Source organism: Lolium rigidum, chromosome 5 (genome assembly GCF_022539505.1).
Source record: "Lolium rigidum isolate FL_2022 chromosome 5, APGP_CSIRO_Lrig_0.1, whole genome shotgun sequence".
In the NCBI taxonomy this organism is placed as follows: domain Eukaryota; kingdom Viridiplantae; phylum Streptophyta; class Magnoliopsida; order Poales; family Poaceae; genus Lolium; species Lolium rigidum.
This window is the reverse complement of record NC_061512.1, coordinates 57,168,081-57,240,169: the sequence shown is the minus strand read 5'-3', so window position 1 is coordinate 57,240,169 and position 72,089 is coordinate 57,168,081. Positions and strand designations below refer to the sequence as shown.

Sequence of the window (72,089 nt, the reverse complement as noted above, 5' to 3'; positions counted from 1 at the left end):
TTTTTGGGAAGAGCTATAAGGAGGAGTGTAGCTCGTCTGCGAAAGAACTCAAAATAACTAAAATTTGACTTAACCACCGCGCGTATACGGAGGGGACCGGCAGCGCTCGTCGCCCCCTCCGTATACGCGCGGTGTTTTTTTGGGATCGAGAGGGGCGGTGAGGGTTATGTGTCGTCGGCACCGCCACCGCCCTTTCGCCACCGGTTCGCCACCGCCACCGGTCTCTCGGTCACGCGGTCACTGCAAGGTCGATCGTCCGCATATAACACGCGTCCCCCCTCTCACCTCCCTCGTCGCCCTCTCTCTTTATATGTAGAAGAGATGTGATAATGCATATACACAATTAATTTGTTTTTACTACATGTTTTCAGGACTGACATATGGCGGACGATAGAGCTGACCCGATTATGGACAACTATGATCCGGACGCTGAAGACCATATGTTCGGCATCATAAATGGCGATATTATATATGTGCCGACCGAACAAGAAGAAGATGATATCTCTTCTTATCTGAACCTTGACGGTGAAGATGAAGGGCGCCGTCAGCAAGATGATGCCGAACAAACGTCGATAAACGACGATCTTCAAATGGAAGTAGCAACCACCTCCGGCGCCGAGGTATATATATACATTGAGCCTCTGGTGATACAAACTAACTGATTTGAATAAATATGTGTGTACTAACGCGCGCGACTCTCTTTCTTATTTTAGCCCTCGGCCGGATCGTCGAAACAATCGAGTACGTTGTCAAAGCGTGGCGCAACCAAGACGATGAAACAAGGAGAAACATGCACCATCGAGGTTGTCGACAGTGCGACCGGCATGCCGCTGGAGCCCCGCAAGAACGCCACCAAGTTTGTCAACCAATGCGGAGCCATTGTTAGAGACAACGTCTCGATCACCGTCCAGGAGTGGAATGAGCCAAAGAAGGCACGAATTGGTTTCACTTTTGTCGATAAGAGAACAAAAAAAGATTGCTTCAAGAAGCTTATGGAACATTTCGTTCTACCTCCAGAATACAACAAATTCGATGAGGAGGGTAACAAGATTGAGGAAAACAAGGAGAGGGGGAGGCTAGTAAAACAGTTTGCTCTTCATAAGATGTCCGACGCATTCCGGAAATTCAAGCAAAATCTAGCCCATGACTTTGTCAAGGAGAACAAGACTCCGGATTTCAAAGGACAATACGAGAAACTGAAACATGATTGGCCAGAATTTGTGAAGCAAAAGAAATCGGAGCAGTTCATTCAAATATCGAAAAAAATAAGGAAAATGCGGCTAAGAAGGAGTACAATCATATTATGGGGCCAGGAGGGTATCGCCTTTGGGAGCCTAGGTGGCAGAAGATGGAGAACGAGCTGAGGGCGCGAGGAATCCGTCCAGGTACAGAGGGATGGGACCCAAGGGCCAAAAGCTGGTGGTACGGGCATGGGGGAACGTTGAACCCGAAGACAGGGGAGTGTGTTTACCGGGGCAAAATAATTAAACCCACCCAAGCCCTTATTGACGCAATGAGGGATGCTCAAGAGGGGAAGATCAAGTTCAACAGAGAGAATGACGCGCTGACAAAAGCCCTCGGGAATCCTGAACACGGAGGACGTGTACGAGGCATGGGGCACATTCCGTGGAAAATAGGGTTCTCCCAGAACGATGATCCGTACGGTTACAGAATCCTGATGGCGTGTAACTCACACGTTCGTTGGGAACCCCAAGAGGAAGGTATGATGCGCACAGCAGCAAGTTTTCCCTCAGAAAGAAACCAAGGTTTATCGAACCAGGAGGAGCCAAGAAGCACGTTGAAGGTTGATGGCGGCGGGATGTAGTGCGGCGCAACACCGGAGATTCCGGCGCCAACGTGGAACCTGCACAACACAACCAAAGTACTTTGCCCCAACGAAACGAGTGAGGTTGTCAATCTCACCGACTTGCTTGTAACAAAGGGTTAACCGTATTGTGTGGAAGATGATTGTTTGCGAGAGAAAACAGTAAAAACAAGTATTGCGAGCAGATTTGTATTTCGAGTATAAAAGAATGGACCGGGGTCCACAGTTCACTAGAGGTGTCTCTCCCATAAGATAAAAGCATGTTGGGTGAACAAATTACGGTCGGGCAATTGACAAATAGAGAGGGCATAACAATGCACATACATGTCATGATAAGTACGGTGAGATTTAATTGGGCATTACGACAAAGTACATAGACCGCCATCCAGCTGCATCTATGCCTAAAAAGTCCACCTTCGAGGTTATCATCCGAACCCCTTCCGGTATTAAGTTGTAAAACAACGAGACAATTGCATTAAGTATGGTGCGTAATATAATCAACAACTACATCCTTAGACATAGCATCAATGTTTTATCCCTAGTGGCAACAGCAATCCACAACCTTAGAACTTTCACGTCACTCGTCCCGAGATATCAATGGAGGCATGAACCCACTATCGAGCATAAATACTCCCTCTTGGAGTTAGGAGCAAAAACTTGGCCGAGCCTCTACTAATAACGGAGAGCATGCAAGATCATAAACAACACATAGGTAATAACTTGATAATTAACATAACATAGTATTCTCTATCCATCGGATCCCGACAAACACAACATATAGTATTACAGATAGATGATCTTGATCATGTTAGGCAGCTCACAAGATCCAACAATGAAGCACAATGAGGAGAAGACAACCATCTAGCTACTGCTATGGACCCATAGTCCAGGGGTGAACTATTCACTCATCACTCCGGAGGCGACCATGGCGGTGAAGAGTCCTCCGGGAGATGATTCCCCTCTCCGGCGGGGTGCCGGAGGAGATCTCCGAGAATCCCCGAGATGGGATTGGCGGCGGCGGCGTCTCGGAAGGTTTTCCGTATCGTGGCTCTCGATGCTGGGGGTTTCGCGACGGAGGCTTTAAGTAGGCGGAAGGGCAACGCGGGGGCCACACGAGGGCCCCACACCATAGGTCGGCGCGGCCGGGGCCCGGGCCGCGCCGCCCTATGGTGGCGGCGCCTCGTGGCCCCACTTCGACTCCTCTTCGGTCTTCGGAAGCTTCGTGGCAAAATAGGACCCTGGGCGTTGATTTCGTCCAATTCCGAGAATATTTCGTTACTAGGATTTCTGAAACCAAAAACAGCAGAAAACAGCAAGTGGCTCTTCGGCATCTTGTTAATAGGTTAGTTCCAGAAAATGCACGAATATGACATAAAGTGTGCATAAAACATGTAGATATCATCAATAATGTGGCATGGAACATAAGAAATTATCGATACGTCGGAGACGTATCGGCATCCCCAAGCTTAGTTCTGCTCGTCCCGAGCAGGTAAAACGATAACAAAGATAATTTCTGAAGTGACATGCCAACATAACCTTGATCATACTATTTGTAAACATATGTAATGAATGCAGCGATCAAAACAATGGTAATGACATGAGTAAACAAGTGAATCATAAAGCAAAGACTTTTCATGAATAGTACTTCAAGACAAGCATCAATAAGTCTTGCATAAGAGTTAACTCATAAAGCAATAAATCAAAGTAAAGGTATTGAAGCAACACAAAGGAAGATTAAGTTTCAGCGGTTGCTTTCAACTTGTAACATGTATATCTCATGGATAATTGTCAACATAGAGTAATATAACAAGTGTAATATGCAAGTATGTAGGAATCAATGCACAGTTCACACAAGTGTTTGCTTCTTGAGGTGGAGAGAGATAGGTGAACTGACTCAACATAAAAGTAAAAAGAATGGTCCTTCAAAGAGGAAAGCATCGATTGCTATATTTGTGCTAGAGCTTTTATTTTGAAAACATGAAACAATTTTGTCAACGGTAGTAATAAAGCATATGAGTTATGTAAATTATATCTTACAAGTTGCAAGCCTCATGCATAGTATACTAATAGTGCCCGCACCTTGTCCTAATTAGCTTGGACTACCGGATCATCGCGATACACATGTTTTAACCAAGTGTCACAATGGGGTACCTCCATGCCGCCTGTACAAAGGTCTAAGGAGAAAGCTCGCATTTTGGATTTCTCGCTTTTGATTATTCTCAACTTAGACATCCATACCGGGACAACATGGACAACAGATAATGGACTCCTCTTAAATGCATAAGCATGTGGCAACAATTATTATTCTCATATGAGACTGAGGATATATGTCCAAAACTGAAACTGCCACCATGAATCATGGCTTTAGTTAGCAGCCCAATGTTCTTCTCTAACAATATGTATGCTCCAACCATAAAGGTGGTAGATCTCTCTTACTTCAGACAAGACGGACATGCATAGCAACTCACATGATATTCAACAAAGAATAGTTGATGGCGTCCCCAAAGCATGGTTATCGCACAACAAGCAACTTAATAAGAGATAAAGTGCATAAGTACATATTCAATACCACAATAGTTTTTAAGCTATTTGTCCCATGAGCTATATATTGCAAAGGTGAATGATGGAATTTTAAAGGTAGCACTCAAGCAATTTACTTTGGAATGGCGGATAAATACCATGTAGTAGGTAGGTATGGTGGACACAAATGGCATAGTGGTTGGCTCAAGGATTTTGGATGCATGGGAAGTATTCCCTCTCGATACAAGGTTTAGGCTAGCAAGGTTATTTGAAACAAACACAAGGATGAACGGTGCAGAAAAACTCACATAAAAGACATATTGTAAACATTATAAGACTCTACACCGTCTTCCTTGTTGTTCAAAACTCAATACTAGATATTATCTAGACTCTAGAGAAACCAAATATGCAAACCAAATTAGCAAGCTCTAAGTGTTTCTTCATTAATGGGTGCAAAGTATATGTTGCAAGAGCTTAAACATGAGCACAACAATTGCCAAGTATCAAATTATCCAAGACATTTTAGAATTACTACATGTAGCATTTTCAATTCCAACCATATAACAATTTAACGAAGAAGAAACTTCGCCATGAATACCATGAGTAAAGCCTAAGGACATACTTGTCCATATGCTACAGCGGAGCGTGTCTCTCTCCCATACAGTGAATGCTAGGATCCATTTTATTCAAACAAAACAAAAACAAAAACAAACCGACGCTCCAAGCAAAATGCATAATATGTGACGGAATAAAAATATAGTTTCAGGGGAGGAACCTGATAATGTTGTCGATGAAGAAGGGGATGCATTGGGCATCCCCAAGCTTAGACGCTTGAGTCTTCTTAGAATATGCTGGGGTGAACCACCGGGGCATCCCCAAGCTTAGAGCTTTCACTCTCCTTGATCATATTGCATCATAGCTTTCACTCTCCTTGATCATATTGCATCATACTCCTCTCTTGATCCTTGAAAACAACCTCCACACCAAACTCGAAACAACTCATTAGAGGGTTAGTGCACAATAAAAATTAACATGTTCAGAGGTGACACAATCATTCTTAACACTTCTGGACATTGCATAAAGCTACTGGACATTAATGGATCAAAGAAATTCATCCAACATAGCAAAAGAGGCAATGCGAAATAAAAGGCAGAATCCGTCAAAACAGAACAGTCCGTAAAGATGGATTTAATTGAGGCACCAGACTTGCTCAAATGAAAATGCCCAAATTGAATGAAAGTTGCGTACATATCTGAGGATCACTCACGTAAATTGGCTTAATTTTCTGAGTTACCTACGAGAGAATTAGACCCAGATTCGTGACAGAAAAGAAATATGTTTCTACGCAGTAATCCAAATCTAGTATTTACTTTACTATCAAAGACTTTACTTGGCACAACAAAACATAAAACTAAGATAAGGAGAGGTTTCTACAGTAGTAAACAACTTCCAAGACTCAAATATAAAACAAAAATACTGTAGTAAAAACATGGGTTGTCTCCCATAAGCGCTTTTCTTTAACGCCTTTCAGCTAGGCGCAGAAAGTGTATATCAAGTAACATCAAGAGATGAAGCATCAACATCATAATTTGTTCTAATAATAGAATCATAAGGTAACTTCATTCTCTTTCTAGGGAAGTGTTCATACCTTTCTTGAGAGGAAATTGATATTTAATATTACCTTCCTTCATATCAATAGTAGCACCAACGGTTCGAAGAAAAGGTCTTCCCAATATAATGGGGCAAGATGCATTGCATTCAATATCCAGGACAACAAAATCAACGGGGACAAGGTTATTGTTAACCATAATATGAACATTATCATCTTTCCCCAAAGGTTTCTTTTTAGCATTATCAACGAGATTAACATCCAGATAACAGTTTTTCAATGGTGGCAAGTCAAGCATATCATAGACATTTTTAGGCATAAAAGAAATACTTGCACCAAGATCACATAAAGCATTACAATCAAAATATTTGACCCTCATTTTAATGATGGGCTCCCAACCATCCTCTAGCTTTCTAGGAATAGAAGTTTCAAGTTTTAGTTTCTCTTCTCTAGATTTTATGAGAGCATTTGTAATATGTTTTGTGAAAGCCAAGTTTACAGCGCTAGCATTAGGACTTTTAGCAAGTTTTTGTAAGAACTTTATAACTTAAGAGATGTGGAAATCATCAAAATCTAAATCATTACAATCTAAAGCAATGGGATTATCATCCCCAAGGTTGGAAAAAATTTCAGCGGTTTTATCACGAGGCGGTTTCAGCAGTTTTAGCAGTTTCAGGTAATTTTGCGCGCTTTGCACTAGGAGTAGAAACATTGCCAACACCAATTATTTTATCATTAATAGTAGGAGGTGCAGCAACATTTGAATCATTAGCATTGCTAGTGGTGGTAATAGTCCAAACTTTAGCTACATTTTTCTCTTTAGCTAGTTTTTCATTTTCTTCTCTATCCCACCTAGCACGCAGTTCAGCCATTAATCTTATATTCTCATTAATTCTAACTTGGATGGCATTTGCTGTAGTAACAATTTTATTTTCAATATACCTATTAGGCATAACTTTCGATTTCAAAAGATCAACATCAGAGGCAAGACTATCAACCTTAGAAGCGAGAATATCAATTTTATTGAGCTTTTCCTCAACAGATTTGTTAAAGGCAGTTTGTGTACAAATAAATTCTTTAAGCATAGCTTCAAGTCCAGGGGGTGTATTCCTATTATTCTTGTAAGAATTCCCATAAGAATTAGCATAACCGTTACCATTATTATAAGGATATGGCCTATAGTTATTACTAGAATTGTTCCGATGAGCATTGTTGTTGAAATTATTATTTTTAATGAAGTTTACATCAACATGTTCTTCTTGGGCAACCAATGAAGCTAACGGAACATTATTAGGATCAACATTAGTCCTATCATTCACAAGCATAGACATAATAGCATCAATCTTATCATTCAAGGAAGAGGATTCTTCAACAGAATTTACCTTCTTACCTTGTGGAGCTCTTTACGTGTGCCATTCAGAGTAATTAATCATCATATCATCAAGAAGCTTTGTAGCCGCCCCCAAAGTGATGGACATAAAGGTACCTCCAGCAGCTGAATCCAATAAGTTCCGCGAAGAAAAGTTCAGTCCTGCATAAAAGGTTTGGATGATCATCCAAGTAGTCAGTCCATGGGTAGGGCAATTTTTAACCAAAGATTTCATTCTTTCCCAAGCTTGAGCAACATGTTCATTATCCAATTGTTTAAAATTCATTATGCTACTCCTCAAAGATATAATTTTAGCAGGGGGATAATATCTACCAATAAAAGCATCATTGCATTTAGTCCAGGAATCAATACTATTCTTAGGAAGAGATAGCAACCAATCTTTAGCTCTTCCTCTTAATGAGAAAGGAAACAATTTTAATTTAATAATATCACCATCTACATCCTTATACTTTTGCATTTCACATAGTTCAACAAAATTATTGAGATGGGCAGCAGACATCATCGGAACTAACACCGAGAAAATTGCTCTCGCATACCAAGATTCGATAAAGCAGGTTTAATTTCAAAGAATTCCGCTGTAGTAGCAGGTGGAGCAATAGGTGTGCATAAGAAATCATTATTATTTGTGGTTGTGAAGTCACACAACTTAGTATTTTCAGGGGTGGCCATTTTAGCAATAGTAAATAAAACAAACTAGATAAAGTAAATGCAAGTAACTAATTTTTTTGTGTTTTTGATATAGAGTGCAAGACAGTAAATAAAGTAAAGCTAGCAACTAATTTTTTTGTGTTTCGATATAATGCAGCAAACAAAGTAGTAAATAAAATAAAGCAAGACAAAAACAAAGTAAAGAGATTGGGAAGTGGAGACTCCCCTTGCAGCGTGTCTTGATCTCCCCGGCAACGGCGCTAGAAAAAGAGCTTGATGGCGTGTAACTCACACGTTCGTTGGGAACCCCAAGAGGAAGGTATGATGCGCACAACAGCAAGTTTTCCCTCAGAAAGAAACCAAGGTTTATCGAACCGGGAGGAGCCAAGAAGCACGTTGAAGGTTGATGGCGGCGGGATGTAGTGCGGCGCAACACCGGAGATTTCGGCGCCAACGTGGAACCTGCACAAAACAACCAAAGTACTTTGCCCCAACGAAACGGTGAGGTTGTCAATCTCACCGGCTTACTTGTAACAAAGGGTTAACCGTATTGTGTGGAAGATGATTGTTTGCGAGAGAAAACGGTAAAAACAAGTATTGCAGCAGATTTGTATTTCGGTATAAAAGAATGGACCGGGGTCCACGAGTTCACTAGAGGTGTCTCTCCCATAAGATAAAAGCATGTTGGGTGAACAAATTACGGTCGGGCAATTGACAAATAGAGAGGGCATAACAATGCACATACATGTCATGATAAGTACGGTGAGATTTAATTGGGCATTACGACAAAGTACATAGACCGCCATCCAGTTGCATCTATGCCTAAAAAGTCCACCTTCGGGTTATCATCCGAACCCCTTCCGGTATTAAGTTGTAAAACAACGGACAATTGCATTAAGTATGGTGCGTAATGTAATCAACAACTACATCCTTAGACATAGCATCAATGTTTTATCCCTAGTGGCAACGGCAATCCACAACCTTAGAACTTTACATCACTCGTCCCGAGATATCAATGGAGGCATGAACCCACTATCGAGCATAAATACTCACTCTTGGAGTTAAGAGCAAAAACTTGGCCAAAGCCTCTACTAATAACGGAGAGCATGCAAGATCATAAACAACACATAGGTAATAACTTGATAATTAACATAACATAGTATTCTCTATCCATCGGATCCCGACAAACACAACATATAGTATTACAGATAGATGATCTTGATCATGTTAGGCAGCTCACAAGATCCAACAATGAAGCACAATGAGGAGAAGAAAACCATCTAGCTACTGCTATGGACCCATAGTCCGGGGGTGAACTACTCACTCATCACTCCGGAGGCGACCATGGCGGTGAAGAGTCCTCCGGGAGATGATTCCCCTCTCCGGCGAGGGTGCCGGAGGAGATCTCCAGAATCCCCCGAGATGGGATTGGCGGCGGCGGCGTCTCTGGAAGGTTTTCCGTATCGTGGCTCTCGGTACTGGGGCTTTCGCGACGGAGGCTTTAAGTAGGCGGAAGGGCAACGCGGGGGGCCACACAAGGGCCCCACACGATAGGTCGGTGCGGCCAGGGCCTGGGCCGCGCCGCCCTATGGTGGCGGCGCCTCGTGGCCCCACTTCGACTCCTCTTCGGTCTTCCGGAAGCTTCGTGGCAAAATAGGACCCTGGGCGTTGATTTCGTCCAATTCCGAGAATATTTCGTTACTAGGATTTACTGAAACCAAAAACAGCGAGAAAACAGACAACGGCTCTTCGGCATCTTGTTAATAGGTTAGTTCCAGAAAATGCACGAATATTACATAAAGTGTGCATAAAACATGTAGATATCATCAATAATGTGGCATGGAACATAAGAAATTATCGATACGTCGGAGACGTATCAAAGCCGTAAGAGAAAGATGGATCGGGAAGCAGATGTTGTGGCGCGGTTGGCATCGGAAATGGATGTGATGAAGAAAACCGTGAGTGTACTAGTAGCCGAAAGAGATGCAGCTCGGGCGCAGCATGAAGATCATCCGGCGGATCTCGGAAGCCAGCAGCGGAGAAGCAGCGTGGCTTCCACGGAGGCCCCACCGGCTGGTGCACATGCACCGACGATCGAAATTACTGCACCGGAGCCTCTGGCGGTCGAAATTACTGCACCAGAGCCTCCTCGCTACCCCGTGGATGATATAAAGGAGATGAAAGAATGTCATCTGTATTATCCTATCGGGAACATGTCCATGAAGATAGCCATCGGCAGTGCTTTACCATGTTTACCTTGAGCACTCCACCACAACAAGCCCATTCAAGATGGCTATGCTCGTGTCACGGTGGAGGACATAGTCCAAGGGTTTGAGGACCTGGAGATTGACATTGCTACACCTGAAGGGGAGAGAAGACTCGGAGATGTCAAGCGCCATTTCATTCTATGGCAAAAGAAGTTTATCAAGTTTCCAGGCGACGCGCCAAGGACAACAAGTCCACCCCCCTACGGTGGTGGTGGTGGCGGTGGCGGTGGTGGTGGTGGTGGTGCTTCACCTACACCTCCTTCACGTCAGCCGACGCCGCCCCACAATTCACCTCCGGCGGGTAAGCAGCCGCCGCCCCCTAGTCCGCCCCGGGCGGGTAAGCGAACGCCGCCCCCAATCCACCTCCGGCGAAGAAGCAGAAGCAGTCCTGGAGTATTAACCCGGTCCCTTATGTACCTAAGATAACAAAGGTACCGGAGCCATCACTGAAGCCTCTCCCCACGAGGCCTTGGGAACGTACTGCCGAGGAAGTCGACGCGGCCGCGACTTCTGATTATGAGAAATGGAAGGCGGACTGCAAGAAGAAAAGAGAGCCCGAGCCCAAGCCAGTATTTTCTGATGAGCAAAAGAAGTGGGCTAAGTCATTTTTGAACGAACCGTCCCAAGCCGCGAAGAATCTGCCTGACGACTATGCACGTGAACTTCGTAAGCAGGCACTCATGTTGAAGGAGAAGAGAGAGCGGGAGGAGGCCGAGAAAACGGAATTAGAAAGTAAAAAAAGCGGGAAACGAGTTGCCCAGCTCGGGGAACAAAGTAAACAATCGATTGCCCCGCTTATAGTGAAAGCCGCCGGTCCGGATGCCCCCGATATCATAGAAGCTGCGGCAGCACAGGAATTGACTGTAACGAGTGCCTTTAGTCGCGCTTATTTGGTCGCGGTTGCGCAACCGCGACTAATGGCAGTTGCGAACCGCGACCAAAGGCCCTTTTTCCACCAGTGTAAAACTTAAATGGTTCACAGATCAAGATCTGGTCAGATCTGGCTTTGTCGAATTAAACCAGGAGCTTGGAAACGAATTTTGGAGTGAAACAAGTTGGGTAAGAACCACCTATTCAATACCTTTCAGATGCAACTGACCTCATATTTTTATGATTTATGTACGATTTGTGGTGAATTAAACTTGTTCTGTGTATTCTGCAAACATGGCTGTTAGCTTTTACATCACCAAAAATCCATTTTTGAACCTAATTGAGTGATTCCAATTCGGTAGGACTACTGGATGTTTTCTTAATCATCTCAAACAAGTTTCAAGCATTTATCTGTTTTGTAAGTCCAGAGGTAAAGCAAATGATATAGACATGCAGTAATCTTTTCAATCCATTTGTGAGAGTTTCAGAAACAATTTGAACCCAAATCCAATTGTGTGTGCATCTCTGTTTAAATATCTTTCAAATGCCAGTGGTCTCATATTTTTAGGATTTTTCTACGATTTATGGCTTACAGATCTTGTTTTCTGTACAGTCAGATTCAAAGAAATTCCTAAAATTGTAGGTTTAATATTTTAGGGTGATTCCAATTGGGTTAGTCTTGTATTAGTATTGGCCATCTAGAAAAAATATTATTAGTCTCTGTTCATACATTTTTGTTGCTTTTAGTAATGTATATGTGTGACATGCATTGTTGAAGCAAAACTTTTCGGTTTATTTAAAACCCTTGACCAACTCTTTTTAGTAAAGATGGGCAACCTTTGTTTTATGCTTGCAAAGCAAAACCTCTGCAACTTAACATTAGCTCTTTTGTTTAGCTTGAGTTTCCAAATGGTGTGGTATCTTGCTTGCTTCCTACTTGTGGGTATAGTGTTGAGTGAGCAAATTAAATTAGGAAAACTGATTTCTACTTTGCCAAAAATGTTTGAAATTAGGTTGTGAATGTTTGTGATGCCAAACTATTGCACTTGTCCTCTTTATGATGTTATCTACCAGGGGATACTTAGCTTGTGCCATGGTGATACCGAGAGAGGCAATTGCTAAGTTGTGATACTCTCATACCTTTACTAGGTAAATAAAATGGGATTTTCTAAATTAAAAATTCATAAATTTGTTTTGTAGTATCTATAAGTCCGTTGTACGTTAGCTCGTTATTGAATGGTTAATTTATGATTGTTGTATGTTTGTTTTGTTGGTGCAATGTGATTGATTGTGTTCCTTTTATATTTTTCGGTGATAGATGCGAACAATTCCGGAGAAGAAGAACAAGTGGTATCGGACGAGGATTTTATTTATGTTGTTGGGATTCTTATATTGATGGAGCTGAAGAAGTCCGGGGACAAATAAGCCAAGGCAAGCCATCTTTTGATCTCTGACTTGGTGTCTTGTTGGATGTCATTTATTGATGTCCAAAGCACCTTAATTCTATGTGTGTTATTCTCTCTATTTATGTCATCTACGTGTGATTTCAAGTGGGGTACTCCCTAGTGGTGATACTCCACTATTGTCGTTGTGATTATGGGATGCAGGGTATCATGGCCGTGCTATTCCACTTGGTCATATTGTATGCTCAACTTGAGCATCTTCCCTCTCAAGATAGTAACTTACACCACATTCACCACTTTTGTAGTATAGAGGTATCAATGTCATGATCTTGGTGTATTCTCAACTTGAGAGGAGTATGCCGTGTACCCTATGGGAGAGTATGTTGGATAGTGATACTCCACTATCTAAGTTGTATAGTTACCACCACAAATCTGAGAGAATATTCCTCCTTGTGTTGTCATAATACATGTTTACCACAAGCAAGTATGATTCACTCCACTACCCCCTTTATACCCCTCTATGGCGTGATGACTCTCATCTCGGCCGTAGTGCAATAGTAGTTCAGCTCATGAAACTTTAGGTTGGGAACCCCTCAAGGTTTCCTTGTTGTAAAAGTTTTGAGAAAACCTTGTGTGAGTCGACCTTACCCGAGTGTATGGCTTATGAGAGGAAAGGATCTTGGAAAAGATGGTTGGAAAGAGGAATGTGTATGTGTAAAGTGGGTTTTTCAGAAAAACGACACACGTTTCTTTGTATTCGCCCGGAACAACTAAACCGCGCAACCACGCTACCCCAACATGGGCACGGGGCTTAGCCCTAGTTTGTTGAAGCTGGCATGAGACACTTTCACAACTCTCTAGGAGGGTCACGATGACCTCTGACACCGGGTTGTGCTCTGGAGGAGGCAATACACTGTCTTAACTGATAGCCAGACGATTACTGAGGGTCTTCTGTCATGGCACCGGAGATACGCTCAAAAGGAGGTATGCTGCCGGGGTGCCGGGAAGGGGTAAGCCCGCAGGGAAGGACTCATGTCAGTGGAGATAAGCGAAAGGTTATGTTCGGGTATCCGTCGTGGCATATGTTGTTATGCGGGGATGATGCCCACACGATAGGTATCCGGATAGTTGTGGGGAAAGTGTGCCAACTCTGCAGAGTCAAATCTATTCGAATAGCCGCGTCCGCGGTCATGGACGGTTGGGATGACCGTTATCGAGCTGTGTCGAGTTTTGGTTTTGAAAATGATTTCCAAAGGAAATGCGTGTGTTGCAAGTACCGGAAGGGTACGGGAAAGATGTTGTGCCGACCATGTGGAGATGGTTGAGGAAAATGAAGCAAAATCGGGTGACCCTTCCTAGTGTTTTCATGTAGAGGAACTCTTCTTCAATAAAGATATAGAGATTTCATAGAGCTTTCCTAGTTTCTCCATCAACTGAGATGGCGTGAAGCTAACTCGTCTTCAATAAAGATATAGAAATGTCATAGTTTATCTTTTGAAGACTCTTCTTCAATAAAGATATAGAGATGTCATGGGACAACCATAGTGTCCCCATCACTTGAGATGCCCGGATGCTATATCCACACAAGAAACTGATTCTCTTTCACATGCTATATCCACAAGAGAAACTATTATTCCTCTCTTGTCTCTTTTAGTTAGCTCTGTTAGTATCTTTCTTGATGGTTTGCGAGTATAATTCCAAATGTACTCACGGCTTTGTCCCTGGCTATTTACTTGGCCAGACTTGAAGGAACACGACGGATGAAGAAGGAGTTGACGACGTCTATGCGAGCTAGGAACGTCTTCCCAGTCAGTTTCCTGTAGGGTTTATGGCAGATGACTTGGGTACTGCGTTGCTGAAGTGATGATGCTACTCTGATGTTTAGTTAAGCCCTTCGAGGCTATTATGTAAGTATTGGTCATGTGACCATGTTGTAATTTTCTTATTCCGCTTTGTAATGGATGGTGTAATTTGATATCAGTTCGGTTATGTGTTCACGGCGCACTGATCATGGGATCGTGAACTGTATACATAACAGGGAATTTCGGACAGCTAGTCCGGGGTCCGCACAGAGCTGGTATCAGAGCTATCCTGACTGTAGGAGACCTTAGTTAGCATGGACGTTAGTTACGAAAAACAAGTACTTGGGAAAACTATTTATGAAACAAATTGTTTCTTTAATCGGAAGTATAGCTTCTACTCCTCTTATTTATTCAAAGCATCTAAATTATTATCACTCCGCTTTATAAAAAGGTTTGAAAATTCTTGCTCTATTGTCTCATCCACTTCAAACCTACATATTGGACGATGTCCCCGACTTAGACCGGAGACTCAAAGTCGAAGAGAGGTCAATCTTCTTTTTTGAAGTCTCACGTATCTCCAACAGCAGCTATTGAAGGTTGGATGCCGACTTAGTCGTGCTCATGTAGGGATGATAACATCATGTCTTTGGTTTTCACCAAAGTATGTCAAAGATCTGACCTTGTTCCTCCATGGACTTGCACTTTTGCAGTCGCCAGGGATCGAGTCCTCAGTTCTTGACTAGTAATTTTTAGGTTCGTCACAAGAAGTTGTCGTCTATGGAGATCTTCAGCAATTAATCCTCCGAAGACCTCGCGTCCCTGGGATTTTGAGACCAGAAGTTCTACGCAGTTTTCGCCTCCACTTCAACATCGGCGACTCAACACCCGGCCACCTCACCATCAACTGCTCCAAGAATCCTTGTTGAAGACGATGTCAACAAGATGAATACGCCAACATATGTGACCAGCCCCCAAACCTATAGGATGGATAGGAAAAACTCAATCGCTTCGATTGAACTACCCCCGCGCATTAGGAATTTCTGTGTACTTAGAGTATCATGGTTGGTTTGATAATTGCTTGTAGTTCCCTGAGTGTACTGCCTTGAGTGCTTTTATCTGTTTGTTGTGTGTATGTTTGTCTTGCTTTTTATGTCTAAAAACATTCTTAGTGTGATAACCCAGCGTAGGAAGCCTCTCTAAGATGTTTTCACCCTCACCTACCTCGCCGATGTTTTGCTAACTGCTAGTTAGTTGGATAGGTTAACGGAAGAATCTAACTCTAAACTTGTTAACAGTTGTTTTTCAACCCTCTCAAAAACTAATCCAGACCCCTATCTGCGCTAACTATCAAGATCAGCCGAGGCATCTCTACTTCGCCAACAAAGGAGAAGCCCCTACCTTCAAGAGCGACTGCAACTCCGCGAGAAGATGAAGCCACACTAACTTGGTCTGACCTTGGAGTAATCGCGCTAACCTCGAGAATATCTTTTTGGAATTACCCTCTAACACACCCTCTAACGAGCCGAGAGGACAACAGCGTCAAAGCCGAGCTACATCACATGGTTCATCTCGTCCTCATCAAGTGAAGACTCCTGAAGATACCTCAAGAACTCAAGACTAGGTGTAACTTACCCGCTCACTTCTTAACTGGTCAACACCGACCCGCCAGCTGAAGATTGTCTTCAACGACATATGTTGCTGCTTCATATGGATACCAACCAGTCATTTCTTCAACCTACTAACTCGCCGTGCGTCCCCTATGGTTTAGTTAACACCGTGAGTGCCTCTTGAAGTGGTGGTCTACACGTCACCCCCGAAGATTCTTCAACTGAACAAGGAAGATCGACGACTTCTTCAGAAGCCCAGACAAAACCACAAGGAAGAAGCTCTGAGTTTTTCCGAAACCCTCGATGAAAAATCTTAAGGGTGGAAGACTCCGTCTTCCACTAAAAGTTGGAGCTAACCCTAACCACTACTAGAAAAAGGGCTATAGCTGCACAGAAGGGTGCCGGCGCACCATCATTGACGCGCGCCGGTGGCAAATACCGCCGGCGAGCCATGTTAGGCCGCGCCGGCGAAGAACCTATACTGCCGGCGCACAAGAAAATTTAGTGCACCGGGAATAAAATTCGAAGAGTTCTGGCCGGAAACAGAAAATATGGGCACCTTACCCCCGGCGCACCTCTATGGTGGTGCGCCGGTGGTAGACAATTTACCACCAGCGCACCACCATAGAGGTGCGCCGGGGGTAAGTTGCCTAGATTTTTCTCTCCCCCCGAGGAATCGCCTTTTCAGTTTTCGAAAAAATAATAGAAAATGATAGAAAATTCAAAAAATAAAATCCTTTGAAATGCCCATGTAATATGTGATCTAGTTTTAGTGAAAATTTGAAAATTTGAATTTCGATGTATTATGCAAAATGGCATCATCTTTCGGTAAAACGGGATTTCTGGTTGCATACGACCTACGGCCGTTTGGAGAAAAAATGGATTCGTCAAATGGAAAACAGAAACAGGACTTTTTTCAGATTTAAGATTTGGGTGAAAAAAAGAAAAAAATTACCCCCGGCGCACCACCCTACTTGGTGCGCCGGCGAGTAACCTAGGCTATATATGCCAAACCAGCCCGGTGCACCTTCTCTCTCTTCCATTTCCCCCATCTTCTCTTTCACTTCTCCTCCTCCTCCTCTCTTCCTCCCTCCAGGCCACCTTCTCTTCTCCTCCATTTTTCCCCTCTTCTACCTTCTTACCCCTCTAATCCCTCCCTCCGGCGAGCACCTCCTTAAGCTACTCACCGGAGCACCTCCTCAAGCTACTCCCAGCAGCACCTCCTCAAGCTATCTCACCGGAGCACCTCCTCAAGCTACTCACCGGCGAGCACCTCCTCAAGCATCTCACCGGCGAGCCCCTCCTCAAGCATCACCTCCTCTCATCCCTGGTCCAGCCACCTCCTCTCACCCCGACGATCACCGACGACCACACCGGCAACCACTTCCTCTTTGCAAGCAGATGACCACGGTGGCGGCGGTACATCTCCAAGGCATGACCTAGAACTTGACCTACTACCTAGAACACGACCGACCTAGATCTAGATCTGCTTTTTTTTGAATCCTGGAAAACATACCACCGGCGCACTAGGCTGGTGCGCCGGTGATAAATCGAGTTACCGCCGGCGAACAAGATGGTGCGCCGGCAATAAGCCTTTACCACCGGCCCGTTCGCACCGGCGGGCGCTGGTGCGCCGGCAGTAGTGCTTTTTGGTGCGCCGGCAATAAGCCTTTTCCTAGTAGTGGACGCTACCTCGAAGCCGCCATCGAGGAGGTCCTACTAACGTTGTCGGACCAGGACCGCGCCGAGCCGCGCTACCACCCCGACAACCTGACGGCGTGGAACTCGTTCTTCCTTCGCCGGTGGGAGCAGGAGCTCGCCGCCTACAACGGCCCTCCGCCTCCGCGCAACAACGCTGCTGGACGCAAGCGCTGGTGGAGCATGCCGGGCCGGACACTCGAGGCCATCCTCGAGCACATCGAGGGCGGCAACTTCCCCATTCTGACGATTCCCCCACTGTCGAGGGCATCGGCCAGCCGCCGCAGGGGAAGCTGGCAGCCACGGCGCATGGCTGCCAGTTCCTCATCGTCCGGTTCGGCGGCGAGGTCGATCTCCAGGTCGGCGCCATCCTTGGCGCCGGTGAAAAAGGAGCCATCTTCCCAGCCGAGCAACCTCGCGCGCGGCGGTGGGATCGTCATCCGCGAGCCATCGGCGGCACAAGGACGACGCCGCCCCAAGCGCGAACCCGACACCTCCGGCGAGCGGAAGCGCAAGCCGGCGAAGGTGAAGGTGGAGGAGGCCGAAAGCGCCGAGGACGCCGCCATCCTCGAGGCCGTCAAGGCGAGGTCCCTCCAGGACCTAGTCCCCGCCGAGAACTCCATGACACTCGACCAGGCCTGCGCCTGGTCGAGCGAGTAGTGGGAGAAGGAGGAGGCGGAGCGGCAGGCGAGGCTCCTCGAGGACGTCGCTCGCTACCGCCGGCCTGCGACTCCTCCATCCGGCGTCGCCATCCCCATCATCGACCTCGAAGCCTCCGACGACGCCTCCGACGACGACTGGTACAAGCCATCGCCGTCCCCGCCTCGCACCAGTGGCCGGTGGGGAGACGCCGGTCAGGGCAGCAGCCAGGCCGCGCCGCCGCAGTTTGACGACGACGGCTCCGACGATGATGGCGGCGACGGCGGCGACTACACGGTGTTCTACCGCCATTTCGGCATGTAGAGCGCCGTGTTTTAAAATTTAGAGTTGTATTCCCCTAGCCGAATTCGAAATATAGTCGAATTCGGCCTCTATGTATGAACTTCGCCCTCTATATAGTAAATATCATTAAAGTTAGTCTAAATTTAGTCGTTTTTTGCCATATTTCGTCAAGTTTACGTTTTTTCAAAATTAAAACAACGGCTACGACTGGGATCGCGGCTGGGAAACTGGCCCTCCCCACGCCATTTTTTCGTCCAATCCGGACGAAAAAAAACCCCGGATTTCGGCGTGGGGAGGCCAAACGAGTGGAGATGCTCTTAGTGGTGGCCGTCCGACGAGCGGGCCACGGAGGGGGACAAGGAGAGGGTGAGGAAGGCTGGGAATTGGAGAGGGAGAAGAGGGTGGAGGATCTTAACAGTGCCGCCGCCGGTTTATCCAGGTCGCGGTCTCCCTTGCGGGAGGAGCTACCGAGCGAAGCTCTTCTCTCCTTTTTTTTCTTTTTGTCGAAACGTTACCTTCTCCCGCGAGGCTGGGCGGACACGCGCGAGGGTATTTTTGGGCCCATAAAAAACAAGGTAAACCGGTCCATGTGTTACTTTGGCCCATATATGACACCAGGCAATCATCTATTGCAATTTAATAGTAAAGATATAGGTTTATGGTGTAGGGGGGTTAGAGCCGGGTTAGGGTTATGGGTTTATATAGGGTTTAGGGTTTATAGAAATGCACATTTTTCATTTCACATTTGAGATATTTGCAATATGTATACTAGATATATAGGTAAAATAATAGCAACCATGACCATTGTTAGAAGAAACTTTAACGGTTTTTCTTTCACCATTCGATCATATATTGGAGATTTTTTCCTTGTTTCTTCAGTTTCCGACGTGCATACATGCACCTGGTTACTGCAAGAACCACCAAGGCGAACTTTTGAATCGTGACCCTGTTTTTCACACATATACACAATTTTGGATTGCCATCAAGTTTGCAAACTAGTTTTTTGGGGGTTTACCACTGATCAATATGTTTTTTCTTTTGATTATTGTTCAAAGGAGCAAAATTAAATTAAATTGGTGTTTTCAATCAAGTGGCCGCCGTGAAGTGTGCACACTACCACCAATCCTATTTTCACGAGTCTACAATGGGACATGGTAGTTATGATGCAATTTCCAACGATCCCTGAATTATCTTTGTGTGCAACCATAAACTGAATTATTTTTGGGCTCAATCAGATTTTTTCTCAAAGGAGCAAAATTAAATTAAATGGGTGTTTTCCATCAAGTGGCCGCCGAGAAGTGTGCACACTACCACCAATCCAATTTTCAAGATCTGCATATGAAACATGGTAGATACGATGACAATTTCCAACAATCAATTAGTTACCTTTGTGTGCAACCATAAAATGAATTATTTTTGCGCTAAATCAGTTTTATTTAAAATTTAATTAGGAGGAAGGTTGCATGAATTACAATTCAAAAAAGGTAAATACGTGGACATGCCCCAAAGATGTGTGGAAGCCTAAAACAATTGATGGACAAATATGTGCGTGCGCTGCATCCAAGTAGAACACATAGCAAACACCGATAGTCAGACCTAAATTTGAAATCAAGCCAAAGGTGGTTCTAAAAAATCGTAAAATGGCAAAGAAAAGCATGAAGTCATAAATTTGTGATGTACTATACATGGGATATTACAAGGCAGACAAGTATACCTATTGTGTAAAATTGACCAACATAATACATATATATTACATAAAATATATGATTAGAAAGTTGAAATTGTCTAGTTTGTAATGATATAGTTTTTGTGCCGTCAAATTCAAATTATGTCATAATTAAATTGGTGATCTAGGGATGCATGCTGGCATTATAATCCCTAACGGAGGTAGTAAGCACTCTTGCTATGAAAAGTACCAAACGATGCATACTAAAATGATTTTTTTAGAGAAATACTAGTTCGGATTATTTAATTTTATATTAGTAGGCCAAAATCGAACCCTGTAGTTGGATTTTCTGAAATTGATTCGTAGTACTGGACAGACCCTAGTTTAACTTATTTAATAATAGATTCGCAGGTCGATTTTTTTACGTTTTTATTATTACTAGCAGAATACCCGTGCTTCGCTACGCAAAAAATAATACTACATAGCTCTAAGATAGTTAAGTTCCAGAAATATAACACGCGTTGGTTTTTTCAGATATTTTACATCCATAGCATGTATCATCCTCGGCAAGAAAAGGTGTTATTTTTGTTCTTTCATTTTGTTTCCCGTTTCCCTTTGACTTGGTTGATGTTATATGTCCGTTTTGCTCCACTGCCATTCAGTTTTTCTATGACATGCACACCTTCTGCAGTTTGAAGGAATTGCTTCCAACAATCTATGCCGCACCCAAGAGTCTATGATGGCAATTGTGGTGAAGATGTAGCCACATGTACATGCAATTTGGCAGAACGTAATAGGAATTGGTGTATGAGGTGTTGTTTTTGTGATTATAGGAAAATTGCCCGTGCATTGCTACAGGTTATACATTGCATGGATAATAAATATAACACGTATAGAGAAATTTCGATTATTTGAATTTTTATTTGTAATGTAGCTACATGACACTTTCGGCCAGCAGTCTATCAAGTCGTCGGGACCAACCTCGCCTCCGCTAGTACCATTGTATTATAGGTCGCTTAACTCTCCCTATAGTTTTCGTGGCCACCTTCCTTGCAAGACCCGGTTACCGCCCCCTAGACAAGCTCCACCCCATTCCGACTCGTCGGCCCCTAGCTCCGCCTTTTTCTTTTTTGCTCGTCGACACCTTTTTTTCTACAACAATTTAATTATGTGTACTTAAGGGTTTTTGTAATTTTTGCCATCACTTCTCCTTGCTGGAGTTTAACATCCTCAAAGTTTGATTCCACATCTACAAATGTAGGGATTTAGACAGAGTAAAAAGGCTTCGCATATAATATAATCATTAGGTACAATATGAAAGCAAGAATTAATCCAACATAGGTATATTGTGTTATTATGCCACTCACATTAGAAAAACATTCAGTTAAGTAACCTCCAGTAGCGTTTACCGCTTCACTGCTAGGATATTACGTCGCCCCTGTCAGCTACCGCAAAATTTAACTTCAGAGCTATTTCTCGTGCAGGTCTAATCAGTGTTCTTGTTTTTCCTCACCAGCAGGAACGCCAGCCACATGCCAAACAGAACAGTATCATCGCTCCTACTTTGAGTAACAGAATTTTCTTTTCCCACATTCAAGCACCGGTGTATTGTTTCCTGTGCAAACGCATGCCTCCGCTGGCGAACACAAGAACGTGACGGCCGCACCGACTCTGCGGCGACCGGTAGGAGAAAAAAACATAGATTTTGCCAAGTTCCTTTATAGTGCAGTTAGAGAAGTGTTGGGATGCTCCTAGAACCCCTCCTTTTGCTGACATATATAGGAACATCCAGAGTTGCGTGGGTCAATCCAAACGGGTCCTTTGAATTTGTTGTGCCGCCCTTTGTTGGACCCTGTGTAACATGCGCAATAAGTTCACTATTGAAGGTGCCTTCCCGAACAAACCAGCTGATGCGCTTTATGAACTATCAATGTACTTGCAGGTGTGGAGACCAGTGGCTAGGAGACAAGATCGGGAGATGTCATGGCGTGTATGTCACACGTTCGTTGGGCAACCCCAAGAGGAAGGTATGATGCGCACAGTAGCAAGTTTTTCCTCAGAAAGAAACCAAGGTTTATCGAACCAGGAGGAGCCAAGAAGCACGTTGAAGGTTGATGGCGGCGGGATGTAGTGCGGCGCAACACCAGGGATTCCGGAGCCAACGTGGAACCTGCACAACACAACCAAAGTACTTTGCCCCAACGAAACAGTGAGGTTGTCAATCTCACCGGCTTGCTGTAACAAAGGATCAAACGTATTGTGTGGAAGATGATTGTTTGCAGAGAAAACAGTAAAAACAAGTATTGCAGCAGATTTGTATTTCAGTATTAAAGAATGGACCGGGGTCCACAGTTCACTAGAGGTGTCTCTCCCATAAGATAAAAGCATGTTGGGTGAACAAATTACAGTCGGGCAATTGACAAATAGAGAGGGAATAACAATGCACATACATATCATGATAAATACAGTGAGATTTAATTGGGCATTACGACAAAGTACATAGACCGCCATCCAACTGCATCTATGCCTAAAAAGCCCACCTTCAGGTTATCGTCCGAACCCCTTCCAGTATTAAGTTGCAAAGCAACAGACAATTGCATTAAGTATGGTGCGTAATGTAATCAATAACTACATCCTCGGACATAGCATCAATGTTTTATCCCTAGTGGCAACAGACACAACACAACCTTAGAACTTTCACATCCTTGTCCCAGGTGTCAATGCGGGCATGAACCCACTATCGAGCATAAATACTCCCTCTTGGAGTTACTAGCATCAACTTGGCCAGAGCCTCTACTAATAACGGAGAGCATGCAAGATCATAAACAACACATATGCAATAACTTGATAATTAACATAACATGGTATTCTCTATCCATCGGATCCCGACAAACACAACATAGAGTATTACAGATAGATGATATTGATCATGTTAGGCAGCTCACAAGATCCAACAATGAAGCACAATGAGGAGAAGACAACCATCTAGCTACTGCTATGGACCCATAGTCCAGGGGTGAACTACTCACTCATCACTCCGGAGGCGACCATGGCGGCGTAGAGTCCTCCGGGAGATGAATCCCCTCTCCGGCGGGGTGCGGGAGGAGATCTCCGAGAATCCCCCGAGATGGGATTGGCGGCGGCGGCGTCTCGGTAAGGTTTTCCGTATCGTGGTTTTCGCATCGGGGGTTTCGCGACGGAGGCTTTAAGTAGGCGGAAGGGCGAGTCGGAGGGCCGACGAGGGGCCCACACCATAGGGCGGCGCGGCCCCCCTTGGCCGCGCCGCGCTTGTGGTTTGGCCACCTCGTGGCCCCACTTCGTATGCTCTTCGGTCTTCCGGAAGGTTCGTGGCAAAATAGGCCCCCGGGTCTTGATTTCGTCCAATTCCGAGAATATTTCGTTACTAGGATTTACTGAAACCAAAAACAGCGAGAAAACGACAAGCGGCACTTCGGCATCTTGTTAATAGGTTAGTTCCGGAAAATGCACGAATATGACATAAAGTGTGCATAAAACATGTAGGTATCATCAATAATATGGCATGGAACATAAGAAATTATCGATACGTCGGAGACGTATCAAGCATCCCCAAGCTTAGTTCTGCTCGTCCCGAGCAGGTAAAACGATAACAAAGATAATTTCTGAAGTGACATGCCATCATAACCTTGATCATACTATTCGTAAACATATGTAGTGGATGCAGTGATCAAAACAATGGTAATGACATGAGTAAACAAGTGAATCATAAAGCAAAGACTTTTCATGAATAGTACTTCAAGACAAGCATCAATAAGTCTTGCATAAGAGTTAACTCATAAAGCAATAAATCAAAGTAAAGGTATTGAAGCAACACAAAGGAAGATTAAGTTTCAGCGGTTGCTTTCAACTTGTAACATGTATATCTCATAGATAATTGTCAACATAGAGTAATATAACAAGTACAATATGCAAGTATGTAGGAATCAATGCATAGTTCACACAAGTGTTTGCTTCTTGAGGTGGAGAGAGATAGGTGAAGCTGACTCAACATAAAAGTAAAGAGAATGGTCCTTCAAAGAGGAAAGCATCGATTGCTATATTTGTGCTAGAGCTTTTATTTTGAAAACATGAAACAATTTTGTCAACGGTAGTAATAAAGCATATGAGTTATGTAAATTATATCTTACAAGTTGCAAGCCTCATGCATAGTATACTAATAGTGCCCGCACCTTGTCCTAATTAGCTTGGACTACCGGATCTTTGCAATGCACATGTTTTAACCAAGTGTCACAATGGGGTACCTCCATGCCGCCTGTACAAAGGTCTAAGGAGAAAGCTCGCATTTTGGATTTCTCGCTTTTGATTATTCTCAACTTAGACATCCATACCGGGACAACATGGACAACGAGATAATGGACTCCTCTTTAATGCATAAGCATGTGGCAACAATTATTATTCTCATATGAGATTGAGGATATATGTCCAAAACTGAAACTTCCACCATGATTCATGGCTTTAGTTAGCGGCCCAATGTTCTTCTCTAACAATATGCATGCTCCAACCATAAAGGTGGTAGATCTCTCTTACTTCGGACAAGACGGACATGCATAGCAACTCACATGATATTCAACAAAGAATAGTTGATGGCGTCCCCGAAGCATGGTTATCGCACAACAAGCAACTTAATAAGAGATAAAGTGCATAAGTACATATTCAATACCACAATAGTTTTTAAGCTATTTGTCCCATGAGCTATATATTGCAAAGGTGAATGATGGAATTTTAAAGGTAGCACTCAAGCAATTTACTTTGGAATGGCGGATAAATACCATGTAGTAGGTAGGTATGGTGGACACAAATGGCATAGTGGTTGGCTCAAGTATTTTGGATGCATGAGAAGTATTCCCTCTCGATACAAGGTTTAGGCTAGCAAGGTTATTTGAAACAAACACAAGGATGAACGATTGCAGCAAAACTCACATAAAAGATATATTGAAAACATTATAAGACTCTACACCGTCTTCCTTGTTGTTCAAAACTCAATACTAGATATTATCTAGACTCTAGAGAAACCAAATATGCAAACCAAATTAGCAAGCTCTAAGTGTTTCTTCATTAATGGGTGCAAAGTATATGATGCAAGAGCTTAAACATGAGCACAACAATTGCCAAGTATCAAATTATCCAAGACATTTTAGAGTTACTACATGTAGTATTTTCCAATTCCAACCATATAACAATTTAACGAAGAAGAAACTTCGCCATGAATACTATGAGTAGAGCCTAAGGACATACTTGTCCATATGCTACAGCGGAGCGTGTATCTCTCCCACAAGGTGAATGCTAGGATCCATTTTATTCAAACAAAAAAAAAACAAAAACAAACCGACGCTCCAAGCAAAGTGCATAAGATGTGACGGAATAAAAATATAGTTTCGGGGGAGGAACTCGATAATGTTGTCGATGAAGAAGGGGAAGCCTTGGGCATCCCCAAGCTTAGGCAGCTTGAGTCTTCTTAGAATATGCAGGGGTGAACCACCGGGGCATCCCCAAGCTTAGAGCTTTCACTCTCCTTGATAATATTGTATCATACTCCTCTCTTGATCCTTGAAAACTTCCTCCACACCAAACTCGGAACAACTCATTAGAGGGTTAGTGCACAATAAAAATTAACATGTTCAGAGGTGACACAATCATTCTTAACACTTCTGGACATTGCATAAAGCTACTGGACATTAATGGATCAAAGAAATTCATCCAACATAGCAAAAGAGGCAATGCGAAATAAAAGGCAAAATCTGTCAAAACAGAACAGTCCGTAAAGATGGATTTTATTAGGCCACCATACTTGCTCAAATGAAAATGCCCAAATTGAATGAAAGTTGCGTACATATCTGAGGATCACTCTCGTAAATTGGCTTAATTTTGTGAGTTACCTACAGAGAATTAGACCCAGATTCGTGACAGCAAAGAAATCTGTTTCTGCGCAGTAATCCAAATCTAGTATTTACTTTACTATCAAAGACTTTACTTGGCACAACAAAACATAAAACTAAGATAAGGAGAGGTTGCTACAGTAGTAAACAACTTCCAAGACTCAAATATAAAGTAAAATACTGTAGCAAAATAACACATGGGATATCTCCCAAGAAGTTCTTTCTTTATAGCCATTAAGATGGGCTCAGCAATTTTAATGATGCACCCGCAAGAAATAGTATTTGAAGCAAAAGAGAGCATCAAGAGGCAAATTCAAAACACATTTAAGTCTAAAATGCTTCCTATGCATAGGAATCTTGTAAATAAACAAGTTCATGAAGAGCAAAGTAAGAGGCATAGGAAGATAAAACAAGTGTAGCTTCAAAAATTTCAGCACATAGAGAGGTGTTTTAGTAACATGAAAATTTCTACAACCATATTTTCCTCTCTCATAATAATTTTCAGTAGCATCATGAGAAAACTCAACAATGTAACTATCACATAAAGCATTCTTATCATGAGTCTCATGCATAAAATTATTACTCTCCACGTAAGCATAATCAATTTTATTAGTTGTACTGGGAGCAAATTCAACAAAGTGGCTATCATCATATATAGGAGACATATTGTAATCATAAAAGAAAATTTTCTCCTCAATGCTTGGGGGACTAAAAAGATCATGCTCATCGAGCCAGCTTCCCCAAGCTTAGAATTTTCCATAGCATTAGCAACAATGGTGTTCAAAGCATCCATAGTAATAACATTCCCATTAGCATGCATATAAAGTTCCATGGGTTTTTTAATTCTCTCTTCAAACACATCATGTCCTAATTCAAGATAAAGTTCATAAAGATCTCTCATATTTTTGTTGTTTTCCATTATGCTTAACTAGTGAAATAAAAACATGCATGATATTAAGTAAAGTAAAACAAGTAACTAAATTTTTTTGTGTTTTTGATATAGAGTGCAAGACAGTAAATAAAGTAAAGCTAGCAACTAATTTTTTTGTGTTTTGATATAATGCAGCAAACAAAGTAGTAAATAAAATAAAGCAAGACAAAAACAAAGTAAAGAGATTGGGAAGTGGAGACTCCCCTTGCAGCGTGTCTTGATCTCCCCGACAACGGCGCCGGAAAAGAGCTTGATGGCGTGTATTTCACACGTTCGTTGGGCAACCCCAAGAGGAAGGTATGATGCGCACAGCAGCAAGTTTTCCCTCGGAAAGAAACCAAGGTTTATCGAACCAGGGAGGAGCCAAGAAGCACGTTGAAGGTTGATGGCGGCGGGATGTAGTGCGGCGCAACACCGGGGATTCCGGCGCCAACGTGGAACCCGCACAACACAACCAAAGTACTTTGCCCCAACGAAACGAGTGAGGTTGTCAATCTCACCGGCTTGTCTGTAACAAAGGATCAAACGTATTGTGTGGAAGATGATTGTTTGCGAGAGAAAACAGTAAAAACAAGTATTGCGAGCAGATTTGTATTTTAGTATTAAAGAATGGACCGGGGTCCACAGGTTCACTAGAGGTGTCTCTCCCATAAGATAAAAGCATGTTGGGTGAACAAATTACGGTCGGGCAATTGACAAATAGAGAGGGCATAACAATGCACATACATGTCATGATAAGTACAGTGAGATTTAATTGGGCATTACGACAAAGTACATAGACCGCCATCCAACTGCATCTATGCCTAAAAAGTCCACCTTCGAGGTTATCGTCCGAACCCCTTCCGGTATTAAGTTGCAAAGCAACGAGACAATTGCATTAAGTATGGTGCGTAATGTAATCAATAACTACATCCTCGGACATAGCATCAATGTTTTATCCCTAGTGGCAACGACACAACACAACCTTAGAACTTTTCGTCACTCGTCCCGAGTGTCAATGCGGGCATGAACCCACTATCGAGCATAAATACTCCCTCTTGGAGTTACTAGCATCAACTTGGCCGGAGCCTCTACTAATAACGGAGAGCATGCAAGATCATAAACAACACATATGCAATAACTTGATAATTAACATAACATGGTATTCTCTATCCATCGGATCCCGACAAACACAACATAGAGTATTACGGATAGATGATCTTGATCATGTTAGGCAGCTCACAAGATCCAACAATGAAGCACAATGAGGAGAAGACAACCATCTAGCTACTGCTATGGACCCATAGTCCGGGGGTGAACTACTCACTCATCACTCCGGAGGCGACCATGGCGGCGTAGAGTCCTCCGGGAGATGAATCCCCTCTCCGGCGGGGTGCCGGAGGAGATCTCCGAGAATCCCCCGAGATGGGGTTGGCGGCGGCGGCGTCTCGGTAAGGTTTTCCGTATCGTGGTTTTTCGCATCGGGGGTTTCGCGACGGAGGCTTTAAGTAGGCGGAAGGGCGAGTCGGAGGGCTGACGAGGGGCCCACACCATAGGGCGGCGCGGGCCCCCTTGGCCGCGCCGCCTTGTGGTTTGGCCACCTCGTGGCCCCACTTCGTATGCTCTTCGGTCTTCCGGAAGGTTCGTGGCAAAATAGGCCCTCGGGTCTTGATTTCGTCCAATTCCGAGAATATTTCGTTACTAGGATTTCCGAAACCAAAAACAGCGAGAAAACAACAAGCGGCACTTCGGCATCTTGTTAATAGGTTAGTTCCAGAAAATGCACGAATATGACATAAAGTGTGCATAAAACATGTAGGTATCATCAATAATATGGCATGGAACATAAGAAATTATCGATACGTCGGAGACGTATCAAGATGCTTGAGCTGACGATTTGCAAGATCAGGGTGTTTCATTCTTCCATGCGGGATGCCATCTAGAAGACCTCAGGACTTGCTTGTCGGCTTTGTGTGTGTCTACGCCGGGCGTAGATATGCTGACTTGTTCTTCATGTTGCTTGGCTTGCCTATCTAGTTATCTTGTTTTTCCCGTTGTGTGTGTTGCGGTTGTAAGTGAGTTTGTTTAGTACCTTGTATGGATGCTGCCAGTGTAGCTTTATTTATTTAAAGTTGGGCTCCCCTCGAACCTATTATCTAAAAGAAAGGGGAAAGAAAACATTAAACGTATGAAAGTAAATAAATAAAAAAAGAAAAAAACAATGTTTTTTGTTGGAAATAATGTTTGACGGGTGTTGCATACCGGATACTCACAAAATATAACAGAGCCGTAAAAAGAAGCAAGTACAAAATGTTTTCCGAGTGCATGTCTCAAGATAATCGGCAATCGTGGGAGGTGCTCTCTGTTGGAGATATGACCAAGAGGCAATAATAAAAGTGGTTATATATATCTTTATGTTTATGATAAATGTTTATATACCATGCTATAATTGTATTAACCGAAACATTGATACATGTGTGTTATGTAAACAACAATGAGTCCCTAGTGAGCCTCTTAAATAGCTTGTTGATTAATAGATGATTAGTTTCATAACCATGAACATTGGATGTTATTAATAACAAGGTTATATCATTATATGAATGATGTAATGGACACACCCAATTAAGCGTAGCATAAGATCACGTCATTAAGTTATTTGCTATAAGCTTTCGATACATAGTTACCTAATCCTTTCGACCATGAGATCATGTAAATCACTTATACTGGAAAGGTACTTTGATTACATCAAACGCCACCTGCGTAAATAGGTGGTTATAAAGGTGGGATTAAGTATCCGGAAAGTATGAGTTGAGGCATATGGATCAACGATGGGATTTGTCCATCCCGATGACGGATAGATATACTCTGGGCCCTCTCGGTGGAATGTCGTCTAATGTCTTGCAAGCATATGAATGATTCATAAGAGACCACATAACACAGTACGAGTAAAAAGTACTTGTCAGGAGACGAGGTTGAAGAAGCTATAGAGAGATACCGATGATCAAACCTCGGACAAGTAAAATATCGCGTGACAAAGGGAATTGGTATCGTATGTGAATGGTTCATTCGATCACTAAGTCATCGTTGAATATGTGGGAGCCATTATGGATCTCCAGATCCCGCTATTGGTTATTGGTCGGAGAGAGTTCTCAACCATGTCCACATAGTTCGCGAACCGTAGGGTGACACACTTAAGGTTTGATGTCGTAATAGTAGATATTGAATATGGAATGGAGTTCAAAGTTTTGTTCGAAGTCTCGGATGGGATCCCGGACATCACGAGGAGTTCCGGAATGGTCCGGAGAATAAGATTCATATATAGGAAGTCATATTCCAAGTTTGGAAATGATCCGGTGCATTTATGGAAGGTTCTAGAAGGTTCTAGAAAAGTCCGGAAGAAATCACTTTGGAAGGCGGAGTCCCGAAGGGACTCCACCTCCCATGGCCGGCCAACCCTAGAGGGGTGGAGTCCCAGGTGGACTCCACCTAAGGTGGCCGGCCACCCCCCTCATGGAAGGGTGGGAGTCCCACTTGAGGTGGGAATCCCATCTTGGGTAGGTTTCGCTACAACATGGAAGGTTTTGGTTGAGGTCTTATTCGAAGACTTGTAGTCCAACACTTGGGGGTTCCACCTATATAAAGAGCGGCCAAGGGGAGGGGGCCGGCCACCACAAGCCCATAGTTAGCCGCACCCCTAAGTGGCCGGCCACCCCCTCTCCCCAAACCCTAGCCGCCCCACTCCTCCACCTCTCCCGCAACGCTTAGCGAAGCTCAGCCGGAGTTCTCCATCGCCACCGCCACCACGCCATCGTGCTGCCGGATTCAAGGGGGAGCTACTACTTCCGCTGCCCGCTGGAATGGGGAGAAGGACGTCGTCTTCATCAACACCGAATGTGTGACCGAGTACGGAGGTGTTGCCCGATTGTGGCACCGTCAAGATCTTCTACGCGCTTTTGAAAGCGGCAAGTGATCGTCTACCGCAGCAACAAGAGCCTCATCTTGTAGGCTTTGGAAATCTTCAAGGGTGAGTCTCGTTCTTCCCCTCGTTGCTCCCGTCTCCTAGATTGCATCTTGGCTTGGATTGCGTTCTCGCGGTAGGAAATTTTTGTTTTCTATGCAACGAATCCCTATAGTGGTATCAGAGCCGTGTCTATGCATAGATGGTTGCACGAGTAGAACACAATGGTTTTGTGGGCTTTGATGCTTATGTTGTCTTTAGTTTGAGTACTTTGCATCTTTGTGGCATAGTGGGATGAAGCGGCTCGGGCTAACTTTACATGACCGCGTTCATGAGATTTGCTCCACGCTCGACATGCAACTTGTATTGCATAAGTGGCTTTGCGGGTGTCTGTCTCTCCTAATATAGTGAAGATTCAATTTACTCTTCTATTGACAACACTAGTATCACCGTTGTGGTTCATGTTCGTAGGTAGATTAGATCTTACTCGAAAACCCTAAACCACGTAAAATATGCAAACCAAATTAGAGACGTCTATTGACAACACTAGTATCACCGTTGTGGTTCATGTTCGTAGGTAGATTAGATCTTACTCGAAAACCCTAAACCACGTAAAATATGCAAACCAAATTAGAGACGTCTAACTTGTTTTTGCAGGATTTGGTGATGTGATATGGCCATAATGTGATGATGAATATGTATGAGATGATCATTATTGTATTGTGGCAACCGGCAGGAGCCTTATGGTTGTCTTTAAATTTCATGTTGAGTAGTATTTCAAAGAAGTTGTAATAGTTGCTACATGCGAGAACAATCATGAAGACGGCGCCATTGACCTTGACGCTACGCCGACGATGATGGAGATCATGACCGTTGATGATGGAGATCATGTCCGTGCTTTGGAGATGAAGATCAAAGGCGCAAAGACAAAAGGGCCATATCATATCACATATGAACTGCATGTGATGTTAATCCTTTTATGCATCTTATTTTGCTTAGATCGCGACGGTAGCATTATAAGATGATCCCTCTCACTAAAATATCAAGATAATAAAGTGTTCATCCTTAGTAGCACCGTTGCCAAGACTTGTCGTTTCGAAGCATCTCGTGATGATCGGGTGTGATAGAATCAACAAGTGCATACAACGGGTGCAAGCCAGCTTTGCACATGCGGATACTAAGGTGGCCTTGACGAGCCTAGCATGTACAGACATGGTCTCGGAACACGTGATACCGAAAGGTAGAGCATGAATCATATGATTGATATGATGAACACTTTGAGTGTTCGGCATTGAAATTACATCTTGTCTCGTGATGATCGGACTTGATGTAGTGGATTTGGTTCGTGTGATCACTAAGACAATGCGAGGGATATTCTTTTGAGTGGGAGTTCACCTAGATTTTTAATTTTGTTGAATTAAAATTTGAACTCAATTTGTCATAAACATTAGTCTAAACTATTGCAAATATATGTTGTAGATATGGCGTCCCCAATCAATTTTAACCAGTTCCTAGAGAAAGAAAAGCTTAAGCGCAACGGTAGCAACTTGACCGACTGGTTCCGTTATGTGAGGATCTTCCTCGCTGGCGGAAATCTGCAATATGTGCTTGATGCACCGCTAGGTGACCCTCCGGCAGAAACTGAAACCGATGAAGTAAAGAATGTTTACGCGACTCGGAAAACTCGGTACTCTCAAGTTCAGTGTGCCATCCTATGCAGTCTGGAAGCCGATCTTCAAAAACGTTTTGAGCACCACGATCCTCATGAGTTGGTCAATGAGCTGAAAGCTATCTTTGAAACTCATGCGGCCGTGGAATGCTATGAAGCATCGAAACACTTCTTCAGCTGCATGATGGAAGAAGGCAGCTCCGTTAGTGAGCACATGCTCGCCATGACCGGGCATGCGAAGAAACTCAGTGATCTGGGAATAGTGATTCCTAACAGACTGGGGATTAATCGTGTCCTTCAATAACTGCCACCTAGTTACAATAACTTTGTGATGAACTACAATATGCAAAACATGAACAAAGAGTTACCTAAACTCTTCGCCATGCTGAAATCTGCTGAGATTGAGATCAAGAAAGAGCACCAAGTGTTGATGGTCAACAAGACCACCAGTTTCAAGAAACGAGGGCAAGTCTAAGGGAAAATTCAAGAAGGGTGGCAAGAAAGCTGCCACGCCTCCTATGAAACCTAAGAACGGCCCTAAGCCCGATGCTTGAGTGCTATTACCGCAAGGAGAAGGGACACTGGAAGCGTAATTGCTCCAAGAATTTGGTGGATCTGAAGAGCGGCCTTGTCAAGAAGAAGAAAGAAGGTATATCTGATATACATGTTATAGATGTTTATCTTACTGGTTCTCGTACTAGTACCTGGGTATTTGATACTGGTTCTGTTGCTCATATTTGTAACTCGAAACAGGAACTAAAGAATAAACGAAGACTATTGAAGGATGAAGTGACGATGCGCGTTGGAAATGGATCCAAAGTCGATGTGATCGCGGTCGGTACACTTCCTCTACATCTACCTTCGGGATTAGTTTTAAACCTCAATAATTGTTATTTTCTACCCGCGTTGAGCATGAACATTATATCTGGATCTTGTTTAATGCAAGACGGTTATTCATTCAAGTCTGAGAATAATGGTTGTTCTATTTTTATGAATAATATCTTTTATGGTCGAGCACCTGAAAAGAATGGTTTATTTCTGTTAGATCTCGATAGTAGTGATACACATATTCATACAATTGATGCTAAGCGAATTAAATTGAATGATAATTCTACTTATATGTGGCACTGTCGTCTTGGTCATATTGGAGTGAAACGCATGAAGAAACTCCATACTGATGGATTACTTGAATCACTTGACTTTGAGTCACTTGATAGATGCGAAGCATGTCTAATGGGAAAAATGACTAAGACTCCATTCTCTGGTATTATGGAGCGAGCTACTGACTTATTGGAAATCATACATACCGATGTGTGCGGACCAATGAGTGTAGCATCGCGCGGTGGTTATCGTTATGTTCTAACCTTCACAGATGATCTGAGTAGATATGGGTATATCTATTTCATGAAACATAAATCCGAAACTTTCGAGAAGTTTAAGGAATTCCAAAGTGAAGTAGAAAATCAACGTAACAAGAAGATTAAATTTCTACGATCTGATCACGGAGGTGAATATCTGAGTTATGAGTTTGGCATGCATTTAAAGAAATACGGAATACTTTCACAATTGACACCGCCGGGAACACCTCAACGAAACGGTGTGTCCGAACGTCGTAATCGAACTCTCTTAGATATGGTTCGTTCTATGATGTCTCTTACTGATTTGCCGTTATCATTTTGGAGTTATGCATTAGAGACAGCCGCATTCACTTTAAATAGAGCACCATCAAAATCCGTTGAAACGACACCGTATGAATTATGGTTTAATAAGAAACCTAAGCTGTCGTTCCTTAAAGTTTGGGGTTGCGAAACCTATGTAAAAACGTTACAACCGGACAAGTTAGAACCCAAAGCGGAGAAATGTGTCTTCATAGGATACCCTAAGGAAACTATAGGGTACACTTTCTATCACAGATCCGAAGGCAAAATCTTTGTTGCTAAGAACGGAACCTTTCTTGAGAAAGAATTTCTCACTAAAGAAGTGACTTGGAAGAAAAGTAGAACTCGATGAGATTGATGAATCTTCACTCGTTGATCGGAGTAGCGCTAGCATCGGAAGTTGTTCCTGTGCCGCCTACACCGGCAACAGAGGAAGCTAATGATAATGATCATGAAACTTCGAACGAGATAGCTACTGAACCTCGCAGATCGACAAGGAAACGTGCCACTCCTGATTGGTATGATTCTTGTCTAAATGTCATGATTGTGGACAACAATGATGAAGACCCTGCGACGTATGAAGAAGCGATGATGAGCCCAGATTCCAACAAATGGCGAGAAGCCATGAAATCCGAAATGGGATCCATGTATGATAACAAAGTGTGGACTTTGGTAGACATACCTGATAGCCGCAAGGCTGTCGAGAATAAATGGATCTTCAAGAGAAAAACAGATGCTGATGGTAATATAACTGTCTATAAAGCTCGACTTGTCGTAAAGGGTTTCCGACAAATTCAAGGTGTTGACTACGATGAGACTTTCTCACCTGTAGCGAAGCTAAAATCTGTGAAGATTTTATTAGCAATAGCTGCATTTTTCGATTATGAGATTTGGCAGATGGATGTCAAAACGGCGTTCCTTAATGGAGACATTGAGGAAGAGTTGTATATGGTACAACCCAAAGGTTTTGTCGATCCTAAAAATGCTGACAAAGTATGCAAACTTCAGCGTTCAATTTATGGACTGAAGCAAGCATCGAGAAGTTGGAACCGACGCTTTGATAAGGTGATTAAAGACTTCGGGTTTATACAGTGTCATGGAGAGGCCTGTATTTACAAGAAAAGTGAGTGGGAGCTCTGTAGTATTCCTGATATTATATGTAGATGACATATTATTAATTAGAAATGATATAGAACTATTAAGTAGTGTAAAAGGTTATTTGAATAATAGTTTTTCAATGAAAGACCTTGGTGAAGCATCATATATATTAGGCATCAAGATTTATAGAGATAGATCAAGACGTCTAATAGGGCTATCACAAAGTACATACCTGGACAAGATTCTAAAGAAGTTTAGAATGGACGAAAGTAAGAAAGGATTCTTACCTATGTTACCAGGCAAGGTCTTGAGTAAGACTCATGGTCCGGCTACGGCAGAAGAAAGAGAAAGGATGAGTCAGATCCCCTACGCGTCGGTAGTAGGCTCTATCATGTATGCCATGCTATGTACTAGACCGGATATAGCACATGCTGTTAGTTTGACTAGCAGATATCAAAGTGATCCTGGAATGGAACACTGGACAGCGGTCAAGAATATCCTGAAGTACTTGAAAAGAACTAAGGATATGTTTCTTTGTTATGGAGGTGACCAAGAGCTCGTTGTAACCAGTTACACCAATGCAAGTTGGAACACTGATCCTGATGACTCTAAGTCACAGTCTGGGTACATGTTTATATTGAATGGTGCTGCAGTAAGTTGGGCAAGCTCGAAGCAGTGCACGGTGGCGAAGTCTTCAACAGAATCGGAGTACATAGCGGCTTCAGAGGCTTCATCAGAAGCGGTATGGATGAAGAGGTTCATTGTAGAGCTCGGTGTGGTTCCTAGTGCATTGGACCAACTAGTTATCACCCTAAAAGGTCATTTCCGAGCAAAACCAGTTAAGGCCAGACATTGAGTTTTCACCCTAAAAGGTAGGTCTATGAACTTCACCTATGCTGCCGCCCCCACTTTCATACCACTGATGTGAATCTCTGAACACCAAGCAAGTTCCTCAACATCGCGGAGACTTGAACTTCTTTAGCTAATCTACCAACCCCGCCTTCATGAAATTTTCTACTTCTGACTTCACCATGGACCAAAAGTCTCTTGATGTCAACGAGCTTCGCGCCGCTCCCTCCGGAACCAAATGGTCGGAATAAAAGCATGGGTGCGCGCGACCGAATACCAACCTATCCTGTGAACTCCAGACAATAGATGCACTGTTCCATTCGCTGTCGGAGCCTTTCGGAACTCATCACTCCGGCTAGATGAAGAAAGATCGGCATCCGGAACGTCTTCATCTTCGTGAAAAAAGAACCCTAGGACCACTACCATGAAAGCCGGAACGGACGGCCCCACCACCATGGCTGGGATCCGCGGTCCATCTTCCTCCTCCAACCCGGCCGGTCGATGTCAGTAGCGATCCCGCTGCCGCCCTTTCCCCGCCGAGTTCCACCACACCAGTGCGTCTCCTGCCATGATCTGGGTGAAGTAGCCGAAGGCCACCGCCACCAGACCAGCCTTCCACCCTCGCCGCACCTGTAAGACCCCGCCTCCACGCGAAGGGGAGTCCATGGACGTGCCACCACCGCGCCTTGCCTTTGGCAGCCGGACGCGGCGGCCGCCGCCGACCCTGACGGCGGCAACGACTAGGAGGAGGAAGATGAGCTGCCTCTTCTTGGGTTCGGGTTATCGCCCGGAGCCGCCTCGCGCGAGACAACCCGGGGCGAAGGTGGGAAGGGAGGAGAGGGGATGGGAGGGGGCGGTGGTGGAGGGTGGAGGGGCGGCGGCGCTGGGAGGGTGAATTTGTCATATACTACTCAGACATCATTTGTTCTTTTTGTGCATGTTAAATATTGTCATACTTTCGGATGAATCTAAGATGCACAAGGTACAACACAATCTATGTCCATGATGTTGTTTTAGAATTTTTAAAAACATATAAGTGTGACACAAAAATGGGGTGCATCAGCAACTACTTGTGGATTGTAGTTTTTGTTTTCTAGACACTCCGTTTAGAACCGCCTTTGCTGAGTGTTGGTGAAAGGAGTCTAAGAGCACATATAGTAGGGTAATGTCAGTCTTTTCTTAGACTGAGTAACATTTTTTTTTCGATAAAGGGAATATATTAATATCAAGAAGATACCAATTACACCCAGCCTCTGCAACAACGCACCGCCCTAATGGCACTACGGATGCACACAGCCAAAAACAAGAAAAGAAAACTAAAAAACAAAAGTCCCGCTACAGTATCTCGGGCCTACCAACAACAATACATCCACCGCCAAGACAACACCTGAATTACAGACTCTCCAAAAACGACGCCTCCAAGAAGGAAACAGTGCTCAAACACCATCGTCGCCCGATCAAAGATCTTAGGTTTTCACCCTGAAGATAGTCCCCGCTCTCAAAACAATGCCTCCACCAAGGTCATTGCTAGGCACAACCAATTAAGGCCAGACCTTGGGTTTTCACCCTGAAAGGTAGGACTCTACACTTCACCTGTGTTGTCGCCCCCACTTTCATACCGCTGCTGTGAAGCCCGGAACACCAAGCAAGTCCCTCAACAGCGCGGAGACTTGAACCTCCCTTAGCTAGTCCTCCCCTCCGGCCTTCATGAAATTCTCTTCTTCCGACTTTCATCATGGATCCATAGTCACTTGATGTCAACACAGAAAAAGAGCTTCGTGCCACTCCCTCCAGAACCAATCGGTCGGAATAAAAGCATGGGTGCGCACGACCGAATACTTCCGATCCAGCAAACACCAGGCAAAGCACTGTTACATTCGCTAGCGGAGCCTTCCGGAACTCAACCCCCGGCCAGATCACGAGTCCAGGCCTCCGGTAGGTCCTCCTCTTCATGCAAGAGAGGCCCTAGGACCGCCGCCTTTATACAGGTCGGACCCCCACGCCGGCGATCATCCCGGGCTGGCGAAACCAACCCTCCACCGGCGACACCATCGTCGGCTTCCAAGCACCACCGTCTCGCCGCCAGATCGCTGTGATAGATCAAAAGATCCACCACCACCAACCGCAAGCCGACCCTCTCCGGCGAAGAAGAGGGCCACCTCCTCCGTCGAACCCAAGGCTGCTGCCCCGGGCGCCCTCGTGTCGCGGAAGAAGCCCGAGATCGCCTCCTCGCACCGATGAGAGACGGGTGGGGGGGGAGGGCATGGCGCAGACCGAGGGCCTGCCCGCCGCCCACCACCAGCCCCTACCGGTGTGCTGCGGGTGGAAGCCTTCGGGAGGGGAGGGGGGACCGCAGCTCAAGAGCCGCCGCCGCCCATCACCATCCGCGCCGGCCGCCGCCGTATGCGTCGATGAGGGGAGAGCCCATCCGCCGTCCCCCACGACGGCGAGGAAAGGCCCCCGCCGCCGCCACACCCCGAGGGTCTTTGCCCCGGCGGCGCTACCGGCGGCGGCGGCGGCGGTTAGGGTTGGGGAGGGGTCGGGAGGAGGAGAGGTTGGGGAGGGGTCGGGAGGAGGAGGAGGAGGAGGAGTTTACTGTGGTTATTTTTTATTGTGACAAACCAAACTGAACGGGTCTCTAGACTGAGTAACATAAGATTTTTTTATTTAGCTTGAAAGAGAGAAAAACTAAGAAAAAGAAGGGTGTATTCCCATAGCGGAGATATGATCTCATGAAAAATAAAATGAGGCGGACCTGTTTTTAATACGTCTAGGTTTTTTTTGTACATATCAGTACTATTTTTTTCCTTGGTGTGTGCACGTGGTATTATTTAAAATAATTTTGCGATCCATGTCACTTGATATATGGATGTTTTACTTTAATGTGCACGAACATGGCGAATTCGATACCCATGACATTGTCGCGGCCGATGCCAAGTATTGATCGTCCGTTCAATATATTTGGGGTGAATTTATACTGCGGTTCCTCGAAACAACAACAACCTGGCCCAAAAAACCTCTCCCCGCATCATTCCAGGTGATTGAGCGGACCATCGTTCTCCTTACAGCAGAAGCTCATAACACAGCAGAAGATGTCGGCTGGTGGAAGGAAGACGGCATGCGTCACCGGAGGGAACGGTTACATCGCTTCAGCACTCATCAAGATGCTCCTTCAGAAGGGGTACTCTGTCAAGACGACAGTTAGAGACCCAGGTTTGTATATTCCATGCATGTGATCTTCCATTTCATGAAAAATTGAAACTCCTATCTTTTGGAAATCCAGCAAGAAGAGCTTGTCTAGCTAAATCTTGTCTGAAGAACGAACCCGAAGCTAATCTAGTTCTTGAGATAAATTTCGATGATCAGCAAGAGATGATAAATAAAGGGAAAAATATGAGAGTTCTGTTTCGCCTATGAATGGTCTATCCTTTCTACGCAGATGACATGGAGAAGAACTCACACCTCATCGACTTGCAAAGCCTCGGTCCCTTGGAGATTTTCCGTGCCGAATTGGACATCGATGGCAGCTTCGACGAAGCAGTTGCCGGCTGCGACTACGCCTTCCTCGTTGCTGCTCCAATGAACCTAAACCCAGAGAATCCGGAGGTAAACGAAGGTCGATACAACCAAAACAATCCTTGTCTGTTCGTGATGACCGATGACATAGAAGATCCACATACTCTTATTTTTCTTTGTTTTGCCATGGCAGAAAGATGTGGTGGAGCCAGCGGTGCGGGGAACGCTAAACGTGATGAAGTCATGCGTGAGAGCCGGCAGCGTGAAGCGCGTGATCCTGACATCGTCGATAGCCGCCGTCTCCAGCAGGCCGCTGCAAGGCGACGGGCATGTGTTGGACGAAGAGTCTTGGTCCGATGTCGAGTTCCTCAGAGCCTTCGTCAAATCCGGTGCTTGGGTGCGTCCTTCCTTGTACATGCTCTGCTGATGGATGGGTGGAAATGATGAAGCTGGTTGCCGTGCTGCAGGCATACCCGGTGTCGAAAGTGCTGCTGGAGAAGGAAGCTTGCAGGTTCGCCCTGGAGAACGGCATCAGCTTGGTCACCCTCTGTCCCGTCGTCACCGTCGGCGCTGCGCCGACCCCCAAGGTCCAGACGAGCATCCCCATTATCCTCTCCTTGCTATCCGGTGAGTTTTTTGTTTCTCATTCACCCAGAGTTATTTCACTACCACTAATTGCCTAATTCCAGGGTGTGATGTTTAACTTTATAAATTAGTATAATGAATCGTCCATTATCGGTTTTTTCTTTGCCTAACCCTCTGAACATCAACCAATTAGGAGATGAGACCATGATCGAAACCATGAAACAGATTGAGATGGCCACCGGCTCGATCCCGATGGTTCACGTTGACGACCTCTGCCGTGCCGAAATATTCGTCGCCGAGGAGGAGTCCGCGCGTGGACGGTACATATGTTGCAGCCTTAACACAACCGCCAAAGAGATCGCCCGTTTCCTGGCAGTTACCTACCCACAGTATAACGTGAACATTGACCGGTAGGAACTTCGCCACCATCACCAGTTCGTGCTGTACTAATTAATTAATGAGCGTTCCTGTACTGACGGCTAACTGATTATTGCTTTGTTGCTTCGCAGCGTCGCTGATCTGGGGGACAGGCCGAGGATCTGCGTTTCATCGGCGAAGCTCATCGGGGAAGGATTCGAGTACAGGTACAAGACCCTGGAGCAGATATACGACGACGTCGTCGACTACGCTAAGGCTACTGGGATCCTGCCGGCCTGACGGAAAGGAATATGTATGCCGTAGAGGCAATCAAAAACAGATAAATATGTTTTTTGTTGGTTTGGATTGCTCATCAAGCATTTCGCTCGATGATCAATATGTTGTCAAAATATTATGTATGGAACTAGCGTGATTAACTGCCTTGCTACACTTCTAAATTATTTGTAACCTCGTGTAAAACAATAAATTATATTATGCAAAAGAATAAAACATAATAAGGAATAATTTTGAGTCCAAGCTAGGATGTGATTGGTTTGTGGTCTTGAAAAGGTGACTGTGTGTGCTCTTTTTTTTTCTTTTTTGCGAAACACGGCGTAAACGCTCACATATACATACATACCCTCGTGGTTGGGTCTACTCTCTAAGGCCAAGTCTAGGCTACGAATGGTTTCTATCTCATTATAATGCTAAATAGTCTTGGTAAGGATCTACAAAAGCACTGTCTCTAGGATGGAAACAACGCACAAGCATCATCATCGTTCGATCAGTAGGTCTTAAGCGCTCGCTCTAGATAAAATCTGAAGTCTTATAAGATCATTACCAGGTACAACCAATAAAGATTAGATTTAGGTTTTCACCCTGATATTCAATGGTCGGTATAGGATGAGTGCCACCAAAATTGTTTGATTTCCATATAGTCCTTGTCTGATTACCAAAATAAGAAACCAGAGGTCTTCCGTATTAACTCCCCTCTTCCCTACCGCTCCTCGCTATGCACTCCACGCGTAGTGGAAATATCTCTCTCCCAGCCGGATCATACTCCATGGAATTTTCTTGGCTGCACTCTATCGTCATGTTGTACCTTAGGATTGCCTTTGACATTGCCGAGATGAGCCACGGGAAATGAATTGAGAGCCAGAAAGCCCTACCGCCAACCCGCCGCCAACCTTTGCCTGGCAGCATCATTCGTAAGCTGTGAGAGAAGTAGAAGGGGAGGAAGTCGGCGCTGGCGATGATGTTGGGCTACGTTTGTGTCGCCTCGGAGGCGACATGGGAGTCAAAATGTTCTATATAATTGAGGTTTTTTATTCTGGGGAAATCTAAAGTCGGAGCGTGCCCACAGAAGCCCTCTTGTGCGACGGGCACACATAAATTTCTAGGTGGATTGTCGTACGGGGCCTCGAAATTTTAGGTTTTTCTCTCTTATTTTGGAAACAAAATTAACCAGCTGTAGATACCTCGATATCGGTGGCCTCTAACCCGTGGCGCTGCCATGTTTATTTTCGCCCGTTCCCCAAAGATGGACGTCCTTTATTTTCATCCAACTCAATTTTTGATTCATTGTTCTCATGAAAAGATCTTTTTATACTCCATCCGATACATATTATGCTAATATAAATATATTTAGACAAAGATACACAATATTGGCCTCAAATAATACAAATCGGAGGAAGTATCAATTAGTTAGGTTAGCCCACAGGCGCCGATGCCGCTAGGGCCGGAGGAGGCCATTCGACGGCGGCCGGAGGAGGCCATGCTTATTTTGGCACGTTTTCTCCTTTCCAGTCTAGTCCTCCTCCTCATCCAATCAGTCGTGATCCAATCTGGCCAACCTCAGTCTTGACAGCGGTGTCGATGCCAAAGCCAGTGCTGTCCTGGCCCGACATGAGGCGTCGAGCTGCTGTCCAGCCTGCCTCCAGGCGCAAGCAGTGCCAACTTCCTCCGAGACGGCGGTTGTCTCTGGCAAATCCTGGACGCCTGAAACTGCAGAAGATGGAGGTGTATTTGGGGAAGAAGGTTGGATCAGGTTCTTTGAGATTTGTGTTGACACATGGCACCTTCTTATGGCTTTAATTTGATAAGGAAGAAAGAACAGTTCCTGTAAAAAAAGATGCGTCGATCAGCCTATATAAATGAAGGGAGCAAAGGACATGCGAGGTAGCACTACCCTTTTTAAGGGCTTGTATTTTCAACTTCACATACAACGCGCACTTACGACTAGCTAGAAATGTCAACCGAGTCCAAGTGGTGTGCGGTCACCGGCGGGCGGGGATTCATGGCGAGGCATCTGGTGGCAGCGCTGCTCCGTTCAGGCGAGTGGTGCGTGCGCATCACAGACCTCGCCCCTGAAGCCACCCTCGACGACGCAGAGAAGGAGGGGCTCCTCGGCGCCGCCCTCCGCGATGGCCGTGCAGTCTACGCCTCAACGGACGTCTGCGACATAGCGCAACTGACCAGAGGTAGCTTGTTCATGTCGATCATTCAATCTCGTGCTAAACTTAGTGGCCAAATCTAGTAACGAAAACTAAAGGTTTGACCAAAATTTCAAGTTGTACATTATGATCAACCTAAGATTTTGTTATCACTCATTCCTCCCCTGCATGAATCGGAGTGTCACCTATCTAAACGATTATGATGAAGCAACTAATTATGGTCCAATCCCGACCCAATAAGAGCGACATGGATCTACTTCTGGAGATAAGAACTTAGATACGATAAACAAAGGCAAACCCACAACAAGAGTGCATTAACTGAATTACCTGCCCAAAACTAAAAACAAGAGTTAACCTGCTAATCCTTAAAAAAAGGATTAACCTATAAAGCCTTGTTTGGTACTAGATTTTTCATGGGGATTAAAATCCCCACCAAAATTCAAATCTTCACTTGTTCCTAAAAATATGTTTTGTTCTAGATTACTAAGCTATTTTAATCCTCATTTTTCTCTAATTTTCCCAAACCCAAGTTTATTTCTCCTAATAACCAATGTATAACCCCTATCTAATAAATTGGAAATTGAGATTTTAAAGCTATTTGAGAGGATTGGGTGAAGCTAAGAGTTTCACCAAATCTCTGCGAGATTATCGCAATTATCCGCATAAAAACTCCAGTACTACCAAACAAGGCCTGACAAAGGTTCAATGTTTATCAAGCTACTCGTATTCTTTAATAAGCATATGAACTAGTCCAAAGTAAGAATACTATGAACAAAAGGTCGCTGACGTCTTGTGAAAGTCATCTTCCTCCCAGTATGACCGTTCAGTTTTTGACTCCATAGTCCATACCCAGATATAGTCATGATATTTTCTGCAGCGCAGATTTTGAAGGAGTGGATGTTGTTTTCCACACTGCTGCTGCAGATCCTTCAACGAACAACATCCAACTTCATTATAAAGTCAACCTCGAAGGTTAGTAAGATTATTGTCTTGAATCGTAATTTGGATGTATATACTCATGTAAAAATATATATGTCATATGCATGAAACTACAGATCACTAATTAAGAAACAATTTTCCTCTGTTTTCTCGGTTTCGTAAAACAGGGACAAGGAATGTCATTGATGCTTGTAAGGCATGCAAGGTTAAGAAGCTCATATACACTAGTTCGTGTGGTGTGGTATTCGATGGCGTTCATGGCCTCTTCGACGTAGATGAATCAGTACCATATCCAGAAAAGGTTACCTCTCTGAATTGAATGCACTAGTACTCTTTAGGATCCCAGCTGAATGCAAAATTCTTCTATTGCATCGTAGTATGCATAAAAAACATAACATACATTTCTATGATTCCGTAAAGGTTCAATTGAACCATTGGCATGTGGAACCCATCTGCTAGTGGTATTTTGAAAGGATCAAATAAATAGTTGATCAAATGACCAAGTAACTGAAACTGCAATAAAATAGACCACCACCCAATGAAAACGGGGAAAAACAATGTTCAAGTGGTGGTTTGTACGACACATAGAGTAGGATATGGTGGAAGCTGTAAATCTTCTGGGTTTAACCTAGATTTCTTCCCATAAAGAGAATGGCTGGGCATATAATAAAAAAGGAAACCTATTTTCAAGATTTTGTGAAGTGCGAAGCTTAGACAATGTCTATCGTACCTGGTTTTGCTATTACATACTGTCACGGGGATAATGGAGTCTGTCAAACAAAATCGACCGCTTAGACAAGTCTTTCTCCGAGCTGGCTTGCATTGCGTTGTTCCATGACCCTGTTCCAACTTCCAAGCCAACCGATTCACATTGCTCATTTCTGATTCAGGGTGCGAAAAACAGCCTCGAGTGGCTGGTTTTGGAAAGTTTGCACTGCAGTATTGATTCCATTTTTTTAGTAAAAGTATAACCTCATAGAAAATTCTGAATATATCTAGCTTCATAGTATATGCATAATTTATGATCTTTTATGATGGCAACAACAGTTTGATTAAAAGTAGCAAAAATAAATCTCTACAATGTACCTTCTTCTACGTGGTCATTTTATCGTACCTTTCTCAATTCTTCTCTTTATACAAATACTCTCTCCGTCTCATGAAGGTTCTCCCAGATTTTTAGATGTATCTAGATGCTATTTAGTGTCTAAATACATCTAAATTTTAATAAATCTCTGGCAACCTTCGTGAGACCAAGGAAGTCCAGAATAGGTTTGTACCTTTCTAACTACATATTTTCCTACTCCCGTGTTCAGTTTCCTGATGCATATACAAGAACAAAAGCAGAAGCAGAGAGGCTAGTGATGAAGGCAAACGACAAGGATGAGCTTCTAACATGTTGCATACGTCCTGGTACTATTTTTGGTCCTGGTGACACGGTAGTACCAGCTTTAGTTTCTTGTGGAGGAACGATGGTGAGTACTTTGTCAATTATATTTCAAAACTTAACTTGATTGTAACTATATAATTTTTATAAAAATTATTTTTATAAAATCGTTTTATTACATAATTTTTTTAAGTATTACATTCGGCCTCTTCATAACAGGGATGCACATAGTAACACACACACATCATACGAAGCAATTATAAAGGTTGATCACAGTTACTACTTTCGCCTGTGAATAAATATAACATCATTGCCCCAATCTATATTGTTAGGTTTAGTCACACATCGATGGTGAAAGAAGACCGAGAGCAGTTTATGAGGCTAAAGGGGGTCCCCTAATAGGCTAGTTTTTTTTTTGGAGAACAGGACACAGAGCCTAATTTAAGTCTCTTCGGTCTCCGGTTGAGCTAGCTGGGTAGGTCGAGACAGTCACCTAGCATACCCAACAACAATAACATATATAATAAACCCTCACTATAAATTTTCTGCAGCAATAAGTTAAAAATAATAAAACATGATACCATGCAAATAATATTCTCCTCAAGTCTACTAGAACTATCATTAACCGACCAAACCAAATAAGTCTCTCTCTCTCTCTCTCCCCCCTCTCTCTCTCTCTTATATATATATATATCCAAAATTGTTAGCAAAGTTTATTTGCACGTATTGTCGAAGTCACTATTTGAAGGGGGATATAAAACGGTGGTCAAAGAACATAACTACTTATAGCTCTACCAGATTCAGCGATAGTTACACATAACCTTTTTTTTTGTTGAGAAACACAGTACAAACGCAGACGCTCACATACACGCGCATACACTCACCCCTATGAACGCACACACGCACACACACACACCCTACCCCTATGAGCACCTTCGGAAGACTGAGCCGGCGGATTGGATCTTGAAATTGGCGAAGTCACCACAGGCGCCTCGCTGTCGACGGAAACATCGCCTCCCACTGAATGAATATTCCGCCTTTATGAGACACACAGATGTCAAACCTGGGGTTTGAACTCTGGTGGGCTGGGGGTACAACCACCCTCCTAACCACCCAACCTCAGGGAACATGTGCATTTTATTTTGTTGAACTAGTTTCGGAAGTGTGAAAAATATATTCTGAAAAGTTACAAAACGAATGTGCCGAGTACATCAAGTGAATAAACATGTATGATTACTTTTTCTATGGACAACTTATATCGGGGCAGAAGCGTTGGATGCGCCCTGACCCACACGTGTGCCTAGAGATTTAACTATGGCACACCACCATGTAGGGCCCAGAGGTTTAAGAAAAAGCTGTGTAAGATAGAGGACAAAGACCACTTGTAATGGATTATTGGTGGCGTGTTACATCCAAAGCCACACGGCTTGTAGTGGCTTATTTGTGGCACATCACGTTTCAACACACCACAAGTATTACCAATGGCATGACACCATGATGGCACACAGCAATTATTTCATCGCCTACAAGCAATTTTCAATTAGTCTTACAACATGGAGATGAAGTTCTAGGGCAGATTAACGACTTACTAAGGAGGATCATGCACTATAAAAAGGACACTAGGAATCTTTTCAAGGACTCAAGTTTTTATGAGGATCACAAATCAAGACCTAGATTCTAAATCCATTACAAGTCATATGCTAACTACCATAAAACATGTCGTGCTTGGATAATAAGAACACATTCCTAGCCATTATACCACACATCAAACCATCGTGGTACCAATGATCGTGGTGTCAAGACTGGCCCCTTCACTGGAGAATTACATCTTATAAACCTCTTGGTGAAAAGATGAGAAACTAACTATGATACTTTTGTGACACATACTAAATCTACAGTGATGCTTGGACGAGGAATCATTGGAAAATATTCAACATAGTGACCCAAGATACTCAATCTTTTCTCATTCTGACGACTTGAATAGGGATGTGGGGATGTTCTCTTGATTTCATGGCCTTATGGTACAATGGATCCATTTAAAGATTTAGACTTAAATATTAGGCTACCTACTTTACCTACAAGATCTTATATGTAATCATAAGATCTGTCGTAACTCTATCTCTGAAAGTATGCACCAACATAGATGGTCCAGCAAGGCCTATTTATACCTCAATTACTCAACATTATTATATTCGACCACATAAGATTATTGTACATGTTGTTGCAGATAATAATTGGCAATGGGAAGAATTATGATGACTTTGTGTATGTTGAGAATGTTGTCCATGCACATATATGTGCCGAGAAAACTCTTTCAACCGAAGAGGGAGCAACTAAGAGTGGAGGCAAAGTATGTATTTACTAACATGAATATATTCGTTCTCCTTTATTAGTTTTCCTGACACTACTATTTTTTTTAGGCCTACTTCATAACTAATATGGAACCAATGAATATGTGGGACTTTTTATATTCCATTCTAGAAAAACTTGGATACAAAAGGTGCTCATTCCTTTCTCTCTAATTGATATAAAATAAGTACCTTTATTGGTTTCTTATTTCCTTATTAACGAAAGGGCTAACCAAATTATGTAATTTGGTACATGCATGTACTATCTTGTCCCTCCATAGTTTCCTAAAAATAAATTCTAGGTAATTCGAAAGACACTAATATTGTATGTGTACATAAAGTATACCATTTTCTTAACCAATTGTAGAAAACTGTAATGTATTTAATTAATTTTGTACTTGCATATATCATGTAGATATGTACAAGACATAATATTGTTTTATCAGTAAGAAACATTTTAATAATTAGCTTCCTGCAACCAAGGAGTACTTTGATCTCTTATTATAAAGAAGGTAAATTGCAAACTATATTTAGCTGACTTGTTTTGTTTTTTGCAGCATATCTAAAATAAGGATACCTTCGTATATTCTAATACCAATAACCCATGTGTTAGAGTGGATCTCAGATAAACTTAACAAACTCTATGGAATGCGTCAATCTGATCACATGCTTACATCCTCAAGGATAAAGTATGTAACACTAAATAGAACATTCAATTGCAACAAAGCAACTGAAGAACTCGGTTACATGCCGATTGTATCTCTCAAGGTTGTTACTTATGCCGATTTATGTGAATTTATCCTCTTGGTATCTTAAAACTTGTTTGAATATGCTAACTAATTTTTTACGGATTAAAATACCAGGAAGGCGTAGAGATAACTACTAAATTTTATGGTCACTCGAGAGCATGAGATATATTCGTGAGGATATCCAAAGCAAAAAAAGGTAAACTGATATAATCAAGATCCACCCCGTTAACCTTATAAACAATGGAGCATAAAATAGTTTTCAACCTCTTTTTCACAGCTAGCACCAACCATGGGGACCTCGCATCATCAGATCGGGATCTACAAAAACAATGTCTACATTGACATCTATTTCAATCCTATTCTAGAGCGTGGAAATATGATATGTTGAACAAACAACTTATGGACAACACAAGGTCATGATTGAGTTAGGCTTGTTTATCTAGTAAAAAAATAAAAGCATTTGTTCAAACCAGGTCTCAAATTGGGTTTTCAATAATTTGTACAATATTGTCCTTCAAATGGGTTTCTACACCCGCAAAGTAAAAGTTGTGTTTCGATTGTTTTGATCTTGGACATCATTCCCTTATCTGAATGAACTTTAGAAATGTTTCCATGCGTTTGGAAAATTAGTGTAGTGAAAAAGGCTGGCGAACAAATCACAATTCCTCGGAATCATTGCATCTCATTAGAACTGTAGAGCACCACCAGATGACCAAATTTGTATAAGAATGTCATGATAATCAACCAATCCCACTATCCCTCTTATCGAATTTAGGTTCTGCGTTTATGTCCCATAGGTAGATTTTTTCCTTTGCATTAAAATAACCACCACATCTATGTTCTCATTTTTCTTCCTTTCTTATAGAAATTTTATTCTTACATCTGGGATTTTTCTTTTTCAGATTGGTTTACCGTTCATTTGATTTTCTTGCTAATACATTTTATTTCTTGCTTTCTTATATATAGCATACTTGTTTGTGCATCTTGTTTGTCTATTAATAATATGGAAATTTACCTCTTTGATGTTGCTTATATTTTCTAGTTCAATTCCTATCAGATTTAAACATCTTGTTGATTTGGATCTTGACTATTCAAGGCTCTTCACTGCCTGATTTCCTGCCCTTTTTTCAACTTCTTCATGAGTACACATTTACTTTGTATTTGTCGTACTTTGTACATGTCTTTAATTTCGTCTTCAAATCCATTAATTTATTCACTTTGGTTTTATATTGTTCCAATTTTCTTTCATATTGTTTCCTCTGTGTTCGTATTAAATTGAATAGCTTAGCGCCCACGCGTTGCTGTAGAATGTTTTCCTAACTATTGTATAATCATATTTGATGTATATTAGCGATATTTTTAAGGCTAAGAAAAGCATACGAGGTGAAAAAAATAGAGTAGGGGCATGTTTACACTGTATATTTGTTTCATGTTTGGATTGATGTCCTTCAAATTCCTTTCACCTACATGCGGGAAATCCTATATAGTATTACGAGTTGCTATAGGAATCAGTAGTCTCATGTTGTACAGTCCATGAGGTGGATCATTGAATGGTGTGGTCGCAATACATATCACAAATAAAAGAACACCGAGGTGATAATGAAACATTCAATGTGTTATGGTATGACATTGGGCAACAAACTTCCTTTCAGTACATGTGTCTAGGTCAACCACTTTGAATTTCTTGCATGCTACATCGTGAATGCAACAAAAGGGACCAGAAATGACATGAGAATATTTCACTAGTTAATCAGTATAGACATGTCGGTTAGACTAAGATGCTGAATAGATATGTTGTGGCCCATGAAAACAGCCAAAATGGAAAAATAGCGAGTTTACATGATGTCCAATAATCTCGCCCACAAGGAGCCAACATAAAAGAAGATCATCCTAGGACCCAACAAAATGTGATTCTAGCCCACAACAACGGACAAAATACTACATTCACTTGACTTTTTTTTGTGAATTTTCAATTTAGTTTACTTAGAAACCTTCTTAGATCATAATATTATGTATTGTCTGATTAAGTGCCTACCAGAATTCAGAGGATATGTAGTTAGTCGTAGGACCACATAACAGCATGCTCTAACACACAAAATCAGGGAGAAAATAAAAACATGATATATTAGACATGTAAATCGTCCAATGACCACTAAATTGTGTAAGAAATCCCACAAAAATGACCACGAAAGAAAGTATAGAGTTCACTTCTAGCGTGATCAAACAGACAAGCAAATCATCCCTTGAGCCCAAAATAGTGTGCTATATATCCAAGGAAAACAGAAAACATGGTGTTTCGTAGACATATATTAGTATAAATATTTATATAAAGGGATCAGCCGTATCCGGAAATATTCCAAGATACCAATGAACTATGTGTTGGTAAGCGTTAAAAACAAGAAAACATGGAATCAAATATTTTTTATGAATTCGAGTAGTCCTCTATCTCGATCCAAAAGACATATTATAGTCCCAGAAAACCAAAATTGTGTTCTATAGCCACAAAACTGCGAGAAGCACAATAATTAGGATATTTGGCAACATCACAGTATCCGTTTACAAGATTATCATCACCTAGATATCCTCACATGGCTACAAAAAACATGAGACATATGTCCACAAAATGGCTAGAAAAAGCCCTTAGCACGGATAGTGATTGTAATGAATTATGGGTTTCAATGATTCTTCCCAACTGTGGGTATATGTATAAAAGAATAGGTGCTTCTAGTAGGTGTCCTTCAGATGAATATAAATCTTTACGAGACATCAGCTACAGGGAGAGGTGCATGTTTGAAATGGTGCAGGTACAAGAAGGAGGCGATTGTGCCTCTGGGCATATGGTAACTACCAAAAGCGGTTGGAAACTATTCATACTACACTCCCTTTTCACAAAGTTGCTTTTTTTTTCTTGTATACTCTTGAGATATTGACCTTGATCAATCTTGAGTAACTCCTTGAAAACTGTTTGTGAAAAATATGTTACTAAATTTCTTTAAACCAAGTAAACAAAGTAAGGAGAAAAGGATATATACAACATATAACGATTATTGTCTCTTTGGTAACTCATAGGAGAAAACCTTACAAAGAAGAAAATATACTTTAAGCAAGCCTAGAATTTCTCCCCTGAATCCGATGAAAAGAATGTGAAGAAAATATTATTTGATACGTTGCTAAAACTTCTCATAAATATAGATGAAATATCCTATAAGTAAATGTAGTCATACCAATATTTAACTATTATCTTTGGTTTGGTCCAAACAACAATTTTTTCGAGTGATGGATTGTTCTCTCATCACGAGGTGACATGGGGTAGGGTCCGCAAAAGCGGGATCCTGGTGATCTCGCAAATCACAGTGATTATTATAATAAATTATACTATAATAAACTAATACATGTATGTGTAAGTTGTATAAGACGTAAACCAATCCGCTCCGCTAGTCGCGCCACTTGCAGCCGTATGTTTTTTTAATATGAAACATAGTATAAACGCTAACGCTCACAAATACGTACATAGACGCACATACATCCTAACCCTAAGAACATGGCGGAGAAAGTGAGTACAAGAGATTTAATAAGTCACTATAGATGCCTTGCTACCGATGGAAGCGTGGTCTTCCTTTGAAAGAGTGTTTCTCCTTTACGAGACTCCAAATGTGCATATTAAAGAGAGTTTTTTTTTTTTTTGAGAAAACCCCAATTTAGCATATTAAGTTGCCCCAGATGTGCATTTTGGCCCACACGAGTGTTTTGCTCACTCCATCACGGTGAATGTTAGTTTGCTAACATGGTCAATTGTGCATATTTCAAATTGCCCCCTAAAACTTGTTTTTTCTATTTTGTTAGTCCTTGGTTTGACCTTTTTATGCGGCAATTTGCAAAAAAATAGTTAGCAACAACTAACATTACATAATGACCAAAACATTCGCGTGGGCAACTTCTTGACCCACAGCAAGTTCGTGACCAAAACGCACATCCGGAACAACTTCATAGACCAAATTGGAGAATTTCTCCTTTGTTTAATTTATTTATGACTAGGAAAAGAACCTGTGCGTTGCACCAGGAGAGACATTTCATGATTATTTTAAAATTTGAAATTAATTTTTGTTTGCCTTTTTCTTCTTGTCAAACTTTACGTTTCCCTCCTTTTGTTTGTTCGAAAATTATAAAAAAAGGATTTGAGAGAAAAGGTGCCCTTGCATTGTAATGGGTGAGAAAATTTCTACAAACGAAAAACACACACACCGTCTCTTATTTCAATTTTGCTCTCTCTTATAAAAAAATATCTCCAACCATGGCAGCACTATATAATTTAGAAATATATCATCCATTATATACAATAGAACACTACATCATATACAAATTTTTAATTGAAACAAAACCATCACATCATTGACAACAATGTAACAAAGTAGTAGACAGTTAGACGAGTGTAATCTATGGACTCTCCTACATGTATGAGCTCTAGTTCAAACCAAGAGGAAGGCAAAAGAATGAACGTCCAGATCAATGACACAGAGCCATACCTTTGCGGTAAGTCAAGTCATGATTCGACGCATTACTCAATGGAAAATCTCTCAGTTCAGAGGGGCATCATCTGTGTAGGTAATGTACACAAAGTATTGTACCAAGCAAAACTACTCGGCTGAGTATGATGAAACTTAGATATCGGCAAGCACGCGCAAACTATCAGCACATGGTGCTACACCAACTACGGCCGGCAAATAAAATTGGGAGGTAATAATGTCTGCCATTGGCTTCAGCTGATCAAGCCACTCAACACGCATAATCGGTCAGATCTCTTACGACCTGTAGCTATCTCGTGAATGTATGGAGGCGGAGGCGGAGGCGGAGGACCATGCGGCCGGTGGCCAGGTCAACCATCATGTGGGCTTGCCATGGAGTAGTCCAGGAACGACAAAAATGAACCGGGTATCCTCCCTCTGCGATGCCGCCGTCGGGGACGAGGTCGAACCCCCCAGTACGCCCTCGATTGCAGTCCGCCATCTCGCGTCCCCCGGCCGCCAGATGAGCTGCCGCCGCGCAGGCGGTCCGCAAGAAGAGCCGAAGGGCAGCATACACATGCGCCTACCATGGCGATCACAGACAACTCCACGCGCAGGCGCTCCGCAAGAAGAGCAGAAGGGCAGCGTACACATGCACACCTACCATGGCGATCACAGACATCTCCACAGCTACCGGCGAGGTCGTGCCCTCTTTCCCGTGCTGGGTGTAACCGTCGATAGGTGAGTTCCAAGACACCTCGTCACGATGATCCATGGCGTCGTACGCGAGCCTTGCAGTCACGATCTGGACTCCATATCTGATCTCTCAAGTTTTCTCGCGGCGGTGGCGATGGGATCGAGTAGGGTAGGTTCGCATTTCGCTGAGTTATATACGGGGATGTAGGTTTGGAGGAATCAACTGACGAAACAATGGGGTGCGCCCATGCTACGGTTGAAGGAACACGATCTAAATTAGCGAAGCGAAACGATACCAGACGAAAACGTAGGAGCAGGCGACCAAAAAATTCCCAACCGGTACAACCTACCGGTGGCATGGTGGGTAATTTGTGCCAACTTTAGGGGTAGTTTTTATGACATACCAAACCAAACCAAACAACGAAACACTTTCCCTTTTCCTTATTATTAGGTATAGACTAGTGGAATGCCCGTGCTTCGCCACGGCTCCCTACCTTATGCAGTCACAATATTACATGGATCTCTACTTTATGTAGTTTCACAAATATTACAAGTGTAAATGATGCGCAAAAACATTTAAGTACATAAAAATAACCACATAATATTTAAAATATCATAAGATCATATCACATAATTTAATGTAATAATTATAAAAGGCAACGAGACCGACATATTATTTCTTATATTATTTATTAAATCCATGCTCTCTTGATCGTGAATAACATATGCTCGCACAACATCATGTATGTTATTTTCAATGTCATTAGCAAGGTACTTGAGTATGTGTATCAAAAATCTCTTTGTCAACTCGTAGCCATCCTGCACAATCAATCTATCGAGTTAGCATGAAGTTTTATTTTCATAAAAATATAAGAATGTGAACATAAAGTACTCCCGGTGCAAATTGGATGAACAAATCATTTATCGCATGAAAACATAAAAGAAAATACTAAGTAACCAAACAATTTTTTGCAAATAAATGGAAAATATTATTATCTCTTGGTCATTAGGATGATAATACTTTTTTTGTAATGATAACCACAGAAAACCACATGTCAGTGCTTGTTGGTATTGGAGTCCTGCTTTCTTCCTCACCCAAATTTCCCCAACTTTAATTTTAAAATAACAAACTTTTCCCAATTCCACATTCTCCCGACACCACCGCATGGGTTACTCATGCCACCTGTGGCCACACACGCCGCCAAGGTCACTCGCTGTTTGGCGCCCGTCCACGGCTAGCTCTCTCACGTCCATCCCATCCTCCGGCGCCGAGCCACTCACCGTCGGCCTCCACACCCCCCGGCGCACGGTTTCGGCTGCCGGCCTCCCTGCCATTCGGCGGACGGTTCAGGCTGCCGACCTCCCCGCCCTCCGGAGCTAAACCACTCCTCCATTAGCCGCACGGTTGTTACTCCGCCGTTGAAGAGTTGCCCGTGCTTTCCTTTAGTTCCCACGCAGGCCCACTATTACTATTTTTGTAAATATTCCTTTACCACAAATGGATAGTTTCGGTGACCTGACTATAAGCAAAAACAAGGTCGACCTCGATGTAGTTCTGTCCAGGATAGAATGGGAAATTAATATGGCATGAACCAGAATCATTCAATAGATCAGTTTGAACCGTAAAATTGGTTTATAATACACAAACTTTACCGTTCATTTTTCTCCGCTCTTTCCCATTCTCATGGCACAACAAAAAAATTCATATGATAGAAATTTATTTCTGACATTGCCATATTTTTTATATGATACGAAATTAATTTCTGATATTACCCATAAAAAATGGTACAGAATTCCAACACGATTTACACATATGGAGATTAAACAAAAGTTTTATTCAGAACAAACCATCCATTGACATTTGGATCTGAAGCATTTGTTCTTGAGATTCCCTTCAACAAAAAAAATCTGTTTGAACAAGAACGATTGGCTTAATAAATATAATGGAGTATATGAACAAGAATTTTCTGCAACATGAAGTAGATAAATAAGATGCATGGACCAACGTGAGCCCTCTCCACGTCAGAAATTTACATCATGCTACAATCATGTTCCACGGTCACAGGTTATCATGAATATATTACAGATTCTGCATATATTAACAAACAAGCAAAACAGATTTTGGGGGATCCAAGATCCATGAATACATCGGTAATAAAAACAGGAAAATACAGAATCCAAAAGCAATTATAGAACAAATAAACAGATCGGAGACTTCAGGGGAGAGAAAAAAATATCAGATCTGCAATCTCAATAAATCAAACATCTCAGACTAATTACTTACATAAGCTAAGCAAGATCACCACATGATCTGAACGGCGAAGTATCCAAAGACATGCAGAAGTCAACAAAGCAGTAATAGGATCACCACTTCGTATGTCAAAAAAACCTGAACGCGGTGCCGTTGGATGGAGGCGTGGCCCGCTGGTTGCCGGCCTGAGGCGCTGGGAAACAAAAGTTTTACAGCAGTCAGGAAAGCAGCATCTAACACTCCTGTACGTGCTAGCAAGCAGCATCAATAGCAATTAGCAGCCGCGGCATACACAAGAAAGCACACGCGCTCATTCTGAGATAAAATAAGACGAAGCGGAAACACACCTTTGCAATTGGCGGGCAAACACGCGCGCTAGTAGTCAGCGGCAGCAGCAGTAAACACACAAGCCAAATCTATGTCTCCAGCTATTCTCATCTCTTTTCTCAATTTCTCTTGCGCACGGCAAATGAGGCGTATGCGGTAGACCGCACGCCATGGTCGCTGCTTAACCCTCGATCTACTCCCTCCCTCCTCCATCCAAAGAGCCGAAAAAATTCAGTCGCCCCGTTCATCCAAAGAGCTACCGGCGGCCGCGACGTGCACGCACCATGGGAAAGCCGACTCGCACTGCTACACCTTCCAGATTTGCGCCTGGCAGTCCCACCCATCGGTGCGGCGATGCCACGCCACCAGAGTCGGAAACGATGGGTTGCCATGATGATATGCGTGTGGTAAATTGAGTCAAACTGTGATAACTCCATCAAGGTAGTTGTTCCTATTAGCAAGATCTCTACTATTAAGAGCGAACTGGTGAATGCCTGGTGTCACATTTTCAGGATGGACAATAATACCCCCACGTCTACTATCCAAGATGAGTTATCTCAACGCAACAAACACCTACTATTTCTCAACTAACACGTCTTTATCTCTTTATCCTACCAAGATGATTTATCTCAACGCAACAAACACGGAAAACCCTCTGTTGCACACGGCGGCATGTGCTCCTGGCGGAACTCCAATTTTCATTGGTCCACGTTTTAGGGTAGGACCATCACAACTGCTGTCATGTTTTGAGTACGTATGAAAATACATCTCTGATGGACCATGAATTATTCACTCTGCAAAGTGCAAACGCCAGACGTGGACCCGCAACAGCATGGAAGACATTTCTCCCTCACGCAAGCTCTCTCTCCCTGATTTAATTCATGGTCCATGGTCGAACTGAGCCACCGCTTTCGAACCAGTTGTCCAGAACGCTGCCGCTGACATTGCCATCTGCACCACCGGAGAGAGCATCTGGAAGCGCCATCGCGCCGCTTTTTCCCTCGCTCAGGGACACCATGGCCTGCCACAGTGCTCCGCCGTCGTGTTGTCAGAGATGTTACTATGCTAGAGTACATGTACGCCAGCCGACGGCGAGCTCGACGTACCACATCCCGGACGCCATGGTCCAGAGCACGAATCCCCCCTGCTCGACGGCAGCGGCGCCGCGGCCGCTGGGCCCGTGGTTCTTGACGACGCGTGTGGCCGTCTCGAAATAGCAAGTTCAGAGTCCCAGACACCTCCGTCTATGAATTTTGACGGTTTTGGATTCTTATATCGTTCAGAGTCCAAGTCTAACAAGGACCGTAAGATCCTGAAATTTAGTCCACAAGGCACGAAGAGTATATCCAATTGAGGCGTGCGATGCGATCAGAACTTGCTCTGGAAAACGAGTTTACCCGAGCATATTAAGTCCGGCGATCCTGTCGTCGATTGCGGCAGCACGTCTCATCATGATCGTCGTCGTTTTCGCGGATATCCATGGGAGCCATCCACGCAGAAGATGAACCACGCGGCTGTGATCCGGACCAGCATCCGTGGGCACGGTGGCTGCTGTTTGCGGCGATGATGTTGCTTCTCGGCGCGATTTGTACGATGGATTCGAACACCAGGAAGTATCCGGAGTACTTACCTGACTTCTGGGTGAAGCTGCCCGCCGTCGAGGGGCTCGACCGGGCCAGCGCCGGCGCGTCGCGCGCACCCACCTTTAACATCACACTCCGCGTCGACAACTGGGCCACGCGCCCCTGGCACTTCAGAGCCAAGACCAACGGGACGGGCCGCGTCGTGGTGGCGTACCAGGGCGTGCCGCTCGCCCACGCCGACCTCCCCGAGTTCACCGTGCCTGGGGGGATCATCAGCTCTGTGCCCATCGTCGCCACGAGCGAGGGGCTGGGGATGCCCGACGAGCTGTACGACCGCATGCAGAGCTAGCGCCGATAATATAAGATAAGATAAGATGGTTAGCTATTTTTGAGGAGTGCGGACCAGGTGGTTTGAGGGAGGAAATATGAATTGAGGACATGGGGGTATTATTGTCCATTCTAAAAATGTGACACCAGGCATTCACCAGTTTGCTCTTAATAGTAGAGATTGGCATTAATTCCTGACCATCCAACAAGAGGCTGATTTTCTGACCTATATTGTAAAGGATAAATGCTTAAAAATTGCCGTAGAAGAATAGGTCGTGCAATCGTGAGATGCGAGCGTTTACTTTTGTGCGCTTATAAACCACACACATTTTGGAGCTCCGTTCGAGAGAGCACGGGAACTGAAGATAATAGAAAAATAGACCGTGCAATCCTGCATAACGTAACATTATGAGCGCTGTGGTGACCAAGTCCGTCCCGGTGGTCGTCTTCCCGTCGGAGCCGGCCGGGGGAGGCAACATCAACCTCTCCTCCGTCGACGAGTGTCACGCTGGTCTTCCGGTGACCTCCCTACTGGTATTCGACAATCCAATTGTCGACCCAGTGGAGACCATCAAGAGGGCCCTGTCGGAGGCGCTGGTCCATTACAGGCCAATCGCCGGCCGGCTTGCCGACGAAGGCGGCGCGCTCCGCATCGCATGCACCGGTGAGGGCGTGTCGTTCGTGGGCGCGTCGGCCAGTGGCAACCTGCCGCCGACGTCGGCGACGCTACAGATAAAAGACATCGCGCTTCAGTACCCTGCCGATCTGTGCCGCCACAGCGATCCGTTGCTGCTGATGCAGGTGACCGAGTTCTCGTGCGGCGGTTTCACCGTGGCGGCGACGTGGAACCATGCCGTCGCCGACGGCAAGGGGATGGCGCAGTTCTTGCAGGCCGTAGGCGAGCTCGGCCGAGGGATGCCCACACCGTCCGTCCTGCCGGTGAGGTCGTGCGAGGAGGCTGGCTCGCTCCCGGTCGTCCCTGCATCGGCGGTTGCCATGCACAGGGCCGTCATGAACCTCGCGAACAAAGACCTGGTCGCTCTAGATGTCACCGTGCCATGGAGCTTGATCCGCCGCATCAAGGTCGAGTATGGCTGCACGGTGTTCGAGGCCGTCGCCGCCGTGCTCTGGCGGTGCCGCACCCGAGCTGTCATCACCGACCCCGAGGCTGCCGCGCCACTCTCTTTCGCGTGCAACTTGCGCAAGCATTTGGGCACCAAAGACGGCTACTATGGCAACTGCTTCACCCAGCCGTTGGTCTACGCCGCCGCCGGCACGGTCGCGAACTGTGAAATCGGAGACTTGGTGAACCTCATCAAGTGTGCCAAGGAGAAGGTACTGCTGGACACCTCCAACGGCGAGAGCGAGAGCGAGAGGCAGGGGAGCACACCCACAGTGGATCAAATCAAAAACCTCTTGTACAACATCCTTGCTGTGGGGAGCTGGAGAAACCTAGGTTTCGACGGCGCCGACTTCGGCCATGGGTCGCCGTCGCGCGTGGTATGGCACATGGAGCAGGTGGCCGGGCCGTGCTGCATTGCGTGCCCACCCTGCAAGGGGAAGGACGGGGTCAATGTGGTGTCCCTCTGCGTCAAGCCGGAGCATGTCGATGCCTTCTTAGCGGAGCTGGCGTCCATGTGACTCGTTATCGTCGCGTCGGTGTTTAAGAGCATCTCCAGTCGCGTCCCCCAAACCGTCGTCCAAACCGCGCCGGATTGAGCGTTTGGGGGACGTGTTTTGCTCGTGCCGCGTTTGGGGGACGTCGCTCCCCAGCCGCGTCCCCCAAACGCCGGCCCCAAATGAATATTTGTGCAGGAAAATAAAGGTTTTCATTCAATTTTGATTATATATTACAAAGTTTGAATGAAAACGGCTAGATTTCATCTAAACCTAGGCTACCGACCGCCCGGCGGCGCGTTCGACGGCCCCGCCCCGTCGTCGCCTCCCCTACGCCGCAGCTCCTCCTGCGCGCGCCTCCTCTCCTTGCGTTCGGCGGTGGCCAGACGGTGCCGCTCCCGCCGATAGTCCTCCTCCGCCCTCCCCTGCTGGGCCGGCAGGAGGGAGAGCTCGATGGCGCGACGAATCTCCGCCTCTTCGCGGGCACGGGCGTCGTCCTGGAGCTTCTTCTCCGACGCGAAGGACTCGACGAGGGCGCGTTGCTGATCGGCCGTCTCGTCCGGGTGCGGGGCGTCGTCGTCGGACCAGTCGAACTCGTCGTCGTCGTCGTCGTCGTCCTCCACCTCGGTCTCCTCCGCCTCGGCCTCCTCCTCCATTGGCGCCTCCTCCTCCACATCTGTTGGCGCCTCCATCATCGCCGCCGCATACGCGTCGGCCGCCGCCAACTGCTCCGCCCGCCTCCCCCATAGCGCCGTAAGCGCCGACTCCCGCCGTCGACGCTCCTCCGCCGCCGTCGCCTGCTGCTGGAGCTCGATCGACTCACGCCGCCGGCGCTCGATCGAGTCACGCCGTTCACGGAACAGCGCCTGCCGCTCATCGCGCTGGCGCCGGCGGTCGTCAGCCCATCGCTGCTCCATCTCCTCCCGGTACCGGCGCCGTCGCGCCTCTTGTCCCGTCGAGGCGTCGAACGCCGCAACGGTGTCGCACTGCTGCTCCTGCCACGCTGCTGCCGCCGCGGCCTCCTCAGCGGCGGAGGCAGGGGCGGAGAACGCCGCAAGATCCGCCGCCTGCTGCGCCTCACGCCGCTGGCGGGCCTCCTCCTCGAGTGCCTCCTCGAGTGCCGCACGCCGCAGCCGGCTCGTCAATGGAGGAGACGGCGGTGGAGGGAAGTGGCCATCGCCGGGGCGGTTCGCCATTGCCACTGGTGATGGAGGAGACGGCTGTGGAGCGACGAGGGCTGTGTTTGTTGCCGGCGGGGTGTGGTGGCTACCATTGATGAGCCGGGAGACCTTTTATAGACGCCGGCGTCGGGAAGAAAGCGCGGGAACGGACGAGAAGAGGCGGGAAGATCGCGCGGGAACGGGCGGTGGCGTGCGAACGCCGGCGACGCGTGGAGGCCGCGCAGCACCGACGAGACGTCTCGCCTGCCCCTCCGTCGCCATTAAGGCAAAGATGCCGCCGTGTGTCACTGCGCGCGAATAACTTCCGTCGCGAGGTAGGCGACGGTTAGGTTAAAATTAACTGTGCCGCTGACGCGTCGGGCCCGCGTCGGTTGGCCTCGCTTTTCGTTGTGTCCGGCGTCCCCGGAGCGTCCCCTGTGGGACGGGGACGGGCTCGGGGCGCCGGACACCGTATCGGGCCGCGCCGGACAAAAAAGGGCTTTGGGGGACGCGGCTGGAACGCTTTTTTTGTCCGGCGCGCCCCAAATCGCTTTGGGGGACGGTTTGGGGGACGCGACTGGAGATGCTCTAATCCACGTAACAGTCGCATGATATATTGAGTGTAAAAAAACATACACTCAATTAACACAAGCTTCATAGTACTAAACTTCACCTCACGTGGAAGATCTGATCGTTGCTTGTGAGTCTGCAAACAGGTAATAAACAGCTCAGCACAAATAAAACCTGAGGTCTATATCATAGTGCTTCTTATGATGTATGGCACTATTCCATGAAAGTAAAATTACCCATGGCATAATCAGAAAGTAGGTATGAAAACACAATACATGACACTGATGCACTACATAGCTGATACATACAACATACCGTAGGGCAAACAAAGGACAGTTCTGTGGCAATGACCATCAAAATAAAAATAGCCCGCCGGTGTCCCTCCCCTTTCCAGCTCCGCCTAGATCCCCTGGTTACAGACTTTAGGGAAGTACCACAATATCATTTTTAAAATATAGTACTCTCCCCAATCCATAATAAATGTCATGGTTTTAGTTCAAATTTGAATAAAACCACGACACTTATTATGGATCAAAAGGAGTTGGTTAATTTGGCATGTTATCTGATGAACATAAACGGCCGTGCTTGAAGTGTAAGAATACATGACCACTTGCAACATAGAAAAAAAAACCTAATTTGTTTGCACATATCAAAATGAAACAGATCTAGTGAACAATTGAGCAAGTTCGCATAATCAAAAGACTAATACCGATGGAATATTTTAAGATAAACTGAGCCACATCAAGTTCTAGAAACTAAATATGCTAATTATCATAAGAGAAAGAACATTCCATTCACCAAGATGATGAATACTGCACATAACGAGCACTAAAGCGAGCATGTGGCAAGGACTATAAACTCTTTGATCTTGTGGCAAATCTAGCCAAGATTATAAACGCTTTGATCTATGCGCTCCTTGGCTCGCAGCCCTGGTCTTTCGCACTGATAACAATTTTGTAATACACTTGATAATAAGCTAATTATTTCTAGGAATCAAAATGCACACTTGTCGGAAATAAACTTGCACTAATTCAACGCTACCAATGACTATGCTTGCATATGACTTTTCAAACTAACACAGGATAATTAATTGCTCGCAGCCATCCTCAATGACCAAGCCCTTAATCATTCCCACATCAATAAATAAATGAGAGTATTTAATCGTGCTTCTCTTCCAACTTATTCCCAGCAATTTAGAAATCAGTAGTTCTCACTAAATTCAATGATCCTATTATAATGCAGAAGTTATTTGCAAAGAAGAACCAAGTTCATTACTGAACTTTGTTAATAATCACGGAAAGAAGGTTCATTATAAGGCACCACTAACATGGTAGTACTAATAATGTAAGAAAAACAATTTTGGTTATCTGAACAAACAAATACATCAGGATAGTGATGCAGGAGCATCCAAAATTCACAGGCACGTCCAGAATAGTCATATAAAGAGGACTAAAATAAGGAATGCAATGCAATCAGCAGCACCAACCATCAGAAATAAGCATCGAAAATACATAGTTTGCAGCAGACACACTACATGCAGCAAGGAAAATGTACAATCAGACTTGAAGAATAATATAGCACCTGATTAGTTATGGATGAGAACATATTTTAAGTTTATTCTTATAAAAGGGGCATAGGCCTTATCATGTATAGATGCCAAAATAAAATTGAGTAGCAGAACATGTACATATAATCATATATCATATCTTACCTTCTTGCAAAAGCAGATCATAGATTTGACATCGTCAGTGAAAATTAGGAGGGCATGTTCATGGATATGTAGATGCTTAAAATATGTCAAATGAGGAATAAATTTATCAATATAAAGCCATCAAAATTAAGATGATTCAATTGCAAAAACAAATGAGGAAAAAACAACAGATCAAAAAATTTGGCATTTTGTTTGAAATAGGAAAGTGCTTGGGGCCGTTGGAAAAACAAACATGGCGAGGACTATGCATTACTGGGAAATTAACATGATATGAACTATATTGCTGAAAAAGCTCAAATCAGGTGGTTATTTTGAATGGTCGACCTGAATGTTACCATGGTATGCGTTTCTCTTTATTTTTTTAGAGGTGACCTAAAATAATTCTTGAAACATCACTATGAAGGATGTATCTTGAACCATCTCCATTGGCAGAACATATCTTTTTCCCCATCAAACAAACCAACTTCCTTTAAAATCCTATTATAATGAAACATACAAACTAAAAAGCAATAAGCAGGGGATCTGCAACAACGCGCACTGAAATAAAATACTGAGGTCCACCAGGTGGAACCCACGACGCTAATAGCTATCAGAGTGAAATAACATAAATGTAAACAATATTAATGTTAAACAGAGAAGTCAACTAAAGGTGAAAAACTCCACACAAAAAAGGATGAAAGAAGATAAATTAGAAACAGAGAGGAATTCTCACATAGGAGAAGATGAAGCAAACACAATTAATTAAAAACCCTGATCGTGCATTAGACCATGCAAATTTTCCTTAATAAAATGCCTTCAAGCTTTCCCTCTGTTTCTTCCCTGTAAGGAATATAGTTAAATCACTAACAATCAAAGTACTGAAGTATTAGATGGTGAACAATCACAATATCAGGGTTACAAATTAAATGATCCATTTTGTTAATGCTACCTTCAGGCAGTTGGTTTATTTAAAGTTTCATAACTGAGCAAGGTTAGCCCTTACATGAAAGCACATATCAATAGTTCTTATTGTGTTTTCTGTACAGGACAATCCATGTAAAGATAAGAGCACTCAAACTAATAGATATTTTCTCAGCTGGTACATGTCAAAAGGAAACACAGCTCTAGATTAATCAGCAACATTCATGGTTATCACCACTACTATTGAAATGTTGGACTCGTGGTCAAATAGAATTCAGTGTTGAATTTGCAACTCTCTAGAGCTAGATATGCACTGAGATCAATCGAGGAACTACACCTTCTGTTGCAGCGGCTGTTGCGCTGCTTTTGGTTGCTGGTAATTGGGGTACCCTGCATAAGATCCATAACCATACATGTTAGGGTCTTGAGGTTATGCATAAACACAATCATAAGCCTCATAATCTTGTCCATAGCCACCATAGTATATAGTGGTGACCGAGCGCATGGATAATAAATTGACGTCTAGTCGGCTTGGCATACTAAGAGCACTCAAACACTAGTGGAAAAAGGGGCTTTGGTCGCGGTTGGCAACTGCCATTAGTCGCGGTGGCCCAACCGCGACCAAAGTAGCGCGACTAAAGGCCCCCCCCCTTTAGTCGCGGTTCCTCACGAACCGCGACTAAAGGCCCATCCACGTGGGCCGCAGGCGAGCGCCGAGGCGGAGGCCCTTTAGTCGCGGTTCTTCCGGCCAACCGCGACTAAAGGCCTCCGCAGGGTTTAGGGTTTAGCCCCCCCCCCTCCCCCTAAATCTGGTTTCTTTTTAATTTGTATTATTTTATTTCTTTTGGGTTTTAATTTTGAAGGAGTTTCACATATTCTACGGTACTGTATACATACATGCATATATGAATGTACAATTTCAAACAAATTTGAAATTAGAACCAAAAAGAATTTAAGAGTAATATACAATATATATTCAATATCGGATGACCATATACAATATATATTCAATATCGGATGACCATATACAATTTTGAACAAGTTAGTTACAAATTCCGGTGCGTATAAAGATCTACGTCATCGTAATAGTGTTCTCCTCTAGGATCGATGACTTCCCTCGCCAACCATCCAGCTAGTTCCTCTTGAAGTGGTCGGAAGCGAGCTTCGGACTAAGCGTCTTCCGGAGGTTATTCCTCGGGATGTTGTTCTCACACGTCCGGTCCCGCTCATTGCGGTATCTCCGGATCCTCTCACAAACATAGTATCCACATAGATTGGTCCCCGGTGGCTGAGTATCCCCGGACGTCGGCACTCGCCATTTTAAAATGTAGCTCTTTTTTGAATTCACCGACCTTGGTATCTACGAACCGTCTCCAAACCCTACGAGGCAAAGAAAATTAAATAAACAAGAGAGTTATTAATTAGTTACTTGATATAAGGAAATGATGAACGAAATAGGCCGATCGATATAGAGCGCAAATGAATGAAAATAATTACTTTTGCATCATTTTTCTCATGTCGCACCAAAGCGCCGGATCCATATTCGAGAGAGTCGTGGACGAGAACCGAGGAGGTCTGAACTTTAATTACCATAAGAATCCGGTGGAACCTGCGGACACGATACATGCACAGTCATGCATAACTCATCGATTAGCCACATACCATGCATGGAGTAAACAAAAGAGAATGTGCTCAAGACAGAAACACTCACCCAAAATGGTAAGGAAATAGAATATCACTTTTCTCTTGCTGTTTTCTAATAAACCGCCACAGGTCTTCCTCCACGTCGGCGGGGTGGTATTCTAACACATATGAATTAACGATGTGTGGGTCAATGAACCCAACATCATGGATGTTCCTTATTCGCATTTCCCGCTTCTTCATTCTGCATAATATATAGCGTACACAACAAGATAGTTAGGACAATATATATATATATATAGTGCGGGCAATGAACGAGATGGGGTAGAAATTAATAAATCACTTACGTAACGTAGCAACCGATGATAGATTTGTCGAGCTCGCGCAGATTGAACAGTCTGGAACAATTCACTCGGAGGAATTTGTACCCAGTAACGTTTGAAGTGATGCACATATTTAACTTCCGCATAGATATAGTCTTTGGCGTTTTCATGTTTTATGTAAGCCTTGTACCAATTTAGCGGACCTTTCATTTGTCGAGGTAGATCCTCTTCCTGCGCAGGCTCGATGAGAGGGCCATTCTTCACATATGAAAATACTACGTCCTTCATTGGCGCCTCATCAAGGCCTAACACTGCACGAAGAGTGATACCTAAGTCGGCCGCTTGTTTTCTGGCACTTTCTACAGTCAATCCATGTGCTGCCGCAGCTGCTATGATATCGGGGGCATCCGGACCGGCGGCTTGCACTATGAGCGGGGCGATCGATTGTTTACTTTGTTCCCCGAGCTGGGCAACTTCTTTCCCCCTTTCTAATTTTGACTCGGCCTCGTCCTTCAAGGCTTTCTTCTCCGCCAACTCTTTCCTCGTTCTTGAACGCGAGTGCTTGCCTACGAAGTTCACGTAAATAGTCGTCGGGCAGATTCTTCGCGGCTTGGGACGGTGTGTTCAAAAATGACTTAGCCCACTGCTTTTCCTTGTCGGAATATACTCGGCTTGGGCTCGCCCTCTATTTTCTTCTCGGACGCTTGCCTTCCATTTCTCTAAATCAGCAGCCGCGCCCGCCTCGACTTCCTCGGCACTACTTTCCCAAGACCTCCTGGGGAGAGGCTTCGGTGATACCTCCGGTACCTTTGTTTTCTTAGGTACGTAAGGGTCCGGGTTAATAACCCAGGACTGCTTCGCTTCTTCGCCGGAGGTGGATTGGGGGCGGTACCGGTGTCCGATCACCCGCCGGACGAGGACCGGGGGCGGCGTCTCGCCGACGTGAATGAGGTGTATTAGGTGAAGCACCACCGCCACCGTCACCGCCACCGCCACCGTCACCGCCACCGCCACCGTCACCGCCACCGCCACCACCACCACCGTACAGGGGTGGACTTGTTGGCGCCTCGCCTGGAAACTTGATAAATTTCTTCTGCCATAGAATGAACTGGCGCTTGACATCTCCAAGTCTTTTCACCCCTTCAGGTGTAGCAATGTCAATGTCCAGGTCCTCAAACCCTTGGACTATCTCCTCCACCGTCACACGAGCATAGCCATCTTGAATGGGGTTGTTGTGGTGGAGTGCTCCGGGTGGTAAAGCACTGCCGATGGCTACCTTCATGGACATGTTCCCGATAGGATAATACAGATGACATGCTTTCATCTCCTTTATATCGTCCACGGGGTAGCGAGGAGGCTCCGGTGCGAGTAACTTCGACCACCAGCCGAGGCTCCGGTGCAGTAATTTCGATCGTCGGTGCACCAGCCGGTGAGGCCTCCGTGGAAGCCACGCTGCTTCTTCTCCGCTGCTGGCTTCCGAGATCCATTGGATGATCTTCATGCTGCGCCCGAGCTGCATCTCTTTCGGCGACTAGTACACTCACGGTTTTCTTCATCACATCCATTTCCGTTACCAACTTCGCCACAACATCCGCATCCCGATCCATCTTTCTCTTACGGCCTCGTAACCGTACGGGTCATCTTTCTCGGGGAACCCTAGTTTCCACGAAATGTCCCCGGGCATGCCTCGTACACGTCCTCCGTGTTCAGGATTCCCGAGGGCTTTTGTCAGGGCGTCGTTCTCTCTGTTGAACCTGATCCTCCCCTCTTGAGCATCCCTCATTGCCTCAATAAGGTTTTGGGTGGGTGTAATTATTTTGCCCCGGTAAACACACTCCCCTGTCTCCGGGTTCAGCGATCCCCCATGCCCGTACCACCAGCTTTTGGCCCTTGGGTCCCATCCCTCCGTACCTGGACGGATTCCTCGCGCCCTCAGCTCGTTCTCCATCTTCTCCCACTTAGGCTGCCAAAAGCGATACCCTCCTGGCCCCATTTTATGATTGTACTCCTTCTTGGCCGCATTTTCCTTATTTTTTTCGATAGTTCAAGGAACTGCTCCGATTTCTTTTGCTTCACAAATTCTGGCCAATCATGTTGCGGTTTCTCATATTGTCCTTTGAAATCCGGAGTCTTGCCCTGGTTGACAAAGTCATGGGCTAGATTTTGCTTGTATTTCCGGAATGCGTTGGCCATCCTAGAAAGAGCGAACTGTTTGACTAGCTTGCGCCTCTTCTTGTTTTCCGCAATCTTGTTACCCTCCTCATCGTATTTGCGGTATTCCGGAGGTAGAACGAAATGTTCCATAAGCTTGTTGAAGCAATCTTTTTTTTCTCTCTGTTCGACAAAAGTGAAACCAACACGTGCCTTCTTTGGCTCATTCCACTCCTGGCGGGTGATCGAGACGTTGTCTCTAACAACGGCTCCGCATTGGCTGACAAACTTGGTGGCGTTCTTGCTGGGCTCCAGCGGCCTGCCGGTTGCTTCGTCGACAACATCGATGGTGCATGTTTCTCCTGCTTTCATCGTCTTGGTTGCGCCACGCTTTGACGACGACGTACTCGATTTTTTCGACGATCCGGCCGAGGGCTAAAATAAGAAAGAGAGTCGCGCGCGTTAGTACACACACATTTATTCAAATCAGTTAGTTGTATCACCAGACGCTCAATATGTATATATATATATATATATACCTCGGCGCCGGAGGTGGTTGCTACTTCCAATTGAAGATCGTCGTTTATCGACGTTTCTTCGGCATCATCTGCTGTCGACGGCGCCCTTCATCTTCACACTCAAGGTTCAGATAAGAAGCGATATCATCTTCTTCTTCTCCGGTCGGCACAAAAGGAATATCGCCTTTTATGATGCCGAAGATATGGTCTTCAGCGTCCGGATCATAGTTGTCCAGAATCGGGTCAGCTCTATCGCCCGCCATATGTCAGTCCTGAAAACATGTAGTCAAAACAAATTAATTGTGTATATGCCAGCATTATCACATCTCTTCTACATATAAAGAGAGAGGGCGACGAGAGAGGCGAGAGAGGGGACGCGTGTATTAGATGTGTATATATATGCGGACGATCGACCTCGCAGTGACCGCGTGACCGAGAGACCGGTGGCGGTGGCGAAAGGGCGGTGGCGGTGCCGAGGACACATATATAACCCTCGCGGTGGCGGTGCCCCCTCCGTATACGCGTGGTGGTTAAGTTATTTTTGTTATTTTAAAAGTGACAAACTTTTGATAAGTTATTTTAAAAGTGACCGAGAGACCGGTGGCGGTGGTGAAATAGCGGTGGCAAAAGGGGGGGCGAGGAAGGGATGGGAGAGGGTGTCGCGGAAGAGGGAGGCGAGGACGAGCGCGTTGGCGTTGGCGCGTTGACGGCGTTGGCGTTGGCGCGTTGAATAGAGGTAGCGTGTTGACGGCGTTACATTTTTATGAATAGAGGTAGCGTTGGCGCGTTGACGGCGCGTTGGTATTGGCGCGTTGGCGCGTTGACGGCATCGCCGTTCAAATATAAAACAAAGTGAAATTTTAGTTCATTTTTTTATTAAGTCAAAATTTTAGTCATTTTTATTAAGTCATAATTTTAGTTCATTTTTATTAAGTCAAAATTTTTAAGTTGTAGTTGTAGTTGCATTTTTACTAGTTTTTAATTAAAAAAACTTATAGTTACAAAGTAAAAAACAAAAAAACCAAAAAAAAAATGGGCCGGCCAGGCGCCCCTGGCGCCGGCCCGGCCCTTTCTCTCTTCATCTCTCTCGTTCATCTCTCTGTGGGCAACGGCGCCGGAGACGGTAGGCGCGCGGCGACGGCGGGAGACGGTAGGCGGCGACGGCGGCGGACGACGGCGACGTACGGCGCGCGGCAGCGGGGCGTCGAGCGGCAGCGGAGCGTCGAGCGGGAGGGGCGTAGGGCGGCGTCTCCGGCGGCGGTGGGGAAGAACGGCGCCGGCGGCCGCGCGCGCGACGTACGAGGGTAGGGGCGGGGCGCGGCGACATACGGGATGGTGGCGCGACGAGAGGGCGGCGGCGACGGCGAGACGGAGGCGACGGAGAGACGGAGGCGACGGCGAGACGGAGGCGACGGCGAGACGATCGATCTGCAGAGACGGGCGCGCGCGCGGAGAAGACGATGTGGAGGGGCGACGGTTCGGGCGAAATATTTATAGCCCCCCCCTTTAGTCGCGGTTGGGGAGGCGAACCGCGACTAAAGGGCACCCTTTAGTCGCGGCTGGCCAGACCAACCGCGACTAAAGGCTTTTTTCGCCGGGTTTTTCGTTCCCGCGCGCACAGACCTTTAGTCGCGGTTGGCGAGGCCAACCGCGACTAAAGGTGTTTTTCAAATTACTTTTTGATTTTCAAAATGTTAAAAATACAGAAATACTCAGAAAATTAAAACTAATTCATTTCAAAATCATAAAATACAAATAATATATCAAAAAATTCAGAAAAATAAAACTAATTTATTTCAAAATCATAAAATACAAATAATATATCAAAAAATTCAGAAAAACAAAACTAATTCAATTCAAAATGTTAAAAATACAAATAATATATCAAAAAATTCAGAAAAATAAAACTAATTCATTTCAAAATCATAAAATACAAATAATATATCAAAAAATTCAGAAAAACAAAACTAATTCAATTCAAAATGTTAAAAATACAAATAATATATCAAAAAACTCAGAAAAATAAAACTAATTCATTTCCCGCCACTTTCTTCCCGCCAGTTCTTTCCCGCCTCTTTCTTCCCGCCTCTTTCTTTCCCGCCACTTTCTTCCCGCCACTTTCTTCCCGCCAATTTCTTCCCGCCTCTTTCTTCCCGCCTCTTTCTTCCCGCCAATTTCTTCGCGCCACTTTCTTCCCGCCTCCTGTCTTCCCGCTCCCATTTTTCCCGCCATTTCTCACTACATATAATGTAGCCCGGCTTGGCCGTATGCTACAATCTCTCATCACTCTCTCATGGCTTCCACCGCACCCACTCTAACCTACCGGCAGGTGGAGGAGCTTTGCGCCTCGAACTACCCTTGCCCTCCGGGCTACCGCGTCCCTGCCGGCTGGAGCCTAAGCGCCGGCGGCGTGCCGGTCCCTCCCGTCCCTCAGGGTACTGCGCGCCGGGCGGCCATCACGAACCACTACTACCTCGGCCTCACGCCGGAGCAGCGGATGAATCCCCGCTGGCATCCCGATAACCAGCATACTTGGGACGCCTTCTTCATCAATCGGCGTGAGAGGGCGCTCGCCGAGTATGAGGAGGACGGTCTGCCTCCTGGAAACTTCCACGAGGCCGGCCGTCGGCTATGGTGGTACGGCCGGACTCTGCAGAGCGTCATGGACTACATCACGGCCGGCGATATCCCCCGCCTGCGCTACCCTCAGTTCGAGCCACGAGCGCCGCCCGACGACAGCGACGACGACAGCGGCGACGACGACGGCGACAACTTAGAAGGCGACGACTACCGGTACAATGGCGGCGGCTATGAAGACTACGAGTATGCATATTATACGCCTAGGCAGGAGTATGACTAAATCACTCCAAATTTCATGTATGTAGGAGTATGACTTAGTCACTCCAAATTTCCTATATGCAGGAGTATGACTTAGTCACTCCAAATTTCATGTATGCGGGAGTATGACTTAGTCACTCCAAATTTCATGTATCATCAGTGCTATCTCAAGTCAATTGAATCATTCGAAAATGGACACCAAACACATCACGGGTAATATAATTCACATGATTCATTAAACAAAGTTTGGTACAATAAATTATTACACATCATTTCTTCCCTTGTGTCCCTGCTTGCTTACGATTGTGCCGTATCCATGGAGCATCCTCATCATTTAAC

General features: G+C 44.5%; 3 protein-coding genes across 3 annotated transcripts; all 3 read left to right on the top strand.

The window, feature by feature from the left end:
* Positions 1-39,337: 39,337 nt before the first annotated feature.
* LOC124655259 (anthocyanidin reductase ((2S)-flavan-3-ol-forming)-like) lies at positions 39,338-41,225 on the top strand. Its single transcript, XM_047194182.1, has 6 exons — positions 39,338-39,517; positions 39,744-39,910; positions 40,014-40,217; positions 40,288-40,447; positions 40,599-40,815; positions 40,915-41,225. Exons 1-6 carry the CDS (start codon positions 39,397-39,399, stop codon positions 41,060-41,062), a joined length of 1,017 nt encoding a protein of 338 aa, XP_047050138.1. The 5' UTR covers positions 39,338-39,396; the 3' UTR covers positions 41,063-41,225.
* Positions 41,226-43,010: 1,785 nt separating this feature from the next.
* Positions 43,011-49,065, top strand: LOC124655997 (3beta-hydroxysteroid-dehydrogenase/decarboxylase-like). Its single transcript, XM_047194814.1, has 9 exons — positions 43,011-43,242; positions 44,098-44,187; positions 44,322-44,455; positions 45,468-45,626; positions 47,766-47,888; positions 47,959-48,038; positions 48,444-48,654; positions 48,750-48,831; positions 48,913-49,065. Exons 1-8 carry the CDS (start codon positions 43,011-43,013, stop codon positions 48,795-48,797), a joined length of 1,077 nt encoding a protein of 358 aa, XP_047050770.1. The 3' UTR covers positions 48,798-48,831; positions 48,913-49,065.
* A 9,664-nt stretch (positions 49,066-58,729) lies between these two features.
* LOC124653627 (acyl transferase 15-like) lies at positions 58,730-61,716 on the top strand. Its single transcript, XM_047192691.1, has 2 exons — positions 58,730-59,985; positions 61,688-61,716. The coding sequence occupies exon 1, from the start codon at positions 58,730-58,732 to the stop codon at positions 59,960-59,962; it is 1,233 nt and encodes a 410-aa protein (XP_047048647.1). The 3' UTR covers positions 59,963-59,985; positions 61,688-61,716.
* Positions 61,717-72,089: the final 10,373 nt, after the last annotated feature.

What these genes read in the sequence shown, in the direction of transcription:
- LOC124655259 (XM_047194182.1), top strand. Translation starts at nt 39,397, where the DNA reads ATGTCGGCTGGTGGAAGGAAGACGGCATGCGTCACCGGAGGGAACGGT. An exon ending in GACGACAGTTAGAGACCCAG is followed by an intron (nt 39,518 to 39,743) that starts GTTTGTATATTC and finishes CTTTCTACGCAG; the next exon opens with ATGACATGGAGAAGAACTCA. An exon ending in TAAACCCAGAGAATCCGGAG is followed by an intron (nt 39,911 to 40,013) that starts GTAAACGAAGGT and finishes TTGCCATGGCAG; the next exon opens with AAAGATGTGGTGGAGCCAGC.
- LOC124655997 (XM_047194814.1), top strand. Translation starts at nt 43,011, where the DNA reads ATGTCAACCGAGTCCAAGTGGTGTGCGGTCACCGGCGGGCGGGGATTC. An exon ending in CATAGCGCAACTGACCAGAG is followed by an intron (nt 43,243 to 44,097) that starts GTAGCTTGTTCA and finishes TCTGCAGCGCAG; the next exon opens with ATTTTGAAGGAGTGGATGTT. An exon ending in TTATAAAGTCAACCTCGAAG is followed by an intron (nt 44,188 to 44,321) that starts GTTAGTAAGATT and finishes TTCGTAAAACAG; the next exon opens with GGACAAGGAATGTCATTGAT.
- LOC124653627 (XM_047192691.1), top strand. Translation starts at nt 58,730, where the DNA reads ATGAGCGCTGTGGTGACCAAGTCCGTCCCGGTGGTCGTCTTCCCGTCG.